Below are 72089 nucleotides of genomic sequence, written 5' to 3' on the forward strand. Positions count from 1 at the left end.
GGTTGATCAGTGATTCACCGGTGTAGATTACCGGTAGATAGTCCTAGAGTTAGACCTGGGCGGCCATCAAGTGGTCAGGCACATAGGGTGATGGGATCGCAGTCCGGTCCGTAGAGTGAGGGGAGGCAGACTCAGCAGTGCTGGCGGATCGAGGTGAGGGCGGTAGAGATTGCTGGGATCACCACTATGTGCAGAGTTAGTCATTCGCCTGTATGGGTAGTTTGATAGTGTAGGTTATGTGCCTCGGGTGGCCATCTTAGGGTCAGGCACAGTAGAGAGGGGGGCTGGTAGCCTCGAGGGTGCACGGGCTATCATCGCATTGATAATGTGGGCAGAGGGTCAAGGCGAGGCAGATTCAGTACGTGAGGAAACTACTCTGAGAGTTAGTGACTCACCGGAGTAAATTCCATTCTCCCGAAAATATTTTTGGGAATTGAATGCAATTTATATAGGGACGTGGTTGTGGGAAGTGTATTAATACTCAGGTATTCATTTTAGTATGTGAGCATTAATTTAAAAATCAATATTTAAAATGTTATATTTAAAATTAACATTTTTAACAACTAAGTCAAAATATTTTTAGGGACGGGATGTAAGGAATATTGGTATATGGGACGGGAAGTGTATTCATGCCCAGGTATTCATTTTAATACTCGAGTATACATTTATAAAAATAAATAACAACAATGATATTGAAGGAGTTTAAGAAATTGATCGTTAAAATGTTAACAAAGTATATAATAAGTTAGCGAAATTATTATATTTATTTGATGTTAAAAAAGAACTATTGCAGATATTTTTGAAATGTAAAATAGAAATAAAACACAGCACTTGTTTTACTTACTTTTTTATTCAAAACTATTTTACAATTGATTACAAAATATGATAAATCTGTATTAAATATGTTGAAACTTTAGAAAATATTCAAAAACAAATAACATCTCTCAAAGCAGTGTAGCACATTTTAAAAGTTAAGTCCTCACCGTTTTCCATTGCTTTCAATGAGTGCAATATAACATTTTCTATTTCCACAGCGGCCTACAACGTACACGGTTGAGCGTCTCGTTCAACAGTCATTTGAGAGTAGCCGGACAAATCGCATGGGGGAAGATATGCAGTCAGGTAAAACAAACAGATTATTTTTTAGAGGTAGAGAGGTGGCTACGATTAGTGTAAGGATGGAGAAGGGAGGAAATAAGTGTATAATGTAATGTTAGGTATAGTTTGTAGCTCTTTAACACAAAATGTCAATCCCATACAGGTTGTTGTAGTATGCCTGTGTCGCAATGGTTGTTTTTAATGTTAAAAAACAGTTAAAAAGCAAAACAAAAAAAACATGGAGCTTTTTAATGATGTTCGTACCTTAAAAAGAACGTTTTCATTTCATCAACTAGGCTGGACCACGTGGAGTGAGAAGACTTGAAATACATCAATAGTTCATGCAAAGGAGTTGTTTGAAGAAAGAGTTGGAATTTTGAAAGAAAAATTGATTTTTGCACATTTTGAAATGTGAACATATTTGTTTCCAGGGAAAAGCCCTGTGTTTGGGATTTAGGATTCAGAATTGGATAATTGCAGTATGTGCAATTCTTGGGAACTGTAGGACTTAATACGTTCCTAAGAGTTGAAGAGTTGGAAAGAAGACACCTTCATGTAGGAAAATATATATATATATATATATATATATATATATATATATATATATATATATTATCTACTGGCGGTCGCCAGTAGATAGTTATAGTTACAACCTAGTTTCCATAGGAAATCTGAAAATTCTATTTTGAATAACTTTGTCGCCGGTTGACTTATGTTCGTGAAATTTTTAAAACTAATGGGGCGCTCCGCTCAGCTCCTACCCTGAAAGTCTCGGGGTGATTCGTCAAGCGGGGGCTGAGAAAAAAGGGGGGTCCCAAAACGCGTTTTCCCCATGCATTTTCCCATAGGACCTTTAGTCGAAGGTACAGCCCGAACGGCTGAACAGAATTACTTGAAATTTGGCAAAGAGGTAGTCCTCAGGTCAGGCATGTGCCTTTTGCATATATGGTGTAAATCCGTTCAGTAGTTCCTGTGAAAATCAAAAGTAAAATCATATACATATCTGGGCGGAGCCTAACCACACATCTCATTGTGAGATCTGATTGGCTGTCAGCACTTCATCCAAGAAGTGTTGGCAGCCATCTTGGGACCAATATACCTGATAACACCTCATTAAAAAGCATTGCAGTTAATAGAAGGTTTTAAGACTTTAGTTACATTATAAATCATTTGTTGATGGTACCATACTCATTTTAGGAATTGTGGTATGTTCTAAGGTGATTTTACCATGTGAAAAAGCCTTCTGCTGGAATATCATGAATCATGTTTGAGAGAAAACTATTTTCACATGCTTTTTCCACAGAGGTTTGGAAGGTGATCTATAAGCTAAACTGAGAGCATATTTTCGGTAAATTCACATTATCTTTCTCAGTCATGTGAGAATGAAGTCTGACATTCTCAGTAAAACATGTACATCCAACAAGGGCAGAGACTGTCAGTTGATTCCTTTGTGTTCTACTGCAGCTTCCCAGAGTGTTCCAAAGAACAACTAGAGCGCTAACAGTCTTACTTATGACAAAGGTATGGCACACCTGAAGCCATCTTAATTGGAATAAAGTGGTAACATTTACAACATTTAATTTAAAAAGGAACAAAATGAGAGGGTTCATTTTTCCATAGAATGTATGATTAGTGCTGCAGAAAGAAAAATTAGGGCACATTTTGAGTGACTTCACAAATCCTCTACTATTTCATTAAAGAATTCTGACATGCAGACTGAAACATGCACTTTCAAAACCAGCAGCAGACTTCCCTGGTGAGCAGTAGCTTTACTACAGTGATCTAATGAGCGACTAGAGTGCTAACATTCTGAATTTATGGCAAATGTGTGACACATCTGAATGCCTTCTTCATTGAATCAAAGTAAATAACTGACAGTATGCCTACTGAGGAGACTGCAGTAAATGAGGAAATTAGGAATCTTCATAACAAGGTTCCCAAGATGGCCACCAGAGACAAAAGAGCCCAAATGTAGCACAAATATCACCGAGATGTAGCCCAAGTATAGCCCAATGACAGAAATCCCAGAGTGTTTTAAAGAACAACTAGAGCGCTAACAGTCTTAATTATGACAAAGGTATGGCACACCTGAAGCCATCTTGATTGGAATAAAGTGGTAACATTTAAAACATTTAATTTGCAAAGGAACAAAATGAGGGGGTTCATTTTGCCATAGAAATTATGATTAGTGCTGCAGAAAGAAAACTTAGGGCACATTTTGACTTCTCAAATCCTCTTCTATTTCATTAAAAAGTTTTGACATGCAGACTGAAACATGCACTTTGAATACCAGCAGCAGACTTCCATGGTGAGCAGTAGCTTTGCTACAGTGATCTAATGAGGAACTAGAGTGCTACCATTCAGAATTTATGGCAAATGTGTCACATCTGAATGCCTTCTTTATGGAACCAAAGTAAACAAGCATTGAAAATGCAATAGGTCTCGCCCTCGTTTAAGTTAAAGCAATTCTGTTTATAATTAGGTGGCTTTTTAGTTTTGCTTTTATTGGTGTTTTTCAAAATTTCATATACATACCATGCATATGTATGCATATATGTATATGTATATGTTTGCATGAATTTATATTTATATAGATATGCAGATTATATGTTTATATATGTAGATATATATATACACATACATATATAAATGCATATGCATATATATGCATATATATGTGCATATGTGTGCATGTACAGAGAGGTAGAGAGGTAGAGGTGTATAGGTAGAGGTGTAGAGGTAGAGAGGTATAGAGTAGTAGAGAGAGAGGTAGAGAGGGAGAGAGTAGAGAGCGAGTAATAGAGAGTAGAGAATGAGTAGTAGAGAGTATTAGAGAAAGTATCAGAGAGTGAGTAGTAGAGAGTAGTAGAGTGAGTAGTAGAGAGTAGTAGAGTGAGTAGTATAGAGTGAGTAGTAGAGAGCGAGTGTTAGAGAGTGAGTAGTAGAGAGTAGAAGAGAGTGAGTAGTAGAGTGAGTAGTAGAAAGTAGTAGAGAGTAGGAGAGAGTGAGTAGTAGAGAGTAGTAGAGAGTGAGTAGTAAAGAGTGAGTAGTAGAGAGTGAGTAGCAGAGTGAGAAGTAGAGAGTAGTAGAGAGTGAGTAGTGGAGAGTAGTAGAGAGTGAGTAGTAGAGAGTGGTAGAGAGAGTAGTAGAGAGTGAGTAGTAGAGAGTAGTAGAGAGTGAGTATTAGAGAGTGAGTAGTAGAGAGAGAGTAGTAGAGAGTAGTAGAGTAGTAGAGCGTGAGTAGTAGAGAGTGGATAGTAGAGAGTAGTGGAGTAGTAGAGAGTGAGTAGTAGAGAGTAGTAGAGAGTGAGTATTAGAGTGAGTACTAGAGAGTAGTAGAGAGCGAGTAGCAGAGAGCAAGTAGTAGAGAGTTTGTAGTAGAGAGTGAGTAGTAGAGAGTGAGTAGTAGAGAGAGTAGTAGAGAGTGAGAAGTAGAGAGAATAGTAGAGTAGTAGAGAGTGAGTAGTAGAGTGAGTAGTAGAGAATCAGTAGTGGAGAGTGAGCAGTAGAGAGTAGTAGAGAGTGAGTAGTAGAGAGTGAGTGGTACAGAGTGAGTAGTAGAGAGTAGTACAGAGTGAGTAGTATAGAGTAGTAGAGTGAGTAGTAGAGAGTTAGTACTAGAGAGAGAGTAGTAGAGAGTGAGTAGTAGAGTAGTAGAGAGTGAGTGGTAGAGAGTAGGAGAGAGTAGTAGAGAATAGTAGAGAGTGAGTAGTAGAGCGAGTAGTAGAGAGTAGTAGAGTAGTAGAGAGTGAGTAGTAGAGAGTGAGTAGTAGAGAGTAGTAGAGAGCGAGTAGTAGAGAGTGAGTAGTGGAGAGTGAGTAGTAGAGAGCGAGTAGTAGAGAGTGAGTAGTAGAGAGTGAATAGTAGAGAGTGAATAGTAGAGAGTCAGTAGTAGAGAGAGAGTAGTAGAGAGTAGTAGAGTGAGTAGTAGAGAGTAGTAGAGAGTAGTAGAGAGAGAGTAGTAGAGAGTGAGTAGTAGAGAGAGAGTAGTAGAGTAGTAGAGAGTGAGTGCTAGAGAGCAGCAAAGAGTAGTAGAGTGAGTAGTAGAGAGAAGTAGAGAGTGAGTAGTAGAGAGTGAATAGTAGAGAGTAGTAGTAGAGAGAGAGAGTAGTAGAGAGTGTAGTAGAGAGTGAGTAGTAGAGAGTAGTAGCGAGTGAGTAGTAGAGAGTGGTAGAGAGTGAGTAGTAGAGTAGTAGAGCGTGAGTGGTAGAGAGTAGTAGAAAGTAGTAGAGTGAGTAGTAGAGAGTGAGTAGTAGAGAGTGAATAGTAGAGAGTAGTAGAGAGTGAGTAGTAGAGAGTAGTAGAGCGTGAGTAGTAGAGAGTGAGTAGTAGAGAGTAGTAGCGAGTGAGTAGTAGAGAGTGAGTAGTAGAGTAGTAGAGAGTGAGTAGTTGAGAGTGAGTAGTAGAGAGTGAGTAGTAGAGAGTAGTAGAGTAGTAGAGAGTGAGTAGTAGAGAGTAGTAGAGAGTGAGTAGTAGAGAGAGAGTAGTAGAGAGTAGTAGAGAGTCAGTAGTAGAGTAGTAGAGAGTAGTCAGTCAGTGTCAGTCAATGTCAGTCAATGTCAGTCAGTCAGTGTCAGTCAGTCAGTCAGTGTCAGTCAATCAGTGTCAGTCAATGTCAGTCAATCAGTGTCAGTCAGTCAGTGTCAGTCAATCAGTGTCAGTCAGTGTCAGTCAGTGTCAGTCAGTGTCAGTCAGTCAGTGTCAGTCAGTCAGTGTCAGTCAGACAGTGTCAGCTACAGCAGCTCTGCTGACCTGGTTCTCTGGCTCTAAAGCAGCTCTGCTGACCTGGTTCTCTCTCTCTAAAGCAGCTCTGCTGACCTGGTTTCTCTGGCTCTACAGCAGGTCTGCTGACCTGGTTCTCTGGCTCTAGAGCAGCTCTGCTGATCTAGTTCTTATGCTACAGAGCAGCTCTGCTGATCTAGTTCTCTGGCTCTACAACAGCTCTGCAGACCTGGTTCTCTGGCTCTAAAGCAGCTCCGTTGACCCAGTTCTATGGCTCTGAAGCAGTTCTGCTGACATGGTTCTCTGGCTCTATAGAAGCTCTTCTGACCTGGTTCTCTCCCTCTAAAGCAGCTCTACTGACCTGGTTTCTCTGGCTCTGCAGCAGCTCTGCTGACCTGGTTCTCTGGCTCTAGAGCAGCTCTGTTGACCTGGTTCTTAGGCTCTAGAGCAGCTCTACTGACCTGGTTCTCTGGCTCTAAAGCAGCTCTGCTGACCTGGTTTTATGGCTCTAAAGCAGCTCTGCTGATTTGGTTCTCTGGCTCTATTGTAGCTCTGCTGACCTGGTTCTCCGGCTCTAAAGCAGCTCTGCTAACCTGGTTCTCTGGCTCTAAAGCAGCTCTGCTGGCCTGGTTCTCTGGCTCTAAAGCAGCTCTGCCGGCCTGGTTCTCTCCCTCTAAAGCAGCTCTGCTGACCTGGTTTCTCTGGCTCTACAGCAGCTCTGCTGACCTAGTTCTTAGGCTCTAGAGCAGCTCTGCTGACCTGGTTCTCTGGCTCTACAGCAGCTCTGCTGACCTGGTTTTCTGCACTCACGACGCACGCACCCGACTTCGCGAAAATATATTTAAAAATAATATAAGTTTCTTATAAGTACAAATATATTATTTTGATGAATATCTTACATAATCTCTTGCCTTAATATGTATATTAAAGACACATACTTATCATTTTGGAACATACATTTTTTTTGCGGGAGATGCGCACCCAGCACGCCCCAGCACGTATAAGCGCGCAAACATCTTGTACCGTAATGCGCATGTGTTGCGAATGTGCGGGAGCAGGAGTCGCAGACTGGTCGCATACCAATCGCTCATATCACGTGATATTAAATGTATATGATGTAACTGAAAAACACGCAGCCGTCGCACACCATACACGGATCCTTCATGACTTTTCTAAAATGGCGGCTAGAATGCGCGCACCCACCGTGATGGAGTGTGCGACTTCGAAAAAAATTGGAATTATTTTTTTAAAGAAAATGATATAAATATATTAAAATAAAAAATGAAAACAAGAAAATTAATAAATATTTCAGTTCTAATTAAAAAAAAATTTTGGGCAATTTTCAGAAAAATATATGTTATTTAATATGAATAAAATATTTATAAATAAACAGTTAAAAAACTGCAGAAAATCAGTACAAAAAATAGATATAACTACTATTACACTTAAAAGTTAGCATTTAAAAAACCTTTGAAATTCACTGAAAAAACCATAGGTTTCACACACGTTATAGTTACGAATTAGCATTTAAAAAACCTTGCAAATTCACTTAAAAAACCATAGGTTTCACACATATTATAGTTAGCTGGACATTTCACTCGTAAAAAACCAATGAAATTCCCCCGGTATAGTTAGTGCAGGCAACTATAACTCACGCGACCGCAATCCTCTGCTGATGACGTCAGATATTACATCACTGATGACATATGTGTCTTTCTGAAAAATAAATATTTGTAATATATGTATAGCTAAAGATTAATGGAAGAAGACATGGGTAAATAAGTGTCTAAATACAGTGATGTAATATCTGACGTCATCAGCAGAGGATTGCGGTCGCGTGAGTTATAGTTGCCTGCACTAACTATAACGGGGGAATTTCATTGGTTTTTTACGAGTGAAATGTCCAGCTAACTATAACATGTGTGAAACCTATGGTTTTTTAAGTGACTTTGCAAGGTTTTTTAAATGCTAATTCGTAACTATAACGTGTGTGAAACCTATGGTTTTTTTGTGTGAATATATATATATATATATATATATATTACCTACTGGCGGTCGCCAGTAGGTAGTTATAGTTAGGACCACGTTTCCATAGGAAATCCTCAACATTCTATTTTGAATAACTTTGGCGCCGGTCGACGAATCCTCGCAAATTTTTTCAAAATAGGTGGGGCGCTAGGCTCCGCTCCTACCCTGAAAGTCTCGGGGGGATTCGTCAAGCGGGGGCTGAGATAAAAGGGGGGTCCCAAAACGCGTTTTTCCCATGCATTTTTCCATAGGACCTTTAGACAGGGCTACAGCCCGAACGGCTGAACAGAATTACTAGAAATTTGGCAGAGAGGTAGTCCTCAGGTCAAGGAAGTGCCTTTTGTAGGTTTGGTGTAAATCTGTTCAGTAGATTCTGAGAAAATAGCCTTTAAATCAATATATATCTGAGCCAGCTTACGGTGCGCTTACGGTACGCTTACCGTACGCGTACGGTGGCGTGCGCGAGCGTGATTCTGATTGGCTCTTAGATCTTAGTAAACATTCGAATCGGCCGAAACCAGGAAGCGGCAGCCGCCATTTTCTCTCTCGCACTGAGAGTTAGGTTTTAAAATAAAGCCAAAAAACATGTAAAGGGGCTGTTTAGACAGCTCCCACACACATAGCCATGTTGAGGGAGTCCCCAAAGATCCCCCAAGGCCAAAAATGCAATTTTTATTTTTTCGCTAATTTCGCCGATTACGCTTACCGTACGCGTACGGTAAAAAATTATAAAAAAAAAAAAACTATCCACATTCTCCCCACCCCGTGTGCAATTGGTGGCCGCAATCTTCTGCTGATGACATATGTGTCTTTATGAAAAAAAAATATTTGTAATATATGTATAGATAAAAATGTATGGAAGAAGACATGGGCAAATAAGTGTCTAAATACAGTATTAGCATCAGCAGAGGATTGCGGTCGCGTGAGTTATAGTTGCCTGCACTAACTATAACGGGGGAATTTCACTGGTTTTTTATCAGTAAAATTTCCGCTAACTATAACATGTGTGAAACCTATGGTTTTTTCAGTGAATTTGCAAGGTTTTTTAAATGCTAATTCCTAACTATAACGTGTGTGAAACCTATGGTTTTTTCAGTGAATATATATATATATATCCCACGTTGTTGGCTCGTTTTCGTCAGAGAGAATGGCGCTCTCCCCAGTGCGTTATCCTACGGTCGAGCCCAGACCGTTGCAAATTGTCCAAAATCTCTTTAGCCAAAGAGAAAGTAGGGTCGCACTCCGCAAAGTATGAGAGATATTTTTATTTTAGCCCAATTAAAGTATGCAATAAATCCATAAACAAAGCGACGCGCTTCGGTCTTGCCACAAGACCTTGCTCACGATACTGTGGCCTGGTTCACGTGTACAATTAATAACAGTTTTTTGAAAAAAACAAAAGCATTTCCTGTCATGTGACTTTCATATGCATTGTGGGATTTGTAGTTATCATCCCCCTTTAACATAAACTTTCAGCATTTATCAACATGTTGTAATCACAATAATATTCATATGAAATTTCATTTCGCATCAAAGATATGCCGCAAACCAATGATGCCACGATCAATATTTACAGTAAATAACAAAATTGTTTTTAAATTCATGTTGTGAAGTGCCCAATAGCTTGTAATTGTAAGGTGATGAAGGCATGATTTTTAACCTCTGTTATGCCATTGTTACTCAACAATGATACCCCTCCAGTGGGGTGTGACCTTCAAATATTGTAATCATATCTCTGTTTGTTAATCTATTAACATATAGGCACCTCAATTTGACCGGGTTAGAAAACAGGTAAACTAGGATGTGGTAGGAGTTAATTCAAAAAGTAGACAATACATGTACCATTGCATGTTCCACAATTTAAAAGCTATCGAAAAAGCCCCCCCACACAGGTTTCCAAAGTCATTCCAAAAATTTCTTGTCATCAAAAATCAATCTCATACAGTTCAGAGGTGGCTGTATAATTCCTCACTTTGGTTCAATCCATGAGGAGTCAGTGTCCTGAACATAATAATGAAACGAGATTCCTTTTGTCGTAATGTTTTTTCTCTATTTCCTCCTCTGATGGTTAACGGTATGGTTTCAATTCCGTAAAATTTTAGGAGTTTCCAATTATTCGTGTGTGATTGGTTCATGTGTTTAGCCACTGCGTTGGATACGTCCTTGTTTGTCACTGCTCGTGTGTGTTCCAAAATTCGTTTTTTTAGTTCACAAGTGGTGCTGCCTACATATTTCATTTTACACGGGCACTCAATAATGTAGATTGTGAATTCACTTTTGCATGATATAAGCTGCTTTATTTGCCATTTGGAACCGTTCGCTAGACTTACTTCTTTGGTGGGTCTAGCAATTTCACACACTTTGCATTTTTGACATTTTATGAAGCCTGTTGTTTTTAGCCAATGAATATCCTTTTTGGATTGATAATGACTGTTAACCAATCGATCTTTGAGGTTGCGAGCTCTGCGATATGTAATCATGGGGTGATTGCCCACAAGTTCTTTTACTGTTTCATCCATTTGCAAGATTTTCCAATTTTTCCTTAGTATGCCACTGATTTTGGCTAAAAACAACAGGCTTCATAAAATGTCAAAAATGCAAAGTGTGTGAAATTGCTAGACCCACCAAAGAAGTAAGTCTAGCGAACGGTTCCAAATGGCAAATAAAGCAGCTTATATCATGCAAAAGTGAATTCACAATCTACATTATTGAGTGCCCGTGTAAAATGAAATATGTAGGCAGCACCACTTGTGAACTAAAAAAACGAATTTTGGAACACACACGAGCAGTGACAAACAAGGACGTATCCAACGCAGTGGCTAAACACATGAACCAATCACACACGAATAATTGGAAACTCCTAAAATTTTACGGAATTGAAACCATACCGTTAACCATCAGAGGAGGAAATAGAGAAAAAACATTACGACAAAAGGAATCTCGTTTCATTATTAAGTTCAGGACACTGACTCCTCATGGATTGAACCAAAGTGAGGAATTATACAGCCACCTCTGAACTGTATGAGATTGATTTTTGATGACAAGAAATTTTTGGAATGACTTTGGAAACCTGTGTGGGGGGGCTTTTTCGATAGCTTTTAAATTGTGGAACATGCAATGGTACATGTATTGTCTACTTTTTGAATTAACTCCTACCACATCCTAGTTTACCTGTTTTCTAACCCGGTCAAATTGAGGTGCCTATATGTTAATAGATTAACAAACAGAGATATGATTACAATATTTGAAGGTCACACCCCACTGGAGGAGTATCATTGTTGAGTAACAATGGCATAACAGAGGTTAAAAATCATGCCTTCATCACCTTACAATTACAAGCTATTGGGCACTTCACAACATGAATTTAAAAACAATTTTGTTATTTACTGTAAATATTGATCGTGGCATCATTGGTTTGCGGCATATCTTTGATGCAAAATGAAATTTCATATGAATATTATTGTGATTACAACATGTTGATAAATGCTGAAAGTTTATGTTAAAGGGGGATGATAACTACAAATCCCACAATGCATATGAAAGTCACATGACAGGAAATGCTTTTGTTTTTTTCAAAAAACTGTTATTAATTGTACACGTGAACCAGGCCACAGTATCGTGAGCAAGGTCTTGTGGCAAGACCGAAACGCGTCGCTTTGTTTATGGATTTATTGCATACTTTAATTGGGCTAAAATAAAAATATCTCTCATACTTTGCGGAGTGCGACCCTACTTTCTCTTTGGCTAAAGAGATTTTGGACAATATATATATATATATATATATATATATATATATATATATATATATATATATATATATGTATATAAAACAAATGTTCGTAAGCGTGCTCTCAGAAAAACACAAAACTCCGTGAAAGTAGTTAATCCACCATTTATTCCACAACGCGTTTCGGTTTGGAGAACCTTGATCACGTGAAAATATCACCCAATCACGGGGCAACTTATTCGATTGCACAAAAAGTAAAGAAGGACCAAGCAGAATTACATGTCGGACATCTTGCAATGGCACAAAACATGAAACAAGTATAGCATAATGCTGCATATAAATACTGTAATGCAACTAAAAATCTGATATCACATATCTATAATATCTTAATGAAAACGGCCCTTAAATGAACATGATGATTATGCTGCAAATTAGTGTATACCCACAACGAGTAATGAATGTGTATTGTTTCAACCGAAACTTTATCGATCCACTGTGCATAGTTATTCGAGCAAAATATCATCGAATCAATGTGTGTTAAATACGCTCCAAATATGATGTATGTTGCACAGATAAAAAACACATATATCATATATCAAAGGAATCTCAAGCAATATGAATATATATATTGACAACACCTGTGTGTTGTCAATATATATATCCATATTGCTTGAGATTCCTTTGATATATGATATATGTGTGTCCATATTTATTTAAACGTGTATATTTTTTTTAGGATAGCCAATCATAAACGGAAGAATTACGCAAGAACAGGCAATTAATGGGGAAGAGTATTGTAAAATTTTATAATTGTAAAATTAAGGCAATATTTTCTAGGTGGTCCGAAGCACCCACCCAAAAAAATTCTTTGATTTTTGCCAATAGTCTTTCAGACATCTATTTACTCTTTTTGGAAACACGAGGATTCCAACTACCCGGAAATTATTGGTTGATTCTCATTTCCTGGAAACGTTGCTCCTTCTTCAAAATTTCCAGAAAATAATAAAGGTTAGCATTATGTTTATGAATTGATTTATTGAAGGAATTGTGCCATCCCTCAAAAGCATTGTTAGTCTTTGAACCACCCTCTAATCAGGTTGTGTAGATGCTCCCCCAGCCTACTGGGAACCTAAGCTTTCTCCTGCGACACGACCTGCTAAGATGCCCAATCCAGGTGTCTTCTAAAGAATTTAGAAGGGTGGGGGGCAATTTGTCTTCATTTTGATCATAATATTCTGATTCAGTAATTGATATGTAGAACTTGTCAACACATTCAGGTGGTGTGAGGCATAGGGCAGGTGGTTTTCTTAATTTAAATTCAAGTTTACAGTCATTAATGTAATCCTCACCTAAGGATGTTTTTTGTATTTTTTGCCAAAGTACATGAGAAAAGGTGAACATGCATCCTTGAATTTGGGTGGTGATATATATCTCAGTAATAGTAATAATCATTGATAATTCAAAGTCAATAATCACTTCTTTACTAAGAAATGTATTTAAGGTGTGGGTTTTTATAACTTACAATAACTCAGTATAAATTGAGGATTGCTTGTCTGGGTGTAAAATGTATACCCAGGGTATGGTAGTGTTATTCATTTTGGCATGAATAGTGTATATTTGGCTGAATGGATGGGGGTGGATTTAAACATCCCACCCATCATCCAAATATCACTATTCTCAAGAGGGACCAGGTTACGTGTGGTACAACAAAATTGTAGTCTTTTCAGAAGATTTTCGTTGTCATGCAGAAGAAAGGTTTGTTACTAAACGTTATTGATAGTTCTTGGGGTAAAGGCTTGGGTATATTAGATGCCACTTAGGCAATTTTATTCTTCCTCCATTTTTCTTTGCCAGTGCGATGAAAGCTCTCTGCAGAGTTTTGTGTATTTTGTCTTTTCCTGTAATTTTTTGTCACAATCTACAAGGCACTTTTTATTCCCAATTTTGAGGGTGACTGACTAAAAGTAGACAAGCTTTACTGTATTTACTGACGCTGAGCTCACCAGTGATTTGTTTTAGTGTCAGCTCCTTTGTGAAAAATGCCATCATCACAAAGAATTATACGACTTTTTGAATTACGGTTGAGAGGGGATTTCTGTTCGTAATGTGTTTTTATACTGTAATTTTATCCAATGTATTTATATTTTAATGTAATATGTGTTGTGTAATGTATATGCCTTTATAATCATTATTTAATGTTTGAATAAAGCTTTGAAAGAAGGAAAATCAATTAGAGAACTCTCTCTGAAGACCCTCATGACAGTCAACAAATTCTGTTGATCACAAGTTCTCTGACAACATAAAGAAACCAAAGGTTCTCTTTTTTGACCATATATCAATGTAGCAACCTATTCACTTTTGACAAAAACAATACTCTTGAACCAATTCCCTCAACCATATTCAAACAATAAGGATTTCCCGATACAACCTTCTGCAAAGTAACTCCTTCTTGCTGCAAGCATTAGTCCTGGACACCAGGCCAGTCACCCCCTCTATATAAAAAAACTCATACATAAACCTTATGACATAAACAATATCTGCCTAGTTATTGATCTTCCTAAACTTGTGAACGTCTGACAAAGCGATGTATAACCTTAGATAAAAATGGTAACAGTAAAAACAACCTCCATAATTAGCTTTAATTGTGTATCAGTCCAGGATGCTGCATGGAATCAGTCATTCTAAAAATTGTTGCTAATGTTCTCCATATTTCTGCTGGTCCAATCAGTAGCTTTTGGCACAGTAAATCACTCCATTATTCTAGATGTCTTTAAGGGTGAATGGAGCAAGGGTGACCAATCCTCAGTTGGTTCTCATCATAACTTGATAATCAATATCAAGTTGTAAAATCAGTCTGCTTTCTTTTCAATCCATAAAAGTTCTGAGAAGAAACATTTAATTATAGTCCAAATATTAGATGACATCCAGTCATAAATGTCAGTACACCACCTCAGACTTAACGCACTTAAAACATAATACCATCTCAAATCTCTTAAAAACTACACTGCATGGTTCATGGCTTGCTCAGTGCTAAACGGCAATCCCATCGTAGTGGAATGCAGCAAATTACCTGGCTTGTACTTGGAGAGAAATTTGAACCAGCAAGCAGACATTCATTTTTTGGGCAAAATGAGATTCGCATCAGATAAGCTATCCTTGAGGTATTAAAATCATCTTCCTATAGCATGATTTTAATTAGGTGCTTCAGGTTTTTGTTGTCTCAAGTTTAGCCTAATGAAGCGTAATACTTTTAGGCATTTCCACACTACTCTTAGTTACTCACAAAGGGATGCTACATGCAGAGGCTAGGTTGGCCACAGGTGCAGGAACATTTTAACATGTATGTCAAATACTTATTTGAGTCTGTTTGCTACCAACTGAGTCACTTAGTGCATATATATTAGCCTACATTACCCAAATGTTATGTTATGTTATGTTAAGTGGCTATTTATAAAGCGCACAGCTACTCAATTGAGTGTCCCGGCGCTGAAGCAGGATGAAGGCCCAGCTGAACAGGGTGACCCCCGTGCTAGATGTTTAAAGCTGGAACAACCATGTTTTCAGTGATTTCCTAAAAGCAAGGAGATCCTGTGTCAACCTTAAGTCCACCGGTAGACTATTCCACAATTTTGCCGCTTGCACCTGGAAGGACCGGCCTCCAATGCATGCCCGTAGGTCTCTAGTGTAGCCGACCTAAGTGCACGGTGGGGGCAGTAAAACTGGACTCTCTTCGCAATGTACCCAGCCCCCAAGCCGTGTAGGGCCTTAAAAGCCAGAACCATTGCTTTGAAATGGATCCTTTTGCGAACAGGGAGCCAATGCAAGGTTTTCAGCTGTGTGGACATGCGAGCTCTGGGGTCGAGCATGAGTATCGCTCTTTCTGCAGCGTTCTGGGTCACCTGCAGTCTTGCCAGTAGATAGTCAGGCAGCCCCAGGTAGAGTACATTCATGTAATCCAGCATGGAGAATATTAATGCCTGGACCACCGTTTTCCTGTGGGTGATCGACAGGAGGGGCAGGAGCTGTTTCAGCATTTTGAGAAGGCCGAAGCAAGAGCCCGCCACTGATTGGATCTGTGCCTGCATGGAAAGATTTTCGTCCATCTTCACCCCTAGATTTTTCACTATCTTTACGGGGAATGTGGGAGGGGACATGTCAGCGGGCCACCAACTGCGCCAGAGGTTGCTGGGGCGGTGGCCAAAGAAGATAATCTCTGATTTGCCAGGATTACATTTAAACTGGTTAAGCTGGAGCCAGGAGAATATTTCTGATAGGCAGCTGTTAATCATGTCTCCCTTGAAATCCGTGTCTTTGTTACAGGTGAAGAACAGCTGCGTATCATCGGCATACAATACTATTTTTGCGCCGTGGTTCTCAGCCAGAGTAGCGAGAGGTTTCAAATATAGGTTAAAAAGGATGGGGCTCAGGATGGAGCCCTGGGGCACACCCACCTCGAGAGGGGGGATTGGGGCTGCAAAAGGTGGCGCCCACACTGTTTGCTGGCGGTTCTTTAAAAAGGCGGAAAAACAGTTGAATACCGTGCCTCAAAACCCACACTCTCGGAGTCTCAGCAGGAGGCGGTCGTGGGGGACGGTATCAAAAGCCGCCAAAAGATCTAGCAATATCGTATGGCTTTGCAGCCTCTATCGACTATCTCCTTTATTGCTTCAGATACTTCCAGGAGTGCCGTCTCAGTGCTGAAGTTAGCCCTGGAGCCAGATTGGCTCTGATGGAGTAGCGAGTTAGTTTCAACAAATGCAGTGGTGACATTGTTTACCACTTTTTCCAGGGCCTTAGAAAAGAAGGGGAGCAGAGATATAGGCCTGTAGTTGGAGGCTAGTTCAGGATCCAGCGATGCACTTCATTATGGCTACCCAGCCAATCTAGCCGAGAAACTGGTCATCTCTGGTGGCTAATGTCAACATAGGATCTCGGACTTCCTCCTTTTTAACATTTTTAGTCAAATAGATAAAGTCCCCTATTCTCAAATTTAAATAGATTTTTACTTATTATAGGAATCCACAAAACTATTTCTTCACCAAGGAGTGCAGTGAAATTGACAGTTATAAATTCCACTGAATGGGTGGGAAATGTACATATTATGGCGGAGCTTCCCCCGAAGTTTGGCAAAACCCACAGTCATAGACATTGTAGGCATTCAGAAACTTTGATCTGAACCCGTTCCACCCTGACAATGGTTGAAGATTCACTCTTATCGAGGGCAACAGTAGCTTCTCTTCCTTGATATGAAGGGGAAAGGATCACCACCAGATTTGCTAGGGGTATAGGATAAGGAAATGTTTTGCATGGGCAAAAGTTTTATTTAAAGAAAAGAAGTGCATTTGCTCAGGGGTCTCCATTCCTTCTGAGTGGATATTTCCACTGTGGATTACTCTGCAAGAGACAATTTATGCAAGATGTGGGAATTTCGACAATTTTGCAGTCTAATTAAAACTTTTCCCTAGACCTACAAAAATGAAGGCTGTATAGGTCGCAGAAAGAAGAGATGCTCTTCAAAACACCTCAGGCCCACAGATAGGGGATTCCATAGCTTAGGTCCTTGATCACAAATGTATATTCCCCCTTTCTGGAAAAACTTTAAATGAAGGGCTTTGCCTGAGGCTCAAAATTCAATGTCTTATGATCTCAATTATTTATACATCTACAAGAGGACAATTATGGAGTGATTTCTAAGCTCATGTCCACCCTCATGCTCTTAGTGCTGTGCATCTTCAAGGTCTGTTGACCCAAATAGCAGTACAGTCGATGGTATCTTTCCTAAACGAAGATGGTGTCCACATAGTGAGAATAACATCAACATAGAGAACAAACATGAATTAGAATGTGGTGTATTAGCCCTGTCAGCCTTATGTTGGTCTTCCCCATAACTTTTTGTTTTCACAATCCCATTTTCTGAATTTATTTTGTGGACCTTAGGACTCCGTGCCCCTTACCACTGCTAAGCAGTGCTAAAGTGCTTGGTAAAATTGGCTTACAACTAACTGGCATATTTAATTTACGTATAAGTCCCTAGTAAAGTGGTATACCATATATACAGGAATAATACATTAAATGCCCATAGTGGGCCTGCAGCACTTACTATGCCACCCACTTATGTGGACCCTTAAAACATGGCTCAGGGCTGCCATTACAGCCTTCCAGCAGTTTTAAACTGCAAATTCCATTAGGCAAAATACCCATGTTGCCAAGCCTTAAACTTCCCTTTAATTAGATAAAGCCTCCTATGGTAGGCCCTAGGCATCTTGTAGAGCAGGCTGAATGTAATTACGTGGTTGGGCATGTACCATTAATTTTTACATGTCCTGTTAGTGAAAAACTCCTAAATCTGTTTTTCACTAATGTGAGACCATATTTAATAAGTGCTAACTTTTTATTAGGAGCAATTCATGTTTGGTATCTTTAGAAATTGTGATTTAAAATCCTCTTTATGGTAAAGTCAGATTTTCCGTCACTATTTTGAAAATACTACTCTTAAAAAATTTGCATTTTCCTACCCTGGCTATTTCATGCCTTCAGCCTGTTACTGGGTCGCATAGCTGGGTGTAGTTGGCAGTAGTACTTTGTATAATGTTCCCAGACAGCCACACAATAGAGGGATTGGATTTACCTGGATTGGCCATCACATGCAGGATAGGGGGCGGAGCTGGGAACAGCCCTACTTGCAAATCGATAGACTGTGCTCTGTCTTCACATAAAGTACTTGCCACCCAAACATTGTTCATGTAGTCAGCATGGTACCAAGGCAGGCGAGTCCAAAAACTTCAAGGCTCTAACTATTTCAAACCGGTACCTGGACCAACATGAGTGAGCCCTAACACCTTCCAGTCCTTGACCATTGGTGGTGGTGCTTAATATGCCCAGATAGCCAAAATCCAAAACGTTAACTTCTTGGCAAAAAATTCTCAGAGGACCAAGAGACGACCGGGACCAACCTGCTCCTCTATCCGCCCAATAGACATTGCCAGTCGGCCTGACTTTACAGCAGATCCTGCTACATTTTTCTCTGGGGCAGCAAATTCTGTTTAGCAGTCCTTTGGCAAATGGGAATCCGTCTCCTGAAACTCTCGACGGTTGCAACCTTAAATTTTGTCCCACTAGAAATTTTCATCTCCAAAAAAGTGACTAAGTACAAACATAGAAATATTCACTGGGACTTCGTCCAGCGACTCCCCTCAGTTGATACTTCCTCTTCGGACACCGTCTGCATCCTTGCCCCATTGAACTTTACCTTCTCAGAATACTTTTCTTCTTTTAAGTCTGAGGGTAAGCGCCGACTGGGCCCAATCCACTTTTTGTATCTGACTCACACTCCATTGTGGTCAGACATATTTTCTGACTTTGGCCCGGTCTCGAGCGACTAGATGTCAGTAGTTGGCGCTTTGAACTTTTAAGCACTAGTTTTTACCATAAACTTTAAAAATTCATAACTCTAGTTCTACTAATTAGATATTTGTTGTTTTGCTGTCAAATAATTTATTTAAATGTACTCTATTGTTCTAAATTGGTGTGGGATTTATCTTGTTTTGTATTTTCACTGTATTACTGTGCGTGTGTAAATATTTTATACATTGCCTCTAAGTTAAGCCTGACTGATTTTGTGCCAAGCTACCAGAGGGTTAAGCAGAGGTTAATCTTGTGACTTTTGTGGTTAACCCTGATGGGGATTGTGGCTGTTGCTTGAACAGAGGTCACCCCCATTCAACCAACAATTCAATTTCTCACAGCAGACAATCCATTTTCCTTTGTTTTCATCCACCTTTTACCCCTGTGATTACTTACCATTTTGTATGTCTGTGAGACTTTTGAATAATATGCATTTTCTGCAACTTTTTAAATGTCTGTGGGCTAGATTAATTATTGCCCAGGGATGTTCATTCTTGGGACATTTTTAAATTTTATTTTGAACAATCTTTGTCAGTTTACACATTGCTGTACTCATCATTTTTTTATCTTGGTTGACTTTTTACATTCTCATTTCTCTATTACTCACTGGTGATGTAGAGAGAAATGCATGTGAATAGGTATCTTTTAGGTGTATATTTGTGCAAACCTTTCCCTGCAATGTTTCAAGTGTTTCTTAGTGGAGAGGGGTGATGGGCTCTAGCCATGACAGGCAGCCATGGTCTCTTTGTCGCATGTGCTTGTTCACTATTTTGTGTAACCAGTGTGTGTATGTGATTATCGATAATTGATCTTTTTATGATTTTTCCAATGCTTTTGCTAGAGCGCTCTATGATATGGCTCCTTGGAAGCCCACATATAATTTTGCTTATTTTCCTTCTTGAATATTTACTTTCCTGTAATATTTATATGGTGGGCTGCTTCTTTTTGCAGACTCTTTCAAACAACAAACAACCCCCACTGTGGTCCTAACCTGGCCTAAGCAAAAGCAATCACCTGCCTCTCACGGCAAAATCATCTGGCTTTAGCTCTATAAAAAAGCTTCCTTCCCCTGTTTGGGGCACCTTTACACTTAGGCCGAGTGTGCATGGCATTGCAAACTGTACATCTTATGCCATACTAGTACATTGTGGGAAGCTTGATGGACTTTATGATACCAGGGACCAATTGCCCATATGAAAACCCACATTCAGTCCTGTGGGAACAGCATCTAAAAAGACTTGAATAGACCAAAGGGGGTGCTGGTGATGATGAAGAAGTTGTCATCATGAGAAGAAGCAGCCCTGCCTCTCATAGTGGGCAACCTCAGTTTAGTACAAAGAAAAGAGAGATTCCACTGTCACCCCTAAGTGTCGAGCAACTTATCTCCATGGAGATCATTTGAGGTGAGATCATCACAAAAACAGAAAAGAAATTCACTAGCAAGGCTATGTTCAGCAAGGACATTCCATACTACCAAAACCATCAGGTCCATTTATACAACATGGACACTGTCCATTATATAGCACTTGACCTTCCCCTTGAAAGATGAAGGTTTTTGTTTTGTAGAGACCTTGTGTACAAAAAGAAAGTTTCAAGCTGGACCTATTTTTTATAATGTTGCTGAGCCACAGCTGCACTACCAACTGCTGAAAGTGGTAGGTGGTGCCATGAAGGAGAGCACTATGTCCTCCATTTATCTCACTACTAATATTTGGAGCAGTTGCCACACTGTGATTACATGTGCATCACGGTACACTAGTTCTCCTTCAAGCTTGTTAAGCAAAGACTAGTCACTGATGCCACAGTTCCCAACGTATTTTGGATAATTCATGACATGCAACTTTTGCAATGGGTTTGTTGTGGCTAACAATGACAGCAATATTGTCAACATCATGGCAGATGAAGGATACTATGCTTAGCTTATTCCATTAACCTAATTGTGAATGACCTCCTCAAAAAAGAAGTAGTCCATAACATAATGGTCACCTATTACAGGATGGATTTACACATATTTTGCCCATACCGTTAGATCAGAAGCAGTTGAGGATCATTCAGAATACTAATAGATTGTACATAAATGTCCACATGCAGGGGATCACTACCTACTGGAAATTCACCTTCTACATGCTGCCATGCCTGTTTGAGAAATACAGATGATAATCAACTATTACGTGCAACAAAGGACAGGGGATGAAACTGTCAAAGCCATAAAGATGGAGGTTGACAAATGTGGGCTGATAGAGTTCCAGTCCAAATGCTGGCACCTAGAGATTTAACATGGGAAGTTAGCCAGCTATCTCATTGTTGCACTTGCTGCAGGATCTTTGCAAAATGTGGAAAAATAATATACTAATGTTTTGATCACCAGCTTAATCCTTGGAATTGATACAAATATCAGGCTGCAGCAAGAGACCACAGTGCAAACAAAGGCTATTTACTCTCATTTCTTTTCACTCCTGTTTAGCACTGGGTGGTTCTATTTATAAGACTTGGATTATTAGGAAAGTGGTTGATCTGGAAGGTGAAAGATTGCTACTTCAATTGGGCAGAAGAGCTTACATGTTGTTGTCACCAACATCTGCAGAGTAGGGTAGTGACTCCAAGTCCAAACATGATTCAACTTCAGCAGCAGCACCTGTCACTGATAAAACAATCACTATTACAAGACTTACATGCTAATGGATCAACAACACTAACAGCGACCCTTCAGCCACTTTACTTTCTGCACTGGGAAGGTAGATGGAAGTTCCAGGGCTTAGTCCAAAAACTCAGGTACAGGAATTCAGAGAAAGCAAATGTCAAGAACTATGACAATAGCGAAAATACTTCAAGACTACTTGGATGACCACATAGATTTCTATGTGGATCAAGAGCCATTGATCTATTATCATGGAAAAAGGAACAGTGACCACAACCCAGACTGTTGGCAATGCAATATATACCATGTCCTAAACCCATAGTATGCACTGAGTGTGTTTTCAGTGTAGCTGGTGCAATTGTCATTGTTAGAAAGACAAGTGTCTATCCGCAAAATATACAGAGGCTAACGATGATCAAAATGAACACATTTTTGCAATCTCCAAAACTATCAAGGATTAGAAGGCAAAGCCATGGATGAGGGTAATATTGTCAGATATCTTATGTTTATGAAGATAGGCTCTAAATTCTGGACTAATGAGAAATACACCAATTACGCAACAGAAACATCTGCTTTAAAAAAGATAGAAAAAGAAAAGAAAAAAAAAATCTTTTGACATTTGGTGAGCAAAGAAATCTAAATAAACTCAATTGGGCCACTATGAAAGGCACAGCACGAGTGGTGAAGTAACAAAAAAGAAAACTATTTCAAATATTTGGGTTGAACCATAAATATTGCAATGAGCATTTGTCTATAGCAAAAGTAATGAATCCAAAGTGGTGGAATATTTGGTGAGAAAAGTACAAATACCCATTCACACCATTATATGTGACATACAGATGTCACATGAGATAGAGTGAACGTGTGGCCTTGCAAATAGCATTAAAATGAGCATGAAATGAAAGCAAGTATAAACACTGTTTTTTTCTATATTGCAAAAGATAGCGGAAAGTAGCTTCCTTGCCGAAAGCCACAATGCAACATGTATTTCAGGAAAACCTATCCATCACATCAGATTCCATAAACCAGCTAAAAATCAGCAAACAGTAAAGGCAGACCGATACTCAGTTGCCAGCTACTCTAGTCCTGTGTGCTATTGGTTGAAAGTAGATTGCATTGGTTCCACCTGCTGACATGGCACACATATAGAGAACACACAAACACTCATACATATTAATTAATTGTACAGGATATCGTTGATGCTAAACACTGCTTCACCAATGTTCTAACCTATTACCCAGGCAGTATACGTAACTCAGATAAATACATGAACTCTAATGTCAACCAGTGGTTTAAAAGAGGTTGGTTTGGACAAGAACCAGTAGCACATAACTATAAAACTCGTCATTTAAAAGTGATAATAAAATGTTGGTTGATAATTAACATGTATACTATTCCTTAGTATAAATTACTATAGTTATGCCCTGAGACCATGCTTGATAACTATTTTTAGCAATTCCAATATTTAAGGAGAGGGATCCATCAACACAACACATAGGAGAACACAAGGCATAATCGAACAGTGTTTCAGCATACTCTAGTCACTATGTTAATGCATCAAACACTAGTATGAAGGGAGTTCTTTTTCTCTAATATGTAGCCCTTTTAAACTTTTGTTTGATCCCACATACCCTTTATAGCCTCTTTCGTCCCATCTGCCTGATTCGCTGATTTGTTTTTTATTTCATTTTTAAATGAACTATTATTCAAATTGTTATATAATTTTACTTCTTTGTTTTCTATTGTTTCGTTCTTTGATGTATAAATCTGTGTATTTACACTTTCTTGTTTTATTAGCAAGATACATGGAAGTTCAGCGGTAAGGCTAGAGTCTGGAAGAGTTTTGCCACTACTTCAGTGATCTAAACACTTTGAGGTAGGGGAGGCCAATCATCTTCTTTCGTACGAAAGCACCTTCAAGCATGTAAATGGCAAGATGTTGAAATTGAAAGGAGTATCCACTCCTGAAGACACTTGTTCAGCAAAGGCACATGCAATTATGAATGTGGGTCATAATTAGCAGTGCAACGTAATCTGCCCCAGGAAGTGATAGCATGGGAGAGGGACCTCCAGCAGTACCTGGGATTGTATGTTAAGAAGATGGTCATAATCCATTTGTAAAAAATGTTAGTTAAAACATTGTTCTAAATATTTAATTTATTAATTTACAACAACATTAATACCCTGGTGGTTTGCCCAACAGCCTTTCAAGTTTGCTCCTGTGTCAGAGAACTGACCATCAAACTCATTGATCTCTGCCAGGCATTTGGGGACGTGGAGCCACAAGTGTCGCAGCTCCCTGAAGGCACTGAACTTTGCATAGTGGACATCATGTTAATTGTGTAAAATTGACAAATACTATTTTTGTTTTCAAGGCGTCAACGCCCAAAAGCTGTTGTTATGTTATGTAATATGAATGTATATTATGCATGGCTGCTCTAGAGTAAGACTTCCCAGGCACCACAAAAAGTTACCATAGCAAGAACAGCCATGTCTTAAACTGTTTCCTGAAGGTGCTATTGTTCATATCTGACTAACTTAAATTGTGGGATTGTCGCCAAATTGAGCTCAGCTGATCTCAACCATCTAGCGGCAAAAAGAGGGAGTTAAGAATATAGGCTGGCTTTATATTTGGCTCAATGAGCGACACACATAGCCTGGAAGTGAATGTGTTTCTCCAAAGGAAGCCAATGTAAGGTGTGAAGCTGGTAGAAAACAGAAAGAGATCTTGGCACATGTTAAAGCAGCCTCACTGATGAGTTTTGAATAATTTTTAATCTGTTCCTGGCATACTTGACAATACCTAGGTAAACAATGTAACAGTAGTCTAAGTGCGAGATTATCAAAGACTGAACAATCGCCCTTTGTATTGAGAAAATAAACTTCTAAAGAAATTTCTTCAGATTTCTAAGTAGGTCAAAGCAGCAAGATGTGACAGTATTAATATGGAGTTCCAGTGACAGTGAATTATTAATACAGATTCCCAGACTCTCTACCGCAGGTTTAGGAATAGTCGGCAGTCCGAATATCGCCAGCTAACAGTGGCACCCTAATTAGAGGTCTGTTTACGAATTGCCAAAACCTTGGTTTGTCACCACCTCATTGATGTAACATTTTTGAGGTAGGGGACTCTAAGCATCTCCTTTTGTATGAAATCTCCCATCGTCTCACCAGATCCTTGGAAAATAAGAGATGGAAAAACACTTTATACCCATAGGCACAAAATAATCTAGCCAAGGACTCCACTGTGGCTCTTACACTAATTGAATATCCTGAACTGTGTTAGAGTGGTTGTAATTCCTTCTAAAGTTGTCATAAGCATCCATCACCTTCTGTACAAAATATCTGCTAGTAGACTACACTTGTCATTCCAAGCATCTGCTAGAGTAGGCTTATCAGCGGCGTTGTGCAAAGATTTCCTTTGGTGAATTGTAACTACCTTCAATTTTCTCTGCATAATAATTTACAGATGCCTTTTTAATCAACTTACGATCCTTTTTGATGGCAGCTGAGTAGACCTTGTTGCTGTAGGATCATATTATTTACACAATTAGTGTGCAAGGACATCACACCTTTTTTTGTTCAATTATACAATTGTCCAGGTAGTAGGTTGTTTCTTTTAAGTTTTCAGGGATAAAGGTGTCAAGAGCTGTGTTAATTTAGGATTCATTTTCATCACAGATTCTTCTAAATTAGAGTCTACTACTGGGGCATCATGCATTACCAAATTAGACAATTTCTCTTCATAAAGTTTATTGCAGTGTCTGCTCATTCGTGATCCGAACATCTTCCAAGATGGCAAATGATTTATCACCAACATTAGAGGGACTCTGTAGTGATCCGGTCAGGCAAATGGAAAAGAGGTCTAAACATTCAAGGAGGCTAAGTTTGAAAAAAAACAGGTCCAAAATATGTCCTACTGAGTGAGTAGAAACTTTCACTAACTGGATTATTTGAATATATTCTAAATCATATATCAAGTTAGAGATATGGGCAGAATGAACAAAATCAAATTGGAAATTCAAATCCCTAAGAAAGTTAAAATTGGTAAACCTCATTGCATACAGTGCAATTGCCTCCACTGCACTTTCTAAAAAACTATTTTCCAGCCCAGTGGGCCAATTCACTAGAACTCCGGTCGAAGTGAATATTTTTAGGGAAACCTATTGAAACCAAGGCACTCTCACAGTCCCAAACTGTAAACTGCTCTAGAGTTCAAGCATCAATTCCTATAAAGATTATGGTGATACCTCCGCCCATTGATGATCCTGACCAGCCTCTTGATGCTGTATCCTTCAGGAAGAGAGAGAGCAGCATCATGATTGGAGGCTTGATTAAGCCAAGCTTCTGTTAAATATGAAATATCAGGACCTCGATCCATTATAATATCAAAAATATCAGCACTATGGCTGACCAAGTTTCAGCAACTAAAACTTAGTATACAAAAATTCCTCACCTTCACAGTGTTCATGCCCCCATGAGTTAGTGCTGGGTTTTAGCACACAATCACACACATTGCCCCACACCAGTTTAGGGTGAACTGCAGGCAGCTTAGCAGAAGTGTAGTTTATATTTTGCCTTGGGAAATTAACATAGTACCTGGTCCCTGACACCGTCCAGGCGCAGATGGGCGCAGACGGAATTGCCTTTGGCACGCCAGAGGCTCGTCCACGCACCAGCCCTCTTTTGGAGGGAAGTGGGACTTGTGAGAGAAGTCATGTGATGACCAACTAGATCATACATGTAACAAAAGTGTCCCCCAGAAAAGGGACAGACAAAAGGGCTGGTTTAGCTTGGATTCCCTCTGCAACTGACCGCAGACAGGAGAGAAGAACCAGAAAGTGGCTTCACAAAGCAGTAAACACTTAAAACCCCGGCAGTTAAAACACAAGAATCAATTTATTTTCAAAAAAAAATTACACATAAAAAATGACTCCCAATACAAATTGTGTTTATCTTGTAAACAAAACGTCAGTGGCCCTGACATGCAGGAAGTTTTCTCTCGGCGTTTAGAACAAAAGCCGGGGGAACTTGGAGACAGTGCTGCAGTGTTTTTGTTTGAATTTAGCTTCCCAACTTGATCAGAATTCTTCTACACTCTTATGCATATTTTTCCTTATCTGCCAGCAATTGAAAGCAAGCTGAATAATTGAAAAATACAGTGTGTACCATAGGAAAAATTAAATTTGGACCTGCACTGCAGTACTCCTTTAAGCAATCATGTTGACATCATAGTCTCAAATCGGGAGAACCATGAGAGATACCCAGTAACTCTTTTAGCATACGGTCAGTTTACAAAACATTCTTGAACATGCAGTCAGATCAGAACGTTTTGGTTGCTTAAAAACAAGGGGGCATATTTACAAGCCCCTATTGGCACGGGAACGTCACTTTTTACGACGTTCATGTGGCGATAAAGGCTTTGCCTCATTTACAAGGCAGTGTTAAGCCACTTACCGTGGCTTAGTGCTGCCTTGTATAAAAGGCCCCCTTTCATGCTATGCTTAGCATGAAAGGGGAGGACAATGGTTGTTGCTGTGGGCGTTTCACCGCAACACTCATTGATTCTGAAGCGATGGCTTTTTCTTGTTCTCGAGCGCGGTACGCATGTTCGGGGAGCTGTTTGCATGCTCGGGGGATATATCTCGCGATCTTACCCATGCGGTCGCCAATGGGCGCGGCCATCTTGTTTTTCTATTGTCCCGCCCGCTCACGAGGCCTTATTTCCTGTTCCGGGTCGCGGATAGCGTGTTCGCGATGAATAGTACATGTTCTCGAGAAATATCGCGCGAACTTACCCACGCGGTCGCGAATGTGCGCGGCCATCTTGTTTTTCACTCTATGCTATGGTTCTGGGCCTACTTTTGTTTCCTCCCTTTATCTTTGCCGTCCTTTGTCTTTAAAACATTTTTTCTGACTTTTTTAAATTATTATCTATCTCTCTCTTTGCCTAAGTTTATATTTTCCATTTTATTTCTACTTTTACTGTGTTTTTGTTAATTTTATAAAGTTCTTTCTATCTTCTTCCCCCTAACTTTTTTTTCCCCTTCTAACTTTTCTTTTCCGCCTCCCACCCACCCCAGAGCCATGGCCAAGGGCACAGCAAGTCCCAGTGGCAAGGACAAGGGACCTGCAGGAGCGCAGAAGGCCCGCCTGCCTTGCGGCAGAATGTGTCCTGCAGGGGTGCAGGCCCGGCAACTATTTGGGGAGGAGGAGGTGGCTGCCCTTGTTTTTTTCATCCAGCGCCACCTCCCCTTGACCTTGGCAGCAGGCCCGGCTCCGGCTACGCTACCCAGGAGCGGCACCGTCGGTGGGCGAAGGTGCGCCGGGCCTTGTTCCGGTGCTCTGGGGTCCAGCGCACCCACAATCAACTAGCCCACCGGTGGTCCGACATCCTGGATGGGGAGCAGGACCTGTTGGACCTGCTAGGTGTCAAGGTCATCGGGCTTGGTGAGTAACTTATTGTGTATATTATATTTGATGAACAACAAGATTACTGCTGCGTGCCAAGCGTTGCTGGTAAATTAAGTTCCAAAAAGCAAAATGTTCTTTGATTTAAGGACCCAGGTGCTCGGTGGTACTCTTACTTGTTTGCAACTTAGTTTGCGCTAGCTTGTGCTGATGCTGATTATATAAGAGTTTATTTTACAGAACTGAAGTTAGGTAATGCGATTTGTTAGAGAGACTCTAGTCCTTCCATTGTCCTACTGTGAAATAGTGGTGGATGGATATTGGATACTAGGTTTAGTTTGTTAGTATTAGTTAATAATTGTTTTATGCGGTCTGCGTGACGCCTCCTCTGTCACTGAGTGCTGCTTACCCCAGTCCTCCGTCGAACCTTTTGTACTTTGTTTAGTGAGTGGTAGGCTTAGCATGGTCAGTCAGTTGCAGAACTAGATCAGAATCATGCAACCAACCCACAATTTTTTGTATCTTCTATGTATGCACTAATGTATGCATGTGTCCTCCATCTCATCTATGCATTTGATGGCTGAAAAAAAATGGAAATGCAGACTTAGTGAACTATTGACCCATTTAGAATAGGTGGTGTAGGTCAGGTGGTACTTACTAGGCTTTGTTAGTATTTGTAATCAGAATGATTATGGAACACTGGAGTGTTCATAAATAAGTAGACGATCCGTGAATGCAGAAAGAAGCCAGTAGTTGATCCATCTGATTAGATAGTTCAATTTTATTGCAATAGTTGTTTCCTAAAATCTTGATTGAGTTATTTTTCCAAATGATTTATTATTATTTCTTTCACAGCACTCCTTAATGTTTGTCTCTTTCTTTATTATATTTTACATGATCATCAGCACCACCCAGGGGCAAAAAGACGGGGTTGAAGTTCTCCAGTGGTTATATTGACATTTATATTTCCCTAACTTTTACTGCATCTTTTTTTCCCGAACTATAAATTATGGTTCCACTTTCTAATTCTATTTTTACAAAAGCTTAGTTCTTTGACCTTGACTATCTGTTTCCAAATTCTGTTTATCCCTGCCTCTAACTAAGTTGCTTCTAAATGCCTCTGCTATGACTCTCTGTACTACTACTACTATTACTATTATATTACTCTGTCTGTAGCGAAGCTTGCACAGCTGCCCACTCTTTATAGAAGGTTTTCTTTGAAATAATAAAACTCTGATTGACCAATAGCTCTAGCCACTGTGTCCTGTCCTTTGGGTTGTCCTCTTCAAGTCTTCTCAATGTTGAGGTTTTGACAATTACCACAAACAAAATGGCCAACCAGATATTTGACTAGTATTTCTGATTGGATAGTACATTATACTACTATTGTCTAGTGATTCTGCAGAGCCACATACAGAACTATGCACAACAAAATAGGATGTTGCTGATGGGAGGTTGGACCTTACTGATCACACCTCAGTCCGAAGAACCCAGGATCCCCTGACCGACTAGCTATAGTGTCTCACATTAGGGTTCCACTCCCGAACCCCCCCATGAAGAAGATACAAAATGTTGATGACGACTGAGACAGACAACCCAGAACATAATAATACCATTTTGCACACTCACTTGTGTAAGTCCACCCCACCACACCAAATACCACAGAGTCTATGCGTAAGTTCAAAAGGTTTATTTGAAACAAGTATCAAACTCTGTACATCGTTAATATGAAATTTATTTTACTACAGCCATAATCAATAAGCCAGCAAAAAGCCTAACATTAAAACAGTAAACATTTACAAGTGCATGACAACAAGAACAAGAGCAAAGATCTTTAGAAATCTGGAAGACCCCTCACCGTAGAACGTAGAAATACTGGTTACATAATCTTGCATCATAATATGTTCTGTAAATCTCTGGTTTGTAGAAGGGAATCATTCGCCTATTATATGAGAAAAATGCTGCGAGTTAGCCGTTAGATAGGATACTGGTGAATGGAAGCATTTTGCAGTCATGGCAAAAATTGTAACATGTATGTGATGGCTAAGCAATATGAACTAAACAAACTCAATAAGTGTGTTTTTTTCCGACCTCGCCACTTGTACGCAACAGTCAAGTGGCCTCAAAGGCATCTACTCTACTGCACATCTCACTAAGCTTGCAGGTATAATTAAATATGCGCCAAAAGAGTAGTAGTCGACATGATGAATCTAAAAGGGTTACACATGGCTCAGGCTAACTTTCAAAAGAGGAGAGTAGGACTAGATGACCCTAGGAAGTGGAACCATATCACCACTAGTGTCTGTCTACTGACTGTACATACTGTCTAGTGCTGATGTATGTTGTATTAACTTGTTTTTCAATGTTCCAAGTCAACAACACTTAAAATAGGGGGAGGTTTCCAGGCATCTAAAAATGTGTGATGTTTTTTTATAGGCACACTACCATCCACCAGTGCCATCGGGGCCAGCGATGCGGCCATTCCGGAGGGGGCAGGCGAAGTGGCGGCACCTGCAGACGAGACAGGGGGGGATGCAGCAGCAGTGGCCGGCGGCGGTAAGTTATATTCATTAATTCTTGCCATTACTACTAGATGGAAGTGTGTTCACTATTTCACTGCACTGTGCGACTTATTATTATACAACGGTTGAAGAAGACACCCTTTACTTAGCATTAGCAGCGTGATTAGAGTAACCAATGGCCTCTTCGATTTGACTCCAAAATCAGCTGTGTGAAGGTTTTATGGAGAAGACAATCTCAGATCAGATGACCTTGATGGATGTGTTGAACAAAGAGGGAAAGAACTAAGGGTGGAAGGACGGGCGAGATAAATAATATGACTGACTGGCAGAGAAGGATATTTTGTTGGAAGCATGCATAGGTGGCTGATAGTAATCAGATCAGATGCAAGGGTTGTTAAAGGATGGGTGGAAGGTGAAAGAATGTCTGCCTGGGTGGGCGACAAAGTATGGGTGGATAGTGCTAGATAGCAAAAATCAGCGTTGTTTGGTTCAAATTCAAACTCAAAGCCAAGGCAAGCAAGGAAGGAGCGGAAGCATGGGTGGTTGTTGGTGAAACCAACTAAGTATGAGAGATATAAAAAAGAAGGATAAACGTTTACTTGAATGGATGTATTCCTGGATGTACTATAGACAGTATAGGATTGGAAAGTGTCACTGGAGATTCTTACTTTGAAGAAAATGTAAAAGAAACTGCGCGACAGTAGCAAAGCCTAGGGGAATATAGGTAGTATTATCAGAATACAGTACACATGCAGTAGTTTGCAAGCACATCATATATATTTATATATATATACATTATCAAGCAGAAGCTTCTTCCTCCCACTCTGGGGACCACTCCCTACCTATTATTATTAATGTATTTTCGAATTGTGGCAGCCAGCCTGCAAAGGGTGGCCTATCTGTTGTTTATGGTTATTGGTTACACAATCAATGAAAGCAAAGTACCCTCTGCAGTAGCGGTTGGTGGTGGGAGTGTTTGCGGGCGGTGACATGGGGAGGGGACGGGTGGGTGGCACTGGCGAGTAAACTGTGTATTACGGCCAAATACAGGTAATCAACATAAAAATAAATAACATTATTTTCAATGTGCGCGCTGCACCGCCGAATGCGATGCAGTGCGTGCAACAATTTTTTTTAAAAATGTATTGTTTAATTACCTGTGATTGTCCTTAATCCATAGTTTACTATCCCCACCCTGCACCTTCCCACGTCACCGACTCACCGCCCAGCAGCACTCCCACCACTGACCGCTACTGGCCTGATGTCGTATCGTATTAGCATCTATAATATGAATTTAAGCAATGATCATTGGATCAGATAAATAATCAGCCTTTTTGTAGTACCCATGGCAGAGTGTAAGTGAAATTGTGCATGCTATTTGCCCCCATGTAACAGAGTATGGCCAGGGCCAACGGCCGTAAGGCGTCATACAAAAATATGAGCTTCCCCACCTGCAGACAGTAGTAGTAAATAAAACTAACGTGAGTCTGCATCATGTTGCTCATATCTGTTTCTCTTGGGTGCAAGCTTAGCTGACTGAGCTGGCATGCCGGCTACAACAAGGTTATGTAATTGGGCTAAACTACAGATAACAACAACACGACTGGTGTACCGGAGTACATAGTACGATTATATTTATAATGTCGGAAACTCCCACAAATGTTAGAGTCCAAGGAAGTAGGAGTAGAGATACTTACCACCAAATCACAAATGTTATGAACTGTGCTTGCTAGTGATACTGTGTTGAATGATTTCAGTGTTAAGAGTATTGGCTACAACATGTTCTTTTTCTTTCTTGATTCTAGATACTCCTTCCACACCTCTAAAACCATCTCGGAAGGAGTTGGCCGCTAGGGCCCGGCGCCGGAAACTGGAGGCCCTCTGTGAACATTATCGCCGGCTGGTGGCTCAGGCGGAGGAGGAGGCGGCTGCAGCTGCTGCCTCCTCCAATGCCCCGGGCCCCAGTCAGGCCCTGCCTCCACTTTCACGGCACCGTGGTCCGGCAGCCGGATGCTGGCGCCCATCTATTTCAAGCACTGCTGCCCCCCACCCTGCATGTAACTGCAGGGCATTTCGCCGCCAGCTGCTCCGCCGGGTGGCCCGCTTGGAGGAGAACCTGGAGGAGCGGGTAAAGATCCTGGTGGATAAACACCTCAAGGCCCGCCGACGATAGAGGTCCTCGTCATTTGCCCCTTTTTAAATTCCTTTTGTTGGTGGGTGGGTTTGTAGGCGTTGGGGATTTTTCCGGACATTTGGGACTCGCAACTTTCGTTTTGGAAATAGGTTGGGGTTAGGGAGGGGGGTGGGTTAGGTCAGAGTGGGATAGTTTATTTTTGTTAGGGGTATTAAATATATACTATTATTTACTTATACGATGTTAATGTTTTGTGGTGGGTTACAGTTTTCCGAATTCAATCTAAGTTACATGGTTGTTTACTTTGTTTCCGTGCTGCTGCATGCCCACAGCCAGTGTTTGATTTAAAAGATCTGCCGATTTTGTAACACACAAACCGATAGATGCAGTACCCCTCACTGAGTTATTTTAATTGTCATAATAGTACTGTCAGTCTCTCCTCCTAGTCCATACCTCACACAAAACTTATCTTACCTGCAATTGATGATGAAGTTCGGCACACTGATGGCTGCATGGTTGGTTTCCCAAATTAACGGACAAGATGCCATTATTGTGGTGGTAGTAGTAGACACTGGCAATAGCATTTGAAAAAAGAAAGAGAAAGTCACTTGACTGAGAGACTGTGGGAGGTGTAGTAGAATAGAACACAAAGTAAACTACAGCATGGGTGGGCTAGCAGAAGAAGATCCTTGCACAGCCTCAGTTGAAATTCAATTAGTGTTGCTTTCACCATATCTGCCCCAGCAAGCGTGTGATCAATTGGTGTACATAATGTAGTCATCACATCACACCTCAATATAAATCACACAGCTCGGGGTAAGAGGGTTAGGGATTGATTAATGGATGGGAAGTGGGGTTTTGGGAAAGGTTTGAGAAAGAAAAACAGACAGTATGCATGGACACAACAAAAGTAGAACACAATCTTGTAAGACGACCATGATCCATTATCAAAGAAATCAAAGTATAAAGTGAGAAAAAGCAAATGCATGCATGCTGAGGAAGAGAACTTGATGGTAATGATAATGAGTTGTACTTACTATACCTATTACCCAATGAGACAGTACAGTCAGGGAAGAAATTGAAATTTGCCTTGCCTGTCTGCCACCCTCAGAGCTCAGACCGAACCCAATTACATGCTGTACCGGGCTTACTTTTATTTTTCAAGCAAGCAAAGGAAATTAAAAAGTAGGGATCAATTACCAAACAAACCACAAGACACAGTCGTAATGATTGAAGAGACAAAAGCAATCTAATAAATTTAAAGACGAATGATGAATGATACTAAATTTACTGTATTATCCTGGTCCAAATATGGAGTTGCATCATTATCGTCATTCCTCTTGGTCCTCCCTTCCATGGACACTCCGCACATCAATCTTGGGTACCACTGCCTGCCTGATGAGGATTGGTAAGGTAAGTGTGAGTCGTTTCTCCCACTATAGCACAGGTTAAAGGCCGGCCTGTAAGTGTAGATGGAAAAACAAACGGTGTATTGAAAAATTACTGCATTTAAAACAATAAACTCAATTACAGTGGAGTGCAAGACGAGAAGACAACACTCTGGAGACAACACTTTCAGACTGAGGCAGCTTGGATAGGATACATAAGTGTCTACTCTACAGCATTAAGGTACAAAAACAACGGGACAGTACTCAGGAGCCAGCACAGCCACAGAACAGGAGAACCGCGGCACAGGCCAGGCACCCTACCCCTTACTTACATTTTGAGCAAGCCAGAGAAATGTCATATGCACTGCAGCAACCAAGCATTTTCCAAATGAAGTGACTAAATCAATGCGCCACTGTCCATCATACCACTACACTGTACTCCAGTCCACACCACTACACGGACATCTAGCCTAGGTCTGTGCCGTGGTTCTTGTTCAAACTGTTTACCTTTTAAGTCAGCCCATGAAACGCAGTTATTCCATCAATTTTCTCCGATCCAACTGACTGTGTGCAAAGATAGTATGCTCAGCAGCATCATGATGATGACCGTGTGGTACGTCTTCTCCAACACCAACTCAGTCTGTAGTGACTGATTAAGTTTAGAATATATTCCATATTACTAAATTGCAAAGGATATTGGCCGGCACCTGCAATGGTAGGAGTACAATGTGGCTATTATTAAACAACAAGGAAACATTAACTGTCACCACACCAGAGTCACTTTTACTTTGTCTATAAACTAGTATAGTTCTACTTCATGCACAATTATTCGTAGTCAGCCAGCATCCAATGCAATGCATGCCACAATCATTCACAATAATCACTCATTACCTGTCTTGGTGTTCTCTTTGGCTGTCTGATCTGATGCCTGCCTAGCCTTCTGCCAGTCAGTGATGAGTTTCTTTCGGCTTGGAAACAAAATGGAATATAGCTGGAGTCACGTTTCACTTCTTATGGAGGGACTGTTAGAGGCAACATGTATTGTACTATTCTCCATCTCCATCCAATGTCTGGCTTGCTTGAAATGTACTTAGGGAGAGTAAGGAAGATGGAGCAGGACCCTGAGGAGTGGAGTGGACAGTTATGCACAGACGTGCAACTCCAATAGGGAAATAAAAAGAGGAGACTGTTGATGGATTTGTTGTGATTAGATTTTGAACCAGAAAAACAGATACACACAGTCACACACAAATAAAGGAAGGGAGAACAATTTGAAAGCCTAGTTGTCAGGGAAGAGGAGCTCGTCCTCAAACTCTGGTGGCTCAGACAGAAGTACGTCTAACAACCCACTACTTATGTCATCGAAGTCGCTCTCCTCTTCCTGCTGTGATTCACGTATTTTGTACTCCGGTGGTATAAAGTGTTGATTCATTTTGATCATGGTTAACCTCTCAACGCTTTTGGGCGAGAGACTGGTCCTTTTGACAGTAACAATGGCACCAGCAGCACTGAAAACACGCTCTGAAGAGACACTTGCAACAGGGCATGCCACATACTTTATCGCCAGCTTGCTGAGCACTGGCTATTGGCTTCTTTTCCCATACCAATACACCAATGGGCTTTGCTCCATAAAGACCTCTGTTGTGTCATCTAGATAGGCCTGAACCATCCGCTCAATGTTCAGGGGTGCTCCGATTTCCTGGGCCTCTTTTGCCTTTGCATCAGTCATGGACGTACAATACCCTTTCCGTAGAAACCAATCACCTGCCGTTTTTTAAATGTGCCTGATGATCCTGTTGGTGCTGTTGCTGTTATTGCTGGCAGTGTTGTTGACTGCTGGGAGGCAAACGCACTGCTCTTGGCCTCTGAAGTAGAACTTGGCTCTGGGTGCCCTGCAGTACTTTTTCTGTCCTGGGGGGGGCGGGCCTCTAATTAAGATCCTTTCGTTTTCAAACTCAGTGGCTTCGTCAGCTATCAAAGTTTTGTACTGGGAAACATTCACTTCTGAAAAAGGAATTACTTCATTACTGCGCAGCAATAATTTGTAATGTGGATCCGAAATTGAGGCAGTAATGTAATGTGGATGTGACACAATGTTATTTTGAATCCTTGTATTGTGAGATAAGCGAGCGGATAAGGTGTCCGCCAAATGATATGCGTCTACTTTGTCATCCAGACCTGCATACATTTCTGACACCTCCTTCAGCTCTTGCTCTAGCATGTACAACAATGGGATAGCTTGGCCCATAGTACAGTCCTCCCTGCTCACTTCACACGTGAAGACCTCAAAAGGAAGTAGCATCTCTGTCAGGCATTTAACGAGGTCCCATTGGGCCATCTCAACTCTCATGCCTTTCACAGTAGGATCCCCTGACCTTTTCATGACATAAGCATTAAGTGGTATGTACTGCTCAAACAGACGCTCAAGCATGTAATACGTTGAGTTCCAACGTGTTGGCACCTCCTGGATGAGTGCTTTGACTGGCATTTTATGCTCACGCTGAATGACCCTCAGCTGCTTCCGGGCTTTAAAAGAATGGTTGAAATGTGTGCATATTCTTCTGCAGGTGGTCAGTAAGCTGCTGACTTTGCTTTCATTTTTCAGAAAGTCTTGAACAACAATGTTATTGCAGTATGCCAAACATGGCACCCTGAAATAGCCACCATCTTTCATGGCCCTAACTACATTACTGCCATTGTCCATGGCAACAAAACCAATGGTAAGCCCTCTTGGTCGCAGCCACTCAAACACCTTGCTGTTAAACTCATCCAAAATGTTTGCAGCAGTATAGGATTTCTCCATAGCAAACATGGCTACAGTTGCATGTTTGCGAGTGTCTTTAAAAATCTCAGCGGTGTCAACAACACCATCAGATATCTTATCTCTAACACCCGAAAAAGAGACCCAGTGTGCAGTGATGCACATGTAATCAGTGGCTTGGCAACTGATCCACATGTCTGTTGTCAGGTGTATACTCTGAACAGCACTCTTTTTTAAGGCATTTCCAAGCAATTCCAGCACGTCCTGATGTAGTGCTGGAACAGCAACTCTTGCGAAATAGTAGCGGCTGGGAACTTTCCATTTTGGGCAGATGGTGGTCACAAACTCAAGAAAACCCACCCCTTCAACAAAAGAAAAAGGGAGAAGGTCCAGTGCTAACATTTTTGCCAGCTTTGCATTGTACAAACGTGCTATTGGGTGGTTGCGTTCGTACTGCCCCTCCGGCCTACTAAACATGCTAAGAATGGTAGGCTGCATGGTATTCCTTCCTGTGGTCAATGTCGCACATTTGGGCCAGCAGTACTCCTTGGTGTCTCAGGCTGACTCTTACTCTTGTGCCAATGAGATGTGGCTGAGGATGTGGGCGTTACCACTGCAGTGCTGGGGACAGGGCTACTTTGTGTACCACTACCACAGAGAATGTCTCCCTCTTCTTCCTGTTCCACCGGGAGCAGACTTTCTACTCGTTTATGCCCAAAAGCAATGGTTCCAGTTTTGAAGCGACTAAGGTGCTCCTCCCACCGGATTGCGTGGTCTTTTTTCAGATGGGTCATTTGGCCTCCGGTACCATAGTTTGTACCAAGCTTACCACGACTAACAGAGGTATGACAAACGGAGCATATAGCAATGTTCTCCTCCTTTCCGCTAACCGTAAAGAAGTCCCACACTGGGGAGCTTAACTTTTGTCTCCTGCTGGAGGTGCCACTCCCACTTCCAATGCCGGATGAACTGGAGGGTGTGTGTTGAATTTGACTCTGTGCAGGACCACTACCTACTTCTGCTGAGGTGGTGCTTGTGCTGGATGTAGGACGCCTCAGGCCCTTTGCTAATGTAAATATGGAAGCTGGAGGTCGTGTTGGTGTTATCTGTGTTGGAGGTATGCGTGCTACATCCCTCGCAGCCATTTTGGATAGTGTAAAAATGCTGGTCTCCATCTCTTCAGGCCCGGGAGTGATGTTTGTGATGACTGGTTCATCATCATCATCATCATCACCATCATCCTGCTCTTCTACATCAACATCCATAAGTGTAAGGCTTTCTGGAACCTTCCTTTTCCCATGCCTGCTCTTGTGATGTGTTTCCCTCTCAGACTCAGTTTGTGGCTTCCAAGTGGCATCTAGATCATCAGAAGGGGGGCTTGGTGAAGAACTTGATGTACTAACCCTCCTTTTCCTTGCTGGGGATTTGGATGCCAATGGAACTACTAAAGGAGTGGCTTCCTCTTCTTCCTCTGCATGAGGCTCAATTTCCTGAACTGCCCCTACTTCGGGAGGAACAACAGCTACTATTGCGGGCGGTGGCTGCGGCTGTTGAACACTTATCTGCTGTGTTGATGATGTTCCCTCCTGCGTTGATTGTGTATTACTTTGAGATAGCGATAAGTTTAGTTCAGGCTCAGCATCACTGCTTTCCACCATAAGGCTGGCTACCTCTTCCACACTCATCTGCTTGGGCCTGGGTTGGTGGGTTGGGCCCACTGATGTGGAGGTGCTGCCCGCAGCTTGGCCCCCCGACACCGCTGCTGCAGGCGTCATTTTTGGTGTACCAAAAACATTTTTGGGAGGCACACCAGACTTAAGTAACAGTCCTTCTTCTTCTGTTCCTTCTTCTCCATGGCAACGTTCTTGGTACCGGAGGACCTGCTACCTGCTTTCTTTGGGGGCATCTTCAACAGATGTCAAAACAGCATTTAGTAGCACAAGTTGCAGAGATGCCTGGTCAGGTCACTCACACGTCACGTTGTGTACAGCAGCAGGACGTCGGTCTGGCACCACAACAGTGGATGATGATGACACACTTCCTCTGTCTTTTGTGCACCTAAAAGCAAAAAAGCCAGAAGAACATCAGTCAAAAGATCCATAATATAATATATAACTTATTAGTGTCTGGTGGGTGGTCATCACAATTATTAAACTAGGCCACAAGCTTGGAGGCCTATGCAAAAAGCACAATGCCTGCCTTCCTAAAATGGCCGCCACACACATGCACAGGTCACCCACCACAAATAACCAAAAAGTGATTACCAAGGACAGGAACAGGAAGTTTTAGTGTTTGTGGAACTTACTTCCTATCATAAAAATATTTTGAAAAAAATAAAAGCTTCTCCGTGCACCAAACCTACAGCTCAATGACAACCTGAAGAGTTTTTTTAGCAGAAATGCACAAAAAAGCGTTTTCGAGAAGGATCTATGTTGCTTGCGAGATATTGTTTGCCAGATTGCAAAAGCTGCGTGTTCGGGATCGCGAACTGTAATAAAAGGCTTTATCGCGTGCGCGAACACGCATACTGCGAGCGCGAAAATGACGAAAAATGTAAGTCCGCGTTGTCGCGCTGTGCAGAGTTACCAAAAGTACGCGAGCTGAATCCCTAGGCTTACATACTGGCTAAAAAGCCCTATTTATTTAACACACACCCAAAAAATGCTATTCCACCCCAAAAAACACCTTTTGCAATAAAATCCAAAGCCATACATGGTGTAAAAGAAAATCAACAGACAACACAAACTGTAAATTTAAATAACGCACCAAAGATTTGAGGCTGACTACCTCTGGGCCTACTGGCAGACTAGGCCACAAGCTTGGAACAGAATGGCAAAAGCAAGCACACTGCTTGGATGGCTCCACAAAATGGCCGCCACACACCCACAACAACAAGAAATGGAAGACAGTCAATGTACGCCTATGGTAAAAGCACAATGCCTGCCTTCCTAAAATGGCCGCCACACACATGCACAGGCCACCCACCACAAATAACCAAAAAGTGATTACAAAGGACAGGAACAGGAAGTTTTAGTGTCTGTGGAACTTACTTCCTCTCATAAAAATATTTTGAAAAAAATAAAAGCTTCTCTGTGCTCCAAACCTACAGCTCAATGACAACCTGAGGAGTTTTTTTAGCAGAAATGCACAAAAAAGCGTTTTCGAGAAGGATCTATGTTGCTCGCGAGATATTGTTTGCCAGATTGCAAAAGCTGCGTGTTCGGGATCGCGAACTGTACAAAAAGGCTTTATCGCATGCGCGAACACGCATACTGCGAGCGCGAAAATGACGAAAAATGTAAGTCCGCGTTGTCGCGCTGTGCAGAGTTACCAAAAGTACGCGAGCTGAATCCCTAGGCTTACATACTGGCTAAAAAGCCCTATTTATTTAACACACACCCAAAAAATGCTATTCCACCCCAAAAAACACCTTTTGCAATAAAATCCAAAGCCATACATGGTGTAAAAGAAAATCAACAGACAACACAAACTGTAAATTTAAATAACGCACCAACGATTTGAGGCTGACTACCTCTGGGCCTACTGGCAGACTAGGCCACAAGCTTGGAACACTCAATGTAAGCCTATGGCAAAAGCACAATGCCTGCCTTAACAAAATGGCCGCCACACACATGGCCAGGAGGACACAACAACAAGCATAATCCAAGGGGAACAAAGAAAAGAAATACAGGCCTTTATGGAAAAAGAAGCCCACACTACTAAACTACCACCACAAAATTGCCACAAGCCACATGGGCACTCACAGTCACAACAGGCCATGGAAAACAATGAACTGAAGCAGGCCTATAATATATGACCGGACAAAAGAGGCCTGCTAAACAACACAGCTTTAATACACAAATGAAAATGAACAGGGCTACGAAAGGATTGGAAAGAAGTTACACATCAAGCACACACATCCCACAAAGGTATTTCACACACACACCAACAGAGAAATACACCACAGTCACATTTAGCATTTCAAATAATACTATGCCATCCATGCCCTACATGATGTTGAAAATTCTACAGACACCACGAAACATGAACCCATGGGTACCCTACTGGCTGAAATTGCAGAGAAAAACAGGCCCCTATTGAAAGCACAGGCCACCCGCCACAACAATAATTTAAAAAAACAATGAAAAACCCAGAAAAATGTAGGTAATACAAATACAAGCCCCAATGAAACAAACACACCAATTCTCCAACTTACTTGTAGTAAATTAAATCTCAAATCAAAATGTCCTCAAATAAATACAATCCAATGGTATGAGCAGACAGACACAAAAAGTGATCCTTCCAGCTCCAAATCCAAATGAAAGTGAACAGCACATGCACAAAGCACTGGAAGGAGCCTGCTGGACAGGAACAGGAAGTTGTAGACTCAGGGGCACTTCTTTCCTCTTGAAAAAAAGAGTTAAAAAAATTAAAGGACTCCTCCTTACACAAAAGACTACAGCAAAATCACAATCTGAGGAGTTTTATGAGCTAAATGATCATTTTAGAGAAGGTTTTATGAAGATCGCGAGATATTCTTCGCCAGATTGTAGTTTTTGCATGTTCGGGATCGCGATCTTACCAAGACAGCCGCCGGAAGTCAGCTCGCGCTCCCGAATGACGTGTTCGCGTTCGCACACTCTCGCGGGATTGGGCAGCCATAGTACAAATCTCATAGCGCTCGCGAATGGACAGAAAAGCAAGTTGGCGATCGCAGAATCACAGTAAGACGTTACCGCGCGCGCGAGAATTAATATTGAGCGCGCGAGGAAGCAAAACTACTACGCTACGCGCTAGATTACGTGGCAACTTCGCGCTCTATGCGAATCGCGAAGTTGCCTGAACTTCGCAAGCTCCGAGAACGGAGCGTAGTTCAACGCCCAGGCTTAGTTTATGTACGAGAAGGACCTACTTCCTGCATATCAACAATATTTTTTTTAAATGCTGTTTTTCAACGTCTATGCGTGCTGCATTAAGCAGCACACATAGAACTTACAAAACGGCATTTAAAGGCTGTGTATGTGCAGGAAAGGGGACCTTCCTGTACATAAACAATCTTCCCCTGCACGCAGACACCCTTGCACCAGTGCAAGGGTGTCTGCGTTGGTGCTAGTGTGCTAAGTGTAGCGCCAGTTTAGGGGGAAACGCAGGGCTGCACCATACTCTTACACATTTTGTGCATCCCTGCTTCTCTTAAGTGGCGGAGTGAGGCGGTATGTCAGGAAGGCTAATGCCTCACTCTGCCACTTCCCTTGTAAATATGCCCCAAGTTTACTAGCAGTTCTCTTTCAACACAAAGCAAAAATGTATTTTCGAGAATATCTGCTGACATTAATGCTTTACAATGAATGAGTGACTAAGGCGAATGTTTAATGTCCTATCACAGTGGATGTTTCAAATTGGAAAAAAAAAACTTTTACAATTTATTAAACTTGTGCTTCTTATGGTTGAATGGACAGGATTGGCAAGTCTCCGAAGAAAATATTATCAGTACCTGCAGTTTATTTTATTTCAAGCACTGATTCTGGTAAACAGAGTGGGAAACAATTTCATTATTGATTAAGACGTGTTTGAAACATTAAGGGACATAATGGTTCCTGCTGTATTATTCTGAAAAGGTGGATATGTGTGTTGGAGCAGTGCCTGATGCCATGAGTTCTATACAGCTAAATGCTTCACAATCAGGGCAGCTTAATATTAAATGTTATTGCAGGATGGGCACACATTCTTCTATTGATCTCTTTGGTACTGACTGACGTAAGAGTTCCCAAACCGTATGCCACTAAACCAGCCCTTGTATTTTCTTATTTGAAGACTCTGGATTAGTACATTCTGCTACTAACAATAAGAAATGAATTGCTACATGAAAACCACATTTTTAACACTTGAAGATCAGCTAATTATTTTTTTTTTTTTTTTTTAATGTTCTCCACTTTTTAGTTCATATATGTGTCGGTAAATGAGATGTACAATGGAATATCACTTTTTACAAATTAATGAAGGATCTCCCTACGAAGTAAATTCATGCTTACTCCCCTACATTTGAAATCGGTGGAACACCTAAGGTTGCAAGAGCAGAGCATCAGCTGTTTTCAGAGCAAGGCCGGAAGTCACATTTTTGTATTTGAACTCCAGTCTCACAAACATTGGGAGGCAACAATTTGAAAGCATAGGTGGGTCAGATTTACTATTCTAAAGCAAGTCTTACTGACATTGGGGAAACATGCGTACATGGGACAGGGGAAGATTTGCTAATCTAACTTCAGTCAGAAGATCCATACATAGGGGGCAAATATACATTACTAACACCATGCTTACAAGCACTGGGGAAAGTGCAAACGCTGGGATGGGGGTCAACTTTACTGTTCTAACCCCAATAAACCAAACTTTGGGGAAAGTGTATTCTTTGAGGGAGTCAGAGTAATTACACTTAAATAATATAAAAATGGGCTAAATATATCAGACAAATTTAAATTACATTATAAAATCATATGATTACTATAAAATGTTTTTTAAAAGTATTATATCAGAATCATATGTTTTTCAATAATCCAACACGTACATATTGATACAAACAGCATCCCTCAATCCACCCACAAAACACACAAACATAAAAGAAATAAAACCTGTAATTTTCTATAATAATAATTTAGATATTATGGGGCATATATACAACAGAATCGCGGAGAGTAGTAATGCTGCGCTCTGACATTCTGAAGATACAGGGATGCGCCGTATTTACAATAGTACAGCGCACCGCTGCATTTACCCCAGCGCTGGCGCTAAATTTAGCTAGCTAACGTCAACGTAATCTGCTTGGGGGGAATGATTGTTCACGTGCAGGAATGTGTGCCTTCCTGCACATAAACAATCCATAATGGCGAATTGTAACTTCTATGTGTGCTGTAGAACGCAGCATATATAGAAGTTGCAACTCGTCATTATCTAATCATTATCTAATGATTGTTCATGTGCAGGAAGGGATACCTTCCTGCACATGAACAATCACTTATGGCAATTTGCTCTTTCTAAGTGTGCTGCAGAATGCAGCACACATAGTGTTAGAAATGGGATTTCTGGTTGGCTAGGGCCTGCGCCAAAGCCAGGCAGAAACCACCACTCTAAGTCAGGGCTGGGGAGTTACACGCTAAAGATAACCCCTGCTCACCCCCTTGGTAGCTTGGCACGAGCAGTCAGGCTTATCCCGGAGGCAATGTGTAAAGCGTTGGCACGCGCACCCAGCAACAACACCCAAGGCCCACCACAAAGGAAACTCCACACAAGGTTATATATAAAAGTAGCCTTTGTATTATACCAAAACACATTAGATAATATTCACACAATTTACACTGTGCCAACTGGCACTGGGCAGAATTTACAGGGGACTATTAACACAAGACAGGGCCACAAGGACCACTGTCAGAATCATCACAAATCACCAAATTGTAAATGTAGAACAAATAATGAATGTAGCGCACAACCAGTAACCACTGGTACAAGGTAAGTACACCCTACGCAATCCTAAACACCATAGGTATACATCACGCAGGGGACCATGAATTCACTAGCATAGTTTCTACTAGCAAAACAATCTCCTATGCATAAACACAGTTTAGGAGTGAAAACAGCATACAGGCAGGGCACATTGCGCAAAAGTATACATGTTAAAAATCACCATGTGCCCTAGGTGAGGGCACAACACAGGGAAACTGTCCCCAGGCCAACTTGGCCTTTCCGGGGCTCAAACGCCCTTTGTTCACAGAGTTAGGGCTGGGCTGCCAAAGCAGCATAAGCAACAGGGCGCAAGGACTTCGAGGGCCTAAATGACGCAGCTGCCCACTACTTGCTGGGCAGCGGTGAGAGTTCAAAATGAGGCAGGGGCCCTCAATGGCCCGTAGAATCAATGCGTAGAACGTTGGAGCCACACACGGCTCTGAAGTAAAGGGGCCCAAGCGTTGGAGTCCTGAGCTGGGACTCGGAATAACCAACACTGCCAACAGTGCCCCCAAAAGGTTGGAGTCCCACTCGGGACTTTAGCACGACAAAATGCCCCCAGAAGGTTGGAGCCTCTCTGGCTCGTGGATAATAATGGTCCTCAAACGTTGGAGCCACACTGGGCTCTAAAGGAATATTAATGGTCCTCAACCATTGGAGCCACACTGGGCTCTAAAGGAATAATATTGGTCCTCAACCGTTGGAGCCCACTCGGGGGACTCTTGAATAGCAATGCCCCCAATACGTTGCAGTTGCAGGGGGGAGGCACCAGCAAGGCCCTTCACACACCCCCCTCCTCCGGTCTGACAACGAGGCCCCACTCACCGGACTGACGCGGAGACTCCTCCGGTTGGGTCTTCTCTCTTCTTGGAGACCTGCAGGGCTCCCTCCACACACGGGAGCCCTGTGCGGCGAGCCGCCGCCGCCGTCCTCACTCTCCCGGTCTTCTTCTGTTCGCAGGAGCGCGGGGTAGGCTCCAGTCTGCTTCCCGCTGTTCGTTGCCCTCCGCTGCACACCGGGGCTCTCCCTCGCTCTTGGGAGCCCCGGGGGTGGAAAACGCCGGCCTCGTCCTCTCTTCTGTTCTCCGTCACAGGAGCGCGGGGTGGGCTCCCGTCTGCTTCCTGTCTAAACCACGCCCACGTCTTCCCCGAGGCTGCCTGGCTTCCTGGTCGCCGGGTCGCGGCAGTGAGACGGTAAAGGAGGGGTAGGCTCCCTCGTAAGTACGTTTACCAAGCGGGGTCGGTTCCTCCTGGCAGAGTGTCCCCTCAAGAACACAGGCACAACAGAACAACACACATGGGGTCACAGCCCCTTTTTATATACATATTTCCTTTGTCTCAAGCTGCAGGGTTAAGGAAAAACCAGATGCAACTGGTTTAGGAGCACTCTGTTGTGCTCAGCCCCTCTCCCCATTCACTGGACAGGCTAGGGACATCAGTCGCACCACAGGGGGCAGAGCCAGCATTGTGTGGGGAAAGCCCAGCCCTATTCAGATCCCAGGTGTACTCCTCCCACCCATCTGGCTGCTCACCTCTCCATTCACCACTGGTTGACTCATCCTGACTCTGGGGATTCCCTAGCCCATCACATGACCTCAGCCAGCCAATCGCCAGACAAGGCACTTATCTCACACTGCACACAAAAATGCCAACTTCTAGAAGTGGCACTTCTACACTAGGTACATTGACGCCGCACACATCATCGCGCAGCATTTCATCACACGAGTCTGCACATACCAAACTCGCACCTGCACTCCCCACGCATCAGGAACTACCAGGGACACATACATTCCCTCATGCATTCCTATGGGAGGGCAGGCCAACCTCACTACACGCACGCACTTTACCCTGGGACACAGTGGTAAAGTGCGCAGAAGCCAAAAATCACTAACACCAGGTCACAATAAAAAGCAAAAAGTTTAGGGGTGAACCTGCCAGAAGGGCCAAGTCCAACACATAGAAACAGCAAAACTGAGGATAAATGAATAATTTCACCTCGTTGTGCCAGTTTAAGACCGGTTTTCCCTGGTCTTATTTTTGGCCCTGCCCCATATTTACGCCAGCCTTGTGAATAGGGGGCAGCATCAAAAAGCGGTGTGTGTTGCGGCAGAACGCCTACTGCAACACCTTTTGCCTGCCTCTTTCACCCAAAGTGCTACATGAATAGGGGCATTATTTACAAGGCAGAGATGAGAAATGTTAAGTGGCTTAACGTCGCCTTGTAAATAAGGTGAAGTGGTTATCGCCACCACAACATTAAAAAAGTGACGTTCTGGTGGCAATAACCCCTTGTAAATATGCCCCTTAAGTTTTTTAAAAGCTACCCCTTACTGTTCAATATACCCTACATCCCAAAAATAAAAACATTTAATATGAAAACATGTAAGCATAAATAAATAACAATATCAAAAAAGTTTTTCAAATAATAAACAATTAAAAATCTCACATACATATAAATTCACTGATAAAACCAAAGATTACAGGTACATCATAGTTAGTTTTCAGATTTTACACACAAAAAATCATAGAAATTCATCAGTTATAGCTACCTGAGCTAACTGAAACTTATGCCCCGCAATGCACTGCTTATATTACATTAATGATGACATGGTCAGTGAATCACTGATGACATCACTGATGACATCTCAAATTACATGTTGACAGCAGAGTGTTTGCTCTGACTTGGCAGAAGCTGTCAAGGCTCCTGCCAAGTCTGAGCAAACCGCGTGTCCTGGGAGGGGTCACCCTAGGTCATCGCAGGAGCTGGCCCTAGGGGGTGGCTCCCACCCTCCTTTTTCTATTTGTCCCGCGAAGGTGGTGGCTTCCAAGGTTAATGTCAATTATCACCCTAAATGATGCTGGGTTTGTTTACAGACTGAGGAAACTATAGTGATAGTGAACCATTCATGTCTTCATTATTTACAGTGTAATTGATGACTGTTACTTAGTCATACTACATGTTGTGAATAAAAGCATTAGAACAGTCCATTCACAATTTGGAAATCTCATTTGAAAAACAGAGTGTACTTGAGGGCCGATTACGAGCCTGGTGGTCCACGGTCTACCAGACTCATGGGGGTGTGGCGGTCTCCCAACCACCCTATTCCAATTAGAGCTGTCTGACTGCCATTGCCCTGCTGCAGCCGCCAGGGAACCACCATTCCCTGGAGGTCAGGAGGCATCAATATGCTTGGCTGGACCAGAGCGGTACCGCCAATCAAATTAGGAATTTCCTCTCTGCCATGGTTTTCATGGGGGTTCCTCCTCCATAAAAACCCTGGCGGAGAAGCAACAACAGGGGACATCATTTTGTGTAATGCCACTGATCCATCCATGTAACTGTTAAACTGTTGGATTACTTATACCTGACATTTTATTTATATCTTTAGTTTTGTTGGGGAACTTACCATATGGTTATTTTATGACAGGGTTGGACTGTGACACAAATAGTCTCCTGGGCACCAAACGAAATGTGGACCCCATAAGTGAACCAGAAAGGTAAAAATGTGTCCATGTTTGCAAACTGAGGCATTCCTGAACTTGTAAAGACACTCTCTATAACTGTTTTGAAGGATATTTAAGACTGCATGGATTGAATATTGATGTAGGCTTTGTTTGTTTAAATATCAGGGAAATTAACAGTAAAACCCAGCTCACAAAACAGGCCAACAACAGCCAAAGAAACAGCCTGCATACTGACCTGCCAGACGAGCCCTTAAAGCACAGCCTGATTGCCAAATGCTGAGTTTTGCTCTTCGTTATGATTCTGCTCATCATATTTTCATTACAGAATGTTTTGTGGATACCTGAGTTACTCACTTACTTTGAAGATGATGATAATCTTCACATGTCTTCCCTAGAGTAAAATTCTTGTAATGTCAACTTTGCCAGTGAATCACTCATCTAAACCTCGGCTCTTAATTTATGATGGGTGGAAATCTGGATAATCATTTGACGTAACTACACATTTTTATGAAGTCTCTAATATAAAAATTCTTCTCTTTTCATGAATCTACATTTCAATAGTCATTTGTCTTATATCTGTCAGTGTGTTCACCTATTCTGGTCTATTATTCTTTACTTATATCACTTCATTTGAATATATATGTATTTCATGTGCTTTGTTTAGTATGAATGATATATAATGACATATGTTATACTATTATTTATTGATATTGGTTTTGAATCTTTTGTACAACCTTGAAAAAGGTAATATTGTCTGCTAAAGTATTGGCTCTAATGGTTGTTTAGATATTTTAATCTGGCTTTATAAAGTGTTACTCAACTGGTGTTTCATGGGTGTCCGAGGAAAAATAAAACAGGTGGACTATTTTATACAAGTACATATATGAAGTGAATTTAATGTGATACTATAGTTATCTCCAATATTTTGTTTTACATGCATTGTTTGTACAACAGAGATTAACTGGTGGTTTTTGAGAACTCTGGGCACTAGACACTCAACTCCTCACATACCTCTATTTAGCCATAAATGGTATCAGTACACTCAAAGTAAGGTAGCATGAAATATCATCTAGAGGGGAAGATGCAGGAGTCATGAGGAGGTCAGATTCCGCCTCTGGAGACTCAACGTAGGAAGAATTTAAACATTGACAGGTGCTTGATGTAATTCATGTCTCCTCATTACACATTATCTGAGCATTCCATGCCCTCCCACATGCATAAGCTGGTGCTCTAGAAAAGGAAACATATACTGAAGATGAACTCAGTTGATTGCTGTCAAAAGTGTGTTACTGTAGCCAAATTATGTTTATTTTATAGTGTACCCAGGCATTCATTGAAGGATGCTTCTAATGTGGGAGGCAATGCATAATCTCATAGAAAAGCATGATTTGTTTAGCAGAGTTCAGACTGACAGGTTATTTTCTCGTAATATTGTTTTAATTCTAGCATGTTCTATTCGCTATTTCAAGATCTACAGTTTGCAAAGTAATAAGAGAAGTGTAGTTTGCACACCAAGCTGTTTTTGTTTTTCTAAAGCAAACTTCCAAGTTGGAGCTTGTTTAGAACACAAAATCAGTGACTCTAGTGCTCAGGGGGTTTTCTGTGTGTGTAGAGCCATTGACTGATTTTCATTCCTGGCACTGCCATCCTTCTTGTGAAGGGAAATACAGTGGCCACTGATCCACCTTGATGGCATACTTTTCTGACTCAAACCAGACACATCACAACCAGGTTACAATGGCCTGTCTAAGGATGAGGAGCAAGTGAGCAGTGTAGGAAAATTTAGTGATAGAGGGGAGACAGCAGTCATATAGGACCACCACTATCGAGCATGGAAAGTGACCTACTTAGGGCTACCGAATGAGGCCCCCTTGGATACATTACTATCTTCACACAATATTACAATCTTCTCCATCTTTATGAAAACCCAAATCTTTTACTCATGGAAATAAAAGGGTTTCAGACTTAAAAAGCAGTATAGATCAAACAAGATTCAGAGGTTTTGGTCAGCACCCCCTAATCTGTGGTGCAGGTAAAAATCTCCCCAGCACAAAACTAACAATAGTCTTCCACCACATGCCATTGTGCGATGGTTTGTGTATGGAAGCGTTTAGTCAGATAGGTAAGAAGGAGTTTAGCGAGAACCCTTTCTTAAGCACTTTCCATACTCCGCTAGGGAGGAACATATTATAAATGAAGTGGGAACTTTAGATGGAACCTGTTACACAAATCCCCTGAAGACATACTGAGTCCACCAGAAATTATGAAAATAAGAAACAGGGCAGCAGAGGGTATGTGGCAGGCGCACTCAACCCCGTACCTAAGTGCATGTTCTGGCGTTTGAAAGTATCTAAAACTGGTATACTTCAAGGCTTCTATAGGGGAATAGACATTTTAGACTGTGGAGGCTACATACTAATAGATTTCCCCTCTCAAGTTGGTAAATTGGTATTAAGCCTATGCTTTCACCTGAGGGTATAGAAAACCTACACTGCACCTCGGACAAATGTGGCAAGACAGGAACAGTGGGCAAAATTGTTGTCCAGTTCCCACCGACTCACCATAGTAGTTTAAGGGGTGTGGAGCATACCCTTTAGGAAGGCCATAAAGCATCGCTTGAACCATTGTGCCTTCACATGACCCCTCAACCCCCCACCAGCTGGTCCACTCAGAGTGAGTGAAAAATGTGGGCATGTGTTTTTGGATGAAATGGTGAAGCTGCACAGTAAGACACCTGATAAATCTAGCAGTGAACAGTTAGTTTCTATTTTGGGGTGAAAAAACTCATAATAGTCTGACTTTCCAGAGGAGATTTTGGCCTGCAAATTTGATTCGAGCCCTCTGGTATTTGGGAGAGAGGGGGGCAGACCAGACAAGAAACCATTTTGTGTGTGAAAAAGGCTGCTTTATTGAAACAGGTGCACATTACAATGCCATACATGGCAACTGCCTTACAACACTATAACCTCGCTACACATCTGATCTCTGTCACCTGACTCCGCCCCTACGATCCCCTCAACATGACTCCCCCTGCCATTAACATATTACCAACATTACAATGTATTTCAGTTAAAATATACACTTCTATTAAACCAACATCCCATGCCTGCCTTTCTGAAACAGTAAATAACCAAAGTCTACAACTGACCCTTCAACTACCTGCCTACCCTTTCCCTGCCCATGTTCCCAACTTTCAACGCTAACCAAACTTCTGCCAAACCCTGGCAAACTCTTCTAACCCCTGCCAAGCACCTGTTCCAAGCAACAATACAAATATACCCTCTGTACACCTGTTCCAAGTAAAGCCCGCCGACACAAAACTTGACCCAAAAATTCACCCCTCAATCCAATAAAAAATGGGGACAGGAGGGAGGGGAAAAAAACTTCTACTCTACACTCTGCTCTCAGCCACAAGGTCACCAAACCTAAAATGGTGGCTGGGAGCCAAACTAACCACCCCTTATAGTTTGGGCTCCTTTTGGGCTACATATTACCTAGCCCAAAAATGTACAAAAAACCGAGGAGTTATATAAAATGGCGTCCCACTTGGCCTGTCCCCAACCCTCACAGTCTTCTCGGGGGCAGACCTCCCTCTGGTCGGCTGCCCACCAAATCCCCTTTGGGAGGGAGTGGGGCAGACCAGACAAGAAACCATTTTGTGTGTGAAAAAGGCTGCTTTATTGAAACAGGTGCACATTACAATACCATACCCGGCAACTACCTTACAAATCTAAAACCTCACTATTCATCTGATGTCTATCACGTGATCCAACCCCTATGATCCCCTCAACATGGCCCGACCCTGGCATTAACATATTACCTTAATACAACAAGTGAAAGGAGGGTCTAAGGGAAAATAATTTAAAGACCTGCCCAAGTCCAAATCCCCTATTCCACACTGATGCAACTACAGAAAAGGGACCGGGGGTCTACAAAGAAACACAGTAAGTGATGTATATGCTAATGGAAGGTCTTCTTTTACGCCTGGCAATCCGAGCTGAGCATGATTGCCATCAAATTATATCATGTGATAGAGCTAAATTGTCAAGCCCTGTGAAGTCATTATTATCACGTGGTAATCTGCCACATCCATGAGGATGACCGTTAGAACGTAAGGGTCTCCTCCGTGGCGAGCTCATATGCTCTCCGTGGATGCCATTCCCCACCGAGGCAAACAATTCATGCCACAGTGTGTGCAAAAAAACATAGAAAAAACTATGAAAAAAACTATGTAATGCAGTGCAGTGAAAAATAAAAAGGTTATGTGAAAAGATGTTTTGGCAATATCTCTTTCCCCACACCTAGTAAAACCAAAAGGAGTTAACTCAAGCTCCCGCTATTGATTCATAGTAGAGCACTATAACTCCTTATATGAGGTCAACATGTTTCAGCCTAAACGGAAGTGATCCAGGCTTTCTTCAGGACCAAATCGCAGCTACTGCATATTAACCAAGCAACTTCTAAACATTACAAAAAGAAGAACCATACAACCTCGCTTGGTGCGAAGCCTTCATATGCAGGATGCAATCATCACCTACAAGAAGATAAATCAATTATCATACTTTGTGCTATTTAAGAAACTAGAAACCAGCAGGCATAATGTTATGTCCCAAATGGCTCAAATGTATCCGCTTACCCTGAGTGGTCAAGGTCCAAACCTCACCTCCCTGGAACCTTCCTCGGGTGTAGATGAGGCCCCGCTCTATAATAAAACAGGGGAAAATAAAAGAAGATGGGCTCTTCAACCAACCTCAGACTTAAACAACCAAGGAAAACCCCATCTGAAGTATAGGGTCCAGCCAGGTTATGTGTCAATTATCCTTCTCTCCTTTACACTCTTTAAAACAAATAAACCTGCCAGATGTCATAGACCTGTTATGATCATAGAGACTACTGTTGTGCAAAGAAAGCACAGACACAGGCTCTGCTGGCTATGTGCTTCTTGTATGCCTCTAGATCTTCATGGCTAACCCGTTAATATTCAGTGGCTTAATGGGCTCAACAGCACACTTAAACATCAAAATCAGCATGGTGTTTGTTAAATCTACGTCTAAATAATTCACTTATGCCGGACAGGAGCGAGATAAATGTCTTCATTCTAACATATGTTCTCACTCGGCTACGGCTCCGAGACCGCTACATACAGGGACCCTCATTCAAGGATTCGTTTCCGTTGCGCTACGTAACTGAGTCAATACCACTCAATTAGGCATACACTGACCTGTCCGTCGGTACCTCTGGACTCCCGCCGAGTTCAGGGAAGGAGGCACCAGAGTCTTGAACATCTTCGATATAAATACCCTTTGTTGTGATGGGTCTACATCCGGTTTCGAAAAGCGCGCGCTCTTGTTGGAGGCGGAGTAGCAGCGCCGAACTACATAATGACGTCACGTGCGTCTCTTTTGTAGTTTAAAGAGGCGCGCGATCAGTATCACCCAACGTGGCGCCGCTAGACTACAGAATGACGTCACGCGCAGTTGCCCTGTAGTTCAGTTTGTCGTCTAACACCTAAATCAAGCACAGATAAATCGCGTTAAATCTTGAAGTGCACTATCATCTCAAAGATTTATTTTGGAAAGGTGATAGTGCTCAATTCTCTCCCAAATATCAGTAGGAATAGAGGGAAAGGCTATTTTCTTGGGCAGTCATTTGTGTCAAAAGCGCCCCTGGTCAGCTTATGGTGTTAAACAAGGTAGGACTAGTACCTCTATAATGATGGAAGAAGCATGCCCTGCTTAGTGTTGCCCTTTCAGTAAAAATCACCCCAGACTCCAAATATTGTCTAAAGGAGCAAGCCGAATAACAGTACGTATTCTTCTCCACGTATCACTAAATGTGAAGAAAAAAGTTGTGTGTGTAGTTAACAATGGGTAAATGTGATAGTCCTCACATCCCTATTACTCATACTGAGTTATTCAGCACTGCTAAAAGGGAAAATGAACATCCTGCGCCTGGTGTGAGCCTTCACCCCAATGATGTCACCATGTGTATCTTAAAAAGGCATGCCACTGATAGGTTCTGTAGTCCCGAGATATACATCGTTGCATTGTCTAATGGCCATCAAGTACTCGTGGTAGCCATGATGTTTAAGTTACATAGTGACCAGTCCAAACCGTGGTCAACTCGTCATGTATGTAGTGTTCTGAGACTCAGTTGGGCCTGCCTATAAATTAAATTAAAGGCTAACCCAGGGAATGTCATCATTCAGACCTAGAGTGTCACTGTGTAATCTGTACACCCATTTCTGCTCTTTCACAAATAGATATCTAGCTATGTCACTGACAGATAAGGGTATACTGGGTTTTTCAAGAACAGTCCATTTAAACTCTTCTGGTCCATGATGTTCATTGAAATGTCTCATGAGTTTTGTAGTGAGCTTCTTGCATCTAAATGTGCTTTTGTGCTCCAACATACGTGCCTTAACTTTTCGAGTGGTCATCCCGACATAGTTAGTTCTGCACGGGCAAGTGATCAAATAAATCAGATTACTGCTGTTGCAATTAGTGAAATGATACTGAATCCAAGGTTTATTGGTTCCTATATCAATGGTCGTTGAATGTGAAGTCTGTGGACAGATAGAGCATTCGCCACAGGGATGGTGGCCAGTGGCCGCCGGTAAACCCCAGAGCGTACCCAATTGTCTCGGTAGCGGTACGCTCTGGGGTTTACCGGCGGCCACTGGCCACCATCCCTGTGGCGAATGCTCTATCTGTCCACAGACTTCACATTCAACGACCATTGATATAGGAACCAATAAACCTTGGATTCAGTATCATTTCACTAATTGCAACAGCAGTAATCTGATTTATTTGATCACTTGCCCGTGCAGAACTAACTATGTCGGGATGACCACTCGAAAAGTTAAGGCACGTATGTTGGAGCACAAAAGCACATTTAGATGCAAGAAGCTCACTACAAAACTCATGAGACATTTCAATGAACATCATGGACCAGAAGAGTTTAAATGGACTGTTCTTGAAAAACCCAGTATACCCTTATCTGTCAGTGACATAGCTAGATATCTATTTGTGAAAGAGCAGAAATGGGTGTACAGATTACACAGTGACACTCTAGGTCTGAATGATGACATTCCCTGGGTTAGCCTTTAATTTAATTTATAGGCAGGCCCAACTGAGTCTCAGAACACTACATACATGACGAGTTGACCACGGTTTGGACTGGTCACTATGTAACTTAAACATCATGGCTACCACGAGTACTTGATGGCCATTAGACAATGCAACAATGTATATCTCGGGACTACAGAACCTATCAGTGGCATGCCTTTTTATGATACACATGGTGACATCATTGGGGTGAAGGCTCACACCAGGCGCAGGATGTTCATTTTCCCTTTTAGCAGTGCTGAATAACTCAGTATGAGTAATAGGGATGTGAGGACTATCACATTTACCCATTGTTAACTACACACACAACTTTTTTCTTCACATTTAGTGATACGTGGAGAAGAATACGTACTGTTATTCGGCTTGCTCCTTTAGACAATATTTGGAGTCTGGGGTGATTTTTACTGAAAGGGCAACACTAAGCAGGGCATGCTTCTTCCATCATTATAGAGGTACTAGTCCTACCTTGTTTAACACCATAAGCTGACCAGGGGCGCTTTTGACACAAATGACTGCCCAAGAAAATAGCCTTTCCCTCTATTCCTACTGATATTTGGGAGAGAATTGAGCACTATCACCTTTCCAAAATAAATCTTTGAGATGATAGTGCACTTCAAGATTTAACGCGATTTATCTGTGCTTGATTTAGGTGTTAGACGACAAACTGAACTACAGGGCAACTGCGCGTGACGTCATTCTGTAGTCTAGCGGCGCCACGTTGGGTGATACTGATCGCGCGCCTCTTTAAACTACAAAAGAGACGCACGTGACGTCATTATGTAGTTCGGCGCTGCTACTCCGCCTCCAACAAGAGCGCGCGCTTTTCGAAACCGGATGTAGACCCATCACAACAAAGGGTATTTATATCGAAGATGTTCAAGACTCTGGTGCCTCCTTCCCTGAACTCGGCGGGAGTCCAGAGGTACCGACGGACAGGTCAGTGTATGCCTAATTGAGTGGTATTGACTCAGTTACGTAGCGCAACGGAAATGAATCCTTGAATGAGGGTCCCTGTATGTAGCGGTCTCGGAGCCGTAGCCGAGTGAGAACATATGTTAGAATGAAGACATTTATCTCGCTCCTGTCCGGCATAAGTGAATTATTTAGACGTAGATTTAACAAACACCATGCTGATTTTGATGTTTAAGTGTGCTGTTGAGCCCATTAAGCCACTGAATATTAACGGGTTAGCCATGAAGATCTAGAGGCATACAAGAAGCACATAGCCAGCAGAGCCTGTGTCTGTGCTTTCTTTGCACAACAGTAGTCTCTATGATCATAACAGGTCTATGACATCTGGCAGGTTTATTTGTTTTAAAGAGTGTAAAGGAGAGAAGGATAATTGACACATAACCTGGCTGGACCCTATACTTCAGATGGGGTTTTCCTTGGTTGTTTAAGTCTGAGGTTGGTTGAAGAGCCCATCTTCTTTTATTTTCCCCTGTTTTATTATAGAGCGGGGCCTCATCTACACCCGAGGAAGGTTCCAGGGAGGTGAGGTTTGGACCTTGACCACTCAGGGTAAGCGGATACATTTGAGCCATTTGGGACATAACATTATGCCTGCTGGTTTCTAGTTTCTTAAATAGCACAAAGTATGATAATTGATTTATCTTCTTGTAGGTGATGATTGCATCCTGCATATGAAGGCTTCGCACCAAGCGAGGTTGTATGGTTCTTCTTTTTGTAATGTTTAGAAGTTGCTTGGTTAATATGCAGTAGCTGCGATTTGGTCCTGAAGAAAGCCTGGATCACTTCCGTTTAGGCTGAAACATGTTGACCTCATATAAGGAGTTATAGTGCTCTACTATGAATCAATAGCGGGAGCTTGAGTTAACTCCTTTTGGTTTTACTAGGTGTGAGGAAAGAGATATTGCCAAAACATCTTTTCACATAACCTTTTTATTTTTCACTGCACTGCATTACATAGTTTTTTTCATAGTTTTTTTTATGTTTTTTTGCACACACTGTGGCATGAATTGTTTGCCTCGGTGGGGAATGGCATCCACGGAGAGCATATGAGCTCGCCACGGAGGAGACCCTTACGTTCTAACGGTCATCCTCATGGATGTGGCAGATTACCACGTGATAATAATGACTTCACAGGGCTTGACAATTTAGCTCTATCACATGATATAATTTGATGGCAATCATGCTCAGCTCGGATTGCCAGGGGTAAAAGAAGACCTTCCATTAGCATATACATCACTTACTGTGTTTCTTTGTAGACCCCCGGTCCCTTTTATGTAGTTGCATTAACATATTACCAACATTATAATGTTTTGCCGTTAAAATATACACTTCTATTAAACCAACTTCATGTGCCAGCCTTTCTTAAACTGTAAATAACCAAACGTCTACAACTGCCCCTAAACTACTTTCCTACCTCTTCCCTGCCCATGATCTCAACTTTCAATGCTAATCAAACTTCTGCCAAACCCTGGCAATTTTTTCTAACCACCAATTCCCAGAAAAAGGGGGGCACCATCTGCCCCCCTGCTCTGGTATAGCTAACAGGCATCTGCTCATATGCCCTCTGCACATTCAGGTTCCTCACCAACACTTCTCTGATTTCCAAGGGGTATAAATCCATGGGCATCTTGAACAGATGGATGCCATCATCCTTGAAAAATTCCACTGCATCAAAGCACATCTCCGAGTGGCAAATCCTACTGAAATTCAAGCTTCTCCCAAAACGAGCCATTTCAGGGCTCAGCTTCCTCCTTGCACTCACAACAGCAGCTGGGATAATTGCTCCTTGCCAAACTGTGTGTAGCACAAACTCGGTCAACAGCACAAAGCAACCTACCCACTGTTCCCTTATCAATGCCAAATCTTTTCTCATGATTCTCATCAAGACTAAGCCCATTTCCTTACACATGTAATTCCATCCTAAGTGCAAAACCGAACTGTCAAGGCACCTGCCACTCACCATCATTCTGTTTAAACAGGGGACCAACTCCTTCCAACAAATACCCCTTAACAATACCATACCAATGAACCAAGACATACGATCAATGAAACCCAAATTTGGCAGAAGTAACTCTGGCACACCTGGATTTGCACCCTTTTTATGAAGGAGTGACCCATGACCTAAATGGCCATCCCCTCTGCCTGGGGTTCGGACACAGAACCTGAAACAGGAAAACTTATCATGAGTTTTGTACACTATCATCCCCGCGCACATCCCCCTCTTCCCTTCCCACATAGCGCTTGTAGCAATCCAACAACTAACATCCTAAACATCTTATTTGTTCCTGCCCCTTGTCTCTGATGCTGCCCCAATGCGGAATGAGTGCATCCCATACCCTGCACCAGCAACACCCTTCTGTTATGCAATGCTTTACGCAAAACTGCCAACAATTGAAATGCTGTTACTCTATCCCCTTTTGCTTGCTTGAAATACAGCTCTTCCTCGCCTCCTGACAAACCCACTATTGTAAAGCCCATGTCAACAGGCAAGATGTTGAGGGTTCTGTTGTCTGTAACATGATCCACCTTCCTATGCACCTCTGGTCTGTTCTAGACAGACTCAGCCATATTTGCACCCCAGTCCTGTGTGTGACCACATCTTGCTATCTAAAGGTATGCAGTTCCTCTTATAGTGATGCCTGGGAAAGAAAGTATGCCAAGCTATCCTTGTTTGTAAATTTCAAACACGGTGGGGTTCGGTGTAGGAAAGAGAGTGGGGGAATTCCTTCTTTCAGAACTAGGGTGCTCATATACCCAGCAAGCTAGGTGTCATGCTTCATCATATGGAACTGCTCCTCATTGGGTCGGTGCTGCAATACCGAACGGGCACCCATGAAGGGGCTCTTTATCGTAGATCTTTTGTTCCTTGCTGTATGTGTAGAGGGGGTGTGTGAGCTGAAGTGTGTAGATATTGTGCAAGGGTGATTTAAATGAAGTGGGATAGTCCAAATAAGTCTTTTGTTCTGGCTGACTATCCACCTCATTAAAATATACAGAGTGGCAGCCTATCTAACTCTAAAGTTTAGTTTAGGCTATGCTCAACTCTACAGGTCAACATGTTTCATGCCTATTGGTCAGGTTGATCTGTGGCAATTCTTCAGGACCTACTCAGCAAATCTATCTACACAGCGTGGTGGGGTCTAAGTACTACCTACCACGTGTTCATACTACAAGTCAGGTAATCTGTAGTATCTTTCATTGACCTAAAAAAGGGGGGGTTGGGGGTGAAATACAGAATTAATTCACAGCTGTATCACATGTGTTTAGGTCATTTAGTGTCCATTACTATCTCTCCGAACACCTCATGTATAGTGCTGTAATTTGTGCTCAAACCTAGGCAAGTGAAGAACAAAAGGGAAGGCTAATTTTAGGACACCCGGAAATGTGACTGATTTAAAAACAGAATCTAAAAGCACAGAAGACTGTACTCCCCATATGGTGTCACCCAGGGAAATGTCATTCATACATATTAACGTTGTATCATAGGTTAACTCAGATTTGCTCATAACAACCACCAGTTCAATGTGATCCAGTAATTGTGGAGGATCATCAAAGATGGATACAACGTTAATATGTATGAATGACATTCCTCTGGGTGTCACCATGTGGGGAGTAGCTTGGCTAACTCATATTCCTTCTCTTTGGACCCTTCTTTTTACCTCACCTCCCTGTGCAGCAGCTTACGTATTTCAACATATTCCCCTTTCCAAATGTGCTCTTTCGTTTCCTGCTTCAAATCATCCCCCAATGGTTTTGTTACCCCATATAAGGAAGTTTCTTAATTTTGAGCTCCTTACATTCTGGCTCTTCCTTCTTTTCCCCTTTTCTCTCACCGTCTTCTGTCACCTTGTCAGTCTTTGTGCTATTCTCCATCTTTGACCCCTTTATGTCCCCATCCTCACTTGTGCCCATTCATTCCAATGTCAGTAACGTACTTCCCTTTCCGTAGCCTACCCTCTGCTCCCTCCTGCCCCTCTCCCCATGCCCACTGACACTATTATGGGCTTTTCTTTTACACCTTATTATGGGCTTTTCTTTTACCTGGCTCCAAGGAGGGTGCCCTTCTAGTTGCAGTCCACCTCGCCAGTAGCCCTGTATTCTCCAACATTTTTTTGTGGCCTCACCGCAGACCCGATGTCTTCCACGGCCTTTCTGCCGGCACCTGAAACATACTAGACAAAACATTAACTGGACCCCCTTCCTGTTCATCTTCTCTTAACTCGCCTTCTTCAAGGCTTTCTTCACCATAGTGTAGTTACTCCCTCCCCAACTCCTGGGGCCACTCATTATATGCTTTAACTATAAGGGCCCTACTGGACCCATATCTCCCCCCCCTTTGGAGAGGGCGACTGTACCGGCTGGTACTCCTCTGGGGACCATTCATTATATGTTTCAACTCTAATGGCCATACCGGTCCCATATCTCCCCCCCTTTGGAGGGGCAGACTGTACCCGCTGGTTCTCCTCTGGCATTCCCCCTGTCTGCTACTTTCCTTCTGTTCCCTGGTGGACCACCTAGATCCTCCGGGGTTGGGGCCAGCAAGGCCGTTCTGGGCCAGCATCAGCTGGCCACGATGGGCTTCCCCACCAATATCAGACATGCCGTTCTGGGTTCCACCCTCGCATCGACTTGGTGCTCATGAGCTGCCCCTAGCTCTGCCAAGTCTGCTGTGCTGTCGCTCCTCACCCTGAAATATCAACTTCTGTTCAGGTGTGCTGGTTCCCTGCCAAACGCCTGCCTACTCTCCCCTCCTTTACCTATCCTGCCTTATAACTTACTGCACCTGTCCCCTACCCACCCACTTCCATCACCTGCTCCCTATCCACGACCCCATCTTCCTCTTCCTCACTCCACTCTGGCTGGCTCCCCCTGCCCTCCATCCTCCCTGCAGGGACTCTCTCCTGGCTATGTAGGCATCTATTTGGCCGACCCTGTATAGCCCCCCCCTCCTCGTTCCAGGACATAATTATGTCCAGAAACTCCCGAACCTACAGACCCCCGCTGGCTCCACTCCTCCGGCGTGTCATCTTCACCCCTTTCTGCGCACCCCCAGTGCCCTCCATCCGCTCTCCCCAGAGGCCCTGAACCTTGAATACGTCCCGGGGGCACACACCCCAACATTACCCTTCACCCCTTCTCCCTCCCTGGGCCTGAAATTCTGCTGGGGCTTCTCCCTTCCCCCCTCCCTCTACCTGGTCACACATCATCCTTCTCCCTCTCCCTCCCTTGTTCCCCAGCCGATCCTTAGCCCAAGCAAAGCACTCATCCTCACGCTGAGGCCTAGTCTTCATGCCCTGCCCGTTGCTGCCCGTCCCCGCTGCCTTCACAGGAGCCCACACCTCTGTGCCAGCCCTGCAAGAGGTGCCAAACCAGCACTTTTCATGCTCCGGTGCCACCTCCACTTCTCCCTCATAGCTGCCTGCCTGAAGGGCCCCCCGCTCCCACTTTGCTGGCTGGCCCCTCCCCCGATTCCCTCCCCGGATCCTCATTCCAAGCCCCGGCCTAGACCCATGCGGACGCTTTTGGGGCCACCTTCCTGACAAACGAGCGCCCCCTTTTCACTTACCGCTCTCGCCTTCAGTCTTTTTGGTGATGTGCACACCGAGGCGGGCCCACCCGCCGATGTTTGCCGCAAGAGGTGCAACAAGCTTCCAGCCTCGGATATCACAAAGTCCATCTGACCGGCCTCCCTCAGGAGTTGCAAGGCCGCCAACCCTCTATGCTCTTCCATGCTTCTTCAATATACGTCTGTTTCGAATGCTCACAAACTATACTACCTATTTCTCCACCCCCTACCCCCTAACAGATGCTAAACTTCCCAAACAACATTCTACTCTACACCCTGCTCCCAGCCACCAGGTCACCAAACCTAAAATGGTGGCTGGGAGTCAAACTAACCAGCCCTTATACTTTGGGCTACATATTACCTAGCCCAAAAATGTACTAAGAACTGAGGATTCATACAAAATGGTAGGACACCCGGCCTGCCCCACCCCTCCCAATCTGCCGAGGGGCAGACCTCCCTCCGGTAGGCTGACTCCCAAACCCCTTTCCACTGCATATTCCGACCACCTCATAATGAAGGACTAAGAGGTAGGAGGTATCTTTGATCAACAATGAGTTATATTCAGAAGGGCTTGCCGAGTTTTGAATTGCTTGTTGTGGCTCATTGCAGATAATAAATGACAATTCTATTAGGTATTTTCATAGACAGACTTAGATAACAGTAGGGGCTTTACCATATTCAAATATTCTTGAAACTGAATTAGTATACTGCTAACAATTAAGTGCAGTACTGCATGCGCTGTCGTGGCATGAAATATAGCTCTGAATAGATTGTAGTGTCATAAATCTTTTTGTGAATGGAAGACTTCTAGGATTACTTTATTGTACAGTGAATGCTCATTGGAAATGTGTGTGAATTTGTTTGTCATTTTAGTTTCTAAGCAATGTCATCATACCCCGAAACCGGTCCTAAGATGCTCTTACCAATCTAGAGCGGACCTGGCCTGGCAGTTCGGGATTGTTAGAAATGTGGGTCTCTAGTTGGCAATGGCTGGCCACTGTCCAAGTAGGGACCCTTCTTCCTAAGTCAGAGTAAGCAGACTACACCCTTTGATAACCCCTGCTCAACCCTGTGGTAACGTAGCACGAGCAGCTAGGCTTACCTCAGAGGCAGTGTGTGAAGCATTTATGACCATACACAGTAACACAATGAAGAACACTACAAATGGACACCACTCAAGTTGTTATAAAAAATAAGTATCTTTATATGTTGACTTAACACAAGACCAATAACATTCAAAATCCACAACACTAGAAAAATAGAGTTACTCTGAAAAGGCTGTAAAAATAGTTCAAGGTGCATAAATGGGTAGTCAGTTCAAGGCAGTGGTCTCTGCGACCCTTTTACTCACAAGGTACCTGGATTTTGTAGCAAAGCAACAAAAATGTCACTAAGGAGTTGTAGCGATGATTTTCCTGCCGCTAACCAGCGATGCGTTGAATCCTTGCCACAAGGGAGGATGATGCGCTGGTCTGTGGGCAGGACAAAGCGACAAACTTCTGCACGCTAAGCCGGCGATGCGATAAAATCCTTGCCGTGAAGGGAGGATGATGCGCCAAGCCTGTTGCGTGTGCGATCTTGTTGCGATGAAAGAAAATGGCGCTCCACGAGGGAGTGACGATCCTGATGCGATGAGATGAAAATGGCAAACGCTCGGTGTCCGCGCTGCGATGTCGTGAAGCGATGAACTCGATGCGATGATCTTTGGTTAGGGAGCGTTTTGAGGCCCGCTAACAGGCAATGTGATAATCTTCGGGTTAGCGAGCGTTTTCAGGCCCGCAGACAGGTGATTTAATGAACTTGGGTTAGCGACCATTTTGGGGCCCGCTCACAGGCAATGCGATAATCTTCGGGATAGCGAGCGTTTTCAGGCCCGCAGACAGGTGATGCAATGCACTTGGGTTAGCGAGCGTTTTGGGGCCCGCTGACATGTGATGCGATAATCTTCGGGTTAGCGAGCGTTTTCAGGCCCGCCGACAGGTGATGTGACGATCTCCGGTAGCGAGCACTCGGCGGCAGCAGAGCGACGATTTTCCTCACGCTTTCCAGCTGCAGCGGCTCGCTAACGGGGGTTAGCGATGATTTTCAGCGCTCTCTTCTCCACAGTACAACTAGAGTCCCTGGAACTCACAGGAGCCTCACCTACAGATACAAATCCTCGCTGTGAGGAAACAGGAGGCTGGTGGTGGAGTCTGATGTGCCTGAGACTCCTGCAGGAGGCTAGCTCTCCTCTAGCCCTTGGGTGATTGCTGTAGCAAAAATAAAAGTTCCTTCAAAGTCCTTTTCCTCTTCTTCCAAGTCCAGTAGTAACCACTGCAGGCCAGTCCAAGAAACAGCACACAAGCATGAGGACAGTCCTTCTCCTGCAGATTCCTGTAGTTACATGGACAGAGGTTCTTCTTGTTGTCCAGGAGCAATACAAATTGTAGGGGTTTGGGCACAAATATTTATACCCACAAAGTCTTTGTTCTTAGAAGCTACAAGCCTCTGAACCCAGCCAGAACCAGTTCTGCCCAGCCCTGGAGCACTTTGTTTACCAGGCTGCACCCTTCCTTTCATAAAGAGGGGGTCTGCCCTCAGACGCACAGTGGGAGGTGCAGCCAGCATTCACCTTGCCAGGCACAGCCCTATTCAAGTGCAGGAGCTACCCCTCCCCTCACTCCAAGGCAGATCTCTCTATTCAACCTAGGTCTGACTCAGCCTGCCCTGTCCCTCCAAAACCAGACAGCCAATAAACATAATAGCAGAGCACACTGGAAGGCTTAGGAAAGAAAGTACCCGCATTCTAAAAGTGGTAGTTTCAAACACAGAATATAAAAATAACCTTCACTAAAAGATGTATTTTAATATTCTGAGCTCAGGCATACTAAATTCGTTTTTCTACCATGTGCTATGGGTCAGTTAGGACTATAGAATGTAATAGCCAAAACCTCCCAGTCTGGCCTATGGAGAACAGGTAGCCTTACAGTAGTGAAAAACGAAATTGGGTGTAATTCACTACTAGGACATGCTACACACATCAGAGCATGTCCTACCTTACACAGACAATGCACCCTACCATAGGGGTGGCTTACAGGATGCCAAAGGAAGGTTCAGGCGCTGGGAAGTGGGTGCACTCCACAGCCAAGATGGCAGTTCTAGACTGCACGCTGACACTGCAGTGGCACGTCTGAGACACATTTTACAAGCTGCTTCTGTGGGTGGCACAAACCAGTGCTGCAGGCCCACCAGCAGCATTTGGTTTACCAGCCCTGTGCACACACAGGCCACGCTACTAGGGACTAACAGATAAACCAAATAAGCCAATCATGGATGTACAAATTCACATGTCATCTTTACACAGGGAGCATTCGCGCTGTGGCACTGAATGGCAGTGGCACAGCGCCCAGAGCATCTATTACCAGAAAAAACAGAGGAGACACAGCGAAAAATGGAAGGGAGACTCACGCCAATGGTGCCAGGTCTAACAGGGCTGGATTTTTCCCATGGGGAACAGGGTCAAGACTGATTTGCATATGGTGGGGTCAAAACTGGAATGGCATGGGGTGCCAAAAAATGATGGATTTAGGCCCAGATATCTGTACTTGGGTGAATGTTTGACATTGATCAGCATTCTGTCCATCAATTGTTCTTTAGCATTTGTCAGCCACAGTGGGAAGGTTATGCCTAGACGTGGGTCCCTTGCTCTCTATGTCACTGGAGTCAAGCTAGCCTGGCTGATGCGCCAAAACTGGTCCCATGGTGCTTGTTTACAGTCCGGGGAGTACCTAGCCTGGGAGTTGGGGCTGGACTGTTCCCATGAGGAGCAGGGTCAAGACTGATTTGCATCTGGCTAAATCCAAACTGGAATGGCATGGTGAGCAAATAAACGATGGATTTAGGCCCAGATCTCTGTACTGGTGTGAATGTATGATATTGTTCTGCATTCTGTCCATCAATTGTTCTTTATGCATCATACCTAAATATAGGCATATATTACCTCGACTTGCTACTGTTTAAAACACGCTAAATGTTGTACAGCTCTTTATTCACTTTGGAGGTGTTTCACTTCCAGGAATAACAGGAGTGCTTATGTTCAAAGTACCTGCCAGATAGTAATCCATCAAAAAACACAATTATTAAACTACGCAGTAGGATCGTCAATATTTCCACTGACAAGCCAAGATATTTCAGGAAGAATGAAAAGCATCTCTTCACAAGACAGAATTTGTAGCTGGCAGTGCTATGTTATTAATGGTAATCCATATTGATAAAGATGAAAGTGGACAGGAAAATCACTTATTTGAGTTCGCCAATGTCTCCCGCTGTGTATGTTGACATCTTTTGTTATAGTTCTAGTTTTGGAGGAGGAAGATGAATGAAATGCTGCAGAGAAATACATTCCCCAAACCTATTTTAAGATGTGGATTTTTAACATTCATGTCTTTGGTGGGAACATTATAAATAGTTGAATTCATATAATATAAGTACAAACTACACACCAGAGTACAGTCTTGCATACATAAGCAGACAAGCCGAGGGATACACAAATGATTTGTGATATTGCTTTCAATGTTGTCCTGATGAGTAAGAACAGGTGTTGAAATAACATTGTTGGCTCATATTTATTAACCTCCCACAGTATAGGTTTATGAGAATATTCTAAATCTTGAACTTTCCTCCTTCTGACTGGCTTCAAAGAATATTTAATGATTGTATTTGCTCTTGATAGGTGCATTTCAGTGATGAAGATACATTACAGAAATGAATGTCGATACCCTGTGGAAATTGTGCTTTAATTGAATTATTCATCTGTCGCTCATCTTTAATAAGACGTTTCACTAAATCACATGATTCACGTTGCAGTTTCATTCTCTATTAGAATAAAAAATGACTGGGCTCCAGGGAGCAAGCGAAAGACTTTACTGAATGTTGTGACATATTGTAACTTCCCAAGGTTGAATTTTGCTTTCTCAGGCTGAATAACATACTGTGTACACATTGTGTCCTGTGCGGTAGCAGATATGAACTCAGAATCTCATATAGTGTAATAGTGAGAAAAGCCTTACATTTATTCTTTGCAAGTTATTTCTCTTAGCTTCATTTTTATTGGTTACGATCATGAAAACTATGTACAAATGTACTGAATGTATGAACCTTTTGTCTAAAGTCCTATAAAGGCATGACATTTGATGCTGTAAAGGAAGAGGCCTTTTCCCATTCATAGAAGGTGAAAATAATGTATTTATGAATTCTCCTGAGTTCATGATTCTCTGCCTTTTGGGCTCAGCACCTTGACTAGATTTCTTTTCACTAACTGAAATGTGTGCCTTTGTACTCTCAATATTTTTGAAGTGAACCTTACCCTTGAGACTTTCAAGTCCATCCTTCATGAGATTTCTTGTGATTGCAGGACAAGGCTCTACTGAACTTCCTATCTCAAGAGAGATGTGTCCATTGGGGAAAACCAAAGTCTATATTGGGAATACACTGCAACCTGACTGGCCTTCAGTTCTCTGTTGTAAACATGGGTGGTTTGGCATGTGACATCTCATTTTTGTCTACACTTTAACATGTCAGCCTCGCCCAGTGACTGGCTCAATGCGGCTTTTGTCAGAGTGAAACAGCAAAAGCTCCAAACTAATATAATTATATCTTGTGTGACAATGAAACTGGTTTCGCAATGTTTCGTTTTGGCGCCAAAAGATGCAATGTCTGTATTCTGACACAACAAACCGAAATCTATTAATACACGTAATGATGCACTCCATACACAACATACAGAAAGATAAAAACACAACCTAGGCTGTGCCTAGAAGAAGGTATGTTTTTCGGTGTGCAATATGTTAGCAAGCATATGACACACACACAATCCCTAAGTATACAAATAGAACACACAACCACGTGGAGCCAACAAAGAGCGAAGAACGGAGGCACACATGTAAATGCACACCACACACACACACACACACACACTCACACCTGAACTCACTCACAACATAACACAAAAAAACAAATAAATGCCCACACATATTAACAACATATGCAGCACCCACAGGACACACAATGCACTCAGAGCATACACATCCCACACACCTGTAGTATCGTGGGGGACTGGGCCCACGGTGTAAAATTACCACGCAGTACACAGGTGTGGTGTTGGCAGTTAGCTAGGAACTAAACTCCGCCCAGGACCCTGGGCTCTTTATTACGCTCCTCACGTGGTCTCCACCTCCGTCGAGCCCACTTACAAATGCTTCATCTGGGGGGGTTGCCCCTATTGTAGCGAGAGGCATGGGCTGCCCCATCACCTCTCGCGATACTACATTCCTACTCAACCAGGACACAAAACGAAATAAACCATAAACATCATAAACATTTACTTCCAGTCCTGACCGTTGGCTATTGGTCGAGTTATGACAAAATGTAACAGTCTTACTTGGGAGTTGACGGCAACCGCTCACCCTGGCTGCGACCTGACATCCGATCGCCGACTAGCCACTGGTTACGTAGTCTTTGTACTTCTGGGAGAGCTTGGGGCAGGGCCGGAGGCTGGTCAGCTGGATCGTGGATGAAAGTCCCACTCTGCTCTCCCGCCGATGCCCAGGCTGATGGCGGTGAAGACTGCAGGTTGGTGGAGTAATCAGTGGGGCTTGGCTGTCCTTGTCCAGCTCCTCTGTTCCTCGGGTTTGCAGGTCTCCTTTGGGGCATCCCATCTTGTTCAGGGGTATCCACTGGGTTACAATCTTCTGTGGGAGGGACCTTTTTACAGAAAGAGACATTGCGGGTAACTGTCTCAGAACCCCTCAGAGCCGTCAACATGGTACCTTTGATGGCAGTGACAGTCCAAGGATTCGGTTTGAACGGTGTCCGGAACTTCCTTCCGGGATGTCGATCTTGCACAAGTACCTGGTCGCCCACGGCGATGGGGCTCTCTATGGCGCGTCTCCTTTGAGATGCCGCTTCGTTGGTTTTTGTTCGCCTGAGGTCTGATAGGTTCGGAGGATTCGCGGCTCTTTCCCATGTGGAGTGATGGGGAAAATACCTGTGGTACAGTGAGGGGTGAGTCGGTATTCTCGGAGAAACTGATACACGGCTCTCTCTAGGTTGAGTCCCTCTGACAATGCGATCTGTATGGTTCTGTTTAAAGTTCGCATCAGGCGCTCTACTTCGCCATTGGCCTGGGGCCAACTAGGCATAGTTTTGCGGTGCTTTATCCGATGGGATGCTAGGTACTCAGCGAGTTCCATGCTGGTGAACGGTGGCCCGAAGTCATTCCGGAGTTCTCCAAACAGTCCGTGAGTGGCTATCACCTTTTCGAGTTTGGGGATGACCTCTGCTGTGGACGTGGAGGAAACAAACTCTACCTCTGGGTATCTGGAGAAGTCATCCACGACTACCAGCATGTGTCGCCCTCCAGGGAGACTGCCAAAATCCACGCTGACTCTCTCCCATGGGCTGCTGGGGCTTGCTTCGGTGACCACCGGTGCTGGTTTGCTTGGGAGACTCGTGGCGAGGCATGCGGGATAGTGCTGTATGAGTGACTCAATTTGGTGGTCTAGGCTGGGAAACCACAATTTGCTCCGAAGTCGGTTCTTGGACTTGACGATCCCTTGATGCACTCCATGGGCAAGGAGTGCCGCTTGTCTGGTGAGGCTCGCAGGTAGAGCTAAACGCGGGCACCGTAGGAGACATCCTTCAGCTGACACCGACAACTCGTGACGGACTTGGTGTAGCGATCTTAGCGTGGCTTGAGCTGTTGCTGTACGCCTGGGCGACGGGTTTTGGAGATGCTGCCAGTCTCTGGAGCCGACCGCTTGTATCACCAATTGGAGGCAGTTGTCGTCCTGGGTAGCGGTTATGACTTCTTGCAGTGTCATCGGGAGGGGTCGGGACCGCTCCACAACCATCCGTACGTAGTCTTCTGTGGCAGCTGCTTCCTCAGCTTCGGGAGGGGTGACTGGTAGGGCATGCCGCGACAGGAAATCGGCCGGGTTCCGCATTCCGGGCCGGTATTCCACCTTCAGCTGGAACTCCTGTAGCTGCAGTATCCACTTCTCAATCTGTGGAGGGGGCCGGGATGACGAGCCTAGGAATAGCGGAATTAGTGGCTTGTGATCAGTGATGACCGTGAACGGTTGGCCGTACAGATAGATGTGAAAATGGCGGCACCCCCACAGAATGGCTATGGCCTCTCTTTCGATTTGTGAGTAGCGCTGTTCAGTAGGCGTTACAGTTCTACTCGCATAGGCCACCGGCGCCCAGTCACCACAACCCTGGCGTTGCGCTAAGACGGCACCAAGACCGGTGGGGCTGGCGTCTACGACCAGTTGGGAGTTATGGCGCGGGTCAAAGTATACGAGGGTTGTGTCCGTGGACAACGCAGCCTTGGTCTGCTGGAACGCTTGCTCCTGTGCTGGGCCCCAGGTCCAGTGGGCAGTGGTCTTTGTGAGCTCTCGCAGGGGGCCTGTCAGATCCGACAGGTTCTTGATGAACCGGCCACAATACGTGGCCATGCCCAGAAAGCTGCGGACTCCGGTCACCGATGTGGGGGCTGGCGCTTCTTGAACGTCTTTGACTTTGGCGGGATCAGGCCTGATGCCTTTGTCTGAAAATCGATATCCCAAAAAACGTATGTCTCGGCGTAGGAATTCGCATTTCTCCCTGTGGAGTGTTAGGCAGTGGCCTCTCGGGTGTGTGAACGCTGCGTTGAGGTGGACGAGGTGTTCTTCTAGAGAAAGGGCATGGGCCAGGATGTCATCGCTCCCATTGAGCACCCCTTCTAGCCCTTGCAGGACAGTTTTGATGATGTTTTGGAACACTTCGGCTGCGCTGGAGATCCTGAAGTTAAGGCGTTTGTAACGCCACAAGCCGGCGTGGGTGGAGAAGGTCGTGATTGGACGCGATTCCGGGTGGAGCGGGACTTGATGATACCCCGACCAAAGGTCCATCTTCGAGAACCACTTCGACCCTGCAAGCTCACCTATGATGTCATCCACCGTGGGCGTTAGGTGGCGTTCCCGTTTGATGGCGTGATTCGGGATTCACATGTCAATGCATATGCGGACGGCGTCCGGCTGCTTCGGTTTCTTTGCGACCACTATGGGGGACACCCATGGGGTGGGACCTCTCACCCGTTCAATGATTTCAGCCGCTTCCAGCATATGGAGTTCCGATTCCACTTTCGGTCGGAGGTGGAAGGCAATCCTTCTGTGTCGGAGAGCTACCGGGGCTACTGACTTGTCGATGTGTAGACGAACTGCTGGGCCTTTGAGGCATCCGATCCCGTCGAAGAGGGGTGCGAACTCAGATATCAATCTGTCTAGATCATGTGCTTGCACTGCAAAAGCAAACTGGATGTGGCGCAGTTCTTGGGCTGTGCGACAGCCGAGTAGAAATCCTGAACCGTCTCTGGAAACGTAGATTTTGGCCGACTGACGGATGTCATTGTGCGAGATTTCCGCTTGGAACACTCCACACATTCGGAGCGGGGTGTGGGTCCCAAAAGCATATACTTAGACGTTGGTGTTGCGTAGCGCCGGCGGGTTGGGCCGCAGTCTGTAGGCACAGATGGCCATGAGATTGATGGTGGCGCCGGTGTCGATGAGTGTTGTTACTGGATGCCCTTGCGCATTGACAGTGCACATGGGTGCAGCTTGCGGTGATGCTGAGAGAGCATGTAGCATGTGCACCACGTGCACAGTGGCGGCTTCATCGTCCATGTCTCCGCTCGAGGAATCACCAGGGATAGGTTCCAGCGCGCGCACTGGTCGCGTTGGGCCTTGCGACCGCCTTGAGGGCCTTGAGCGACAGTCTTTGGAGAAGTGATTGACTTTTCCACAGGCACTGCATGTTTTCCCTTGCGCTGGGCACGCGCCGTCGTGTGGGAGTGGGCCTCCGCACCATCCGCAGAGGCGGAGCTTAGGATTCTGTCCAGGTCCCTGGGCCGAGGGTTTTCTGGGTCTCTGCCGTGGGCCTTGCGGATTGGGTTGAATAGCGCAGACCGGTTCCTCTTTGACAGCTGCCGGAGCTTTCAGTTCCATATGGGCTGCCATGGCCTTGGACAATTCTTTGGAACGTCCTAGGGTCAGTATGTCCTTCATTGCCATGTTGTGCTCTTCCAGGACGCGTTCACGCAGTTTTGAGGAAGCGCACCCTTGTATGAATTGTGCTCGTACCTCATTGTCCTCATCAGGCAGGGTGCACGTGCTTGCTAACTCCTTGAGTTGAGCGTAGAATACGTCGACAGATTCTTCTGGGAGCTGTTTTGCTTGACGGAGAAGGAACCGTTCGTAGTCTCAGTTGGCATATGGCATCCCGCAACGTGGCGTAGGTTTTCGGGGGTCCGGCTTCATGGGCGGTCTTCGCGATTTTATGGATTTCCGCGCCGCCCAGATGAAGAAGCATAGACCTCTGTAGTCGCTCTTTAATCTCCGCAGCTTCGAAGAACGTCTCCTGCCGTTCTACCCATTCCTTCCATCGCGCAGCTTGGGAAGGCGGTGGACCTGTGATGGTGAAGGGCTCCTGGGGTGGTCATGGTGGCCCCGCTGTGGACGACTTCTAGGGCACAGGAAGGCGACACCGCAGCGTCTGTGTGGCACCAGAGCATCGACGGCAGGAGAAAACCTATAGATGTCAGGCGGCGGTGTCTTCA

This window comes from Triturus cristatus, chromosome 7 (assembly GCF_964204655.1).
Source record: "Triturus cristatus chromosome 7, aTriCri1.1, whole genome shotgun sequence".
NCBI lineage: Eukaryota > Metazoa > Chordata > Amphibia > Caudata > Salamandridae > Triturus > Triturus cristatus.